Genomic DNA, 72,089 nt, shown 5'->3' with positions numbered 1-72,089 from the left:
GTCAAGTTCAGGTTACATCGGTGGATGAAACCTGACTGGAACATCTCCGTGGAAAACTACCAAGAGGGACCAGTGCTGTTCTTGGCAATAAAAACATTTATAAGTTTCCAGTCACACTACCTGGGCTTTCTTTCCTCAAATGGTAACTTTTTTCTTATACACTGATTCTGATTTCTGTTCTTCTGCATAAGGAATTTTGTTGGCAGGAGCTACTTAATTCTCTTTCTAGATTCCCTCGGTAGACACAGTTGTAAGTAACTACATATTACAACAAAAGTGAACCAACCATTCTCTTGGCTCCATTCTTTTGGTTGCTTATAGGTTAGCTCTGCTGGCACCGAGTTCTTGGCTTGCAACTCTCCTATTGATTTTCAGAGGTGAAATAATGCCCCCCTTCTCCATGAAGGAAGGAACTGGGGAGAAAAAGCGTCTCTACATGTTGGTATTCAGATGAACTGAAGTGAGAGCTGCTGATCCACTGCCAATTTAAATCACTTCCAAACTGTGGAAGGCCAGCATCACCTGGGAATATAAGACATTTGACAAACATAATATTTAATTGACACTGAGAAAGAAGCCAAAGCTTATCCTAAGCACATATGGTAGGAAAAAAGAAACCAGTCTTGAATTTGGTAAAGCCTGGGGAAACTTTTTTCCTCCAAAAAATTGATTTGGCAAATTCAGTTTTGATTGGGAGTAGAAATAAATCTTACCTTTCTTCTAATTTATCTAACTTGAATGTTCAGGTTGAGAACATGACAAATAAAAGGTCCAAAAAAAATTCTAAGGTATCTGTCTTAGTGTTCCTAGGTCACTTAGAAATGTGGGTAGAGTTTGTTTGATTTTGAAAATAAATATCAGTCACTTGTTGTAGCCTACAAAGAAAAATTAATTACTAGAGAAGCTGAGAATTTAAACTTTTATTCGCACAGTTTGCAAACCACTCAGCCACTCTATACGTCTTAGATTATACCAGAATTTGTTAGAGAAACCTTGAGCCAGGCAAGGAGACTTGGTTATCGTGGTCTTTAGTTATACACCCAGCTGAAGATTCATTCTGATTCTTTTTCAGGTTGTCTTAAATCTCCTAAGTCAGTTTTTTTTTTTTGTTTTTTTGGTACTGGGGATCGAACCTAGGGACACTTAACCACTAAGCCACATCCCCAGCCCTTTTTTTAAATATATATTTTATTTAGAGACAGGCTCTTGCTAAATTGCTTAGGCAATCATTAAAATGCTGAGGCTGGCTTTGAACTCACTACACTCTTGTCACCGCTATTATCCTCACAGCCTCCCGAGCTGCTGGCATGCGCCACTGTGTCCTGCAAAACTCTAAAATCTTGAAACTTAAATTCTGAAATCAGAAATCAAAACTTTTAACATTTTCTTGATATAATCCTCATGAATAGAAATAATTTAATGTATGCAGTTTCCAATATTTTCCAGGACAAACGTCTTTTTAAATAAATGGCCTCTAGATAATTGCTCTGTGAAGGTTTAAACACTATGATTACAGCTTTTTAAATGGCCAGAAGTCATTACTCAAAAGCTTGCTTACCACACAATTACTGGGTCATGTGCTTCTCTTGTGCTTCTACACTACTCCAGCATGATTCAACTTTTGTTTAGGAAAAAAAATAGATGTTGTTTGTGTCAGCAACAAAAAAATCACTGTCTTTTATGGGAATCAAAGTAATTTTAAAAAGACTTGCATTCTTCTTGTGAAATCAAGTACATGGAACATATGTATGAGGAATATTGTATTTCTACTATGTTACTTATTTGTTAAGTGTCAAGTTCATTACTTTTCTAGAGATCTTCTCATATATTTTAATATAGACATTGTTCCTGTGAGGTAGGCACTAAAGTTATCTCCATTTTGAACAAAAAGAAACTGTCCCTGTGACAGTAAATCCTGTGCCACCTGAAGTCATTCAGTAAGTACATTGAGTTGTTGAAATAATTGTTGGGAAAGATCATGAAAGCTCTTGGTAGTTGTGAGAATGTAGAGGAGGAAACTGAAGATGTGAGAGGTACAAGGACTAAAATGACAACTGGGCTGGCAACTGTTTGATGGACCTGGCAAAGCATGAAAGAATCTAAGGTGTCATTTCTAACCTCTCATGAAGCCAACTTCTGCTCACCAAAAGTCATGCTGAAGTCTTCCGGATGTGGCATGAGACGTGTCATTGGGTTCAAAGGCACTACAGTAGGTTTGGGGCTGACCTCCAGCAGATCTAAATCTCCAACTAGATCCTAAGGTCATCTTCGTTCTCATTTCCTCCACCAAAACAGAACCAAAGGAAGGAGGTTACCCTAGATATGAAAAACTACTGCTGGGAGCTTAAGAGGGGGTGGTAGGGGCAAAAAGTGCCCAAGTAGATTGGGGATTAGCAAACTGGAGATCAGTCTCCTGTAACTTTACCATGTCATACCTTGTACCATGCCATCAGCCACTCCAAAATTAAAACTTGTTTTTGTCTGACGAAAAGGGAAATCAAACCAGTGCTCTACAAACAGCTTTTGTTTTACTTTAAATTCCAAGTTTAGTGAGGACTAGGTCCTAATAAGTTGCAATGTTGTATTGTGGTCCCCAAACTAGAAATCACAATAGATATGCTGTCTTTTGCTCTTTGTGGGTGTTGTCAGGCTCCAGCCTTTACACAACTGTTTATCTTCACAATCTCTGAACTTTTCATATCTGGTTACATGAGCTCCAGGCTGCAAATATATCAACCAAACAACAGCCAGAGGACAAACGCTCACTCATGAGCAGTGTCAACTCCAAAGAATATAGAAACTAATTTTGCTCTTTTAAATGGGAATGAAACACACAGAATAGATTACTCTTATTGTCTGTGCTGTCACAAGGATACAGTGATATTTGCAGCTCAGAATTCCTTCCTTTATTTTGCTCATAAACATATATTTAGGCCACTCAGTGCGGAAGAACTAGGAAAGACTTTACTTGAGCAGGAATGGTACAGAGAGGTTTTGACAGATTCTCAATTGATTTTGGAACTAGTTACATTTAAAAATCATCCTTTTGAGCCATCTTTTAATACCTAGTATTAATATTAAATTAATTAAATTAGTAAACTAATAATAACAATCAAAACCAACAATATAAAAACTGTATCTTGGTAATATTGTCAGAATAATTATTAATATTATATTATAATAAAAATCTTTAATAATATGAAAAGAGATATTTATACAGCACTTTTGGGCAAGAGGTGAAAAGAGGCAATAAACTCACTCTGATGTAATGGGTGAAGCACTGAAAGTCTCTTCCTGTTGGGTTAGACCTGACAAATGGATCTGGTAACAGTCATGGGTTCAGGTGCCTAAAGGAGAATCTCTCACAGAAATCTTCAACATTCTGGGATAAAGCCATCCATTGAGATCCATTCTAGGGGCTGGAGAAGGGATGAATAAATCATCCTCTCTAGCCTCAAGGAGCTCACAAGTATTTCTGAAAGATGATGATGTGAAAGAGATAATCATAAAAGCAGCATGATAAGAATTAAGCACTTCCTGTGCCAGGAAGATTTCTAAGAAGCCTATGTCTTTTAGAATATAAAACAATATCCTGGAGACACACATGCTGTTATTCCTATTTCACAGGTACAGAAACTGAGACATAAAGGGATTAAGAGATTTGCTCGAAGTGACACAGGACAATTAGGATCCAGGTAAGGATTCACATGAAAGCAATTTGACCAGAGTCCGTGTTCTGAGGCACTGTGTAAGGCGGTGTTGTGGAACCACAGAGTGTGCCTGACCCAGCTGATGGAGGCAGGTCTGGGCAGAGTCAAACAGGGCTGAGGCTGAACCTTAGCGGGGGTAGGAAAAAAGGCATGAAGAAGACAAGGACAGTGTAAAGAAGGACAACACGAGTCAAGCCAGTGCTCGAGCGTGACATGCAGCATCATGAAGGGGCATTGACACTGCTGCCAGTAATGGGTAGGGTCTCAAGGAATTCAAAATAAAGAGTGGAGGGATCTCCATCAGAGGCGAGGCTGAGAAAGTCGGTAGGGTCCCATTACAGTGACCCTTGAGGGCTTCCTTAGTCATTTCGCATCTTTTCCTGTTTCTGACACTCATCTTTACTTTGTAGGGATTGGGGGTTTCTGTTATTTTGTTTTATGGTTTGTTTACATTGCTTTGAGCTACAATTCACAAACAGAGTAAATGCCAAAACATTTTCCTGGAGGCTCCAGTTTCTTTTTGTAAGGTTCATGGAGTTTGGGTTAGATAACCTCTTAGATCCCATTTAGTGTTGAGATTTATATCTAACTTAGCCCTTCAGTCTCGTGTTTGTGTGATTATATTTATTTTCTAAAGCTAAACTTTGCCAAATTTACATATCTCTGCCTCAGTTCAATATAAAAACCAAGTCCAGCGAAACCCCAGGAGATTCCAGTGTGAGGAGCGCAGCTCCCCTGTTCTCATTTCCCTGTAGGAGATGGCTGGAGGTAAGGACGAAACAGCAGGAGAATCACACACTGTAGGAGGTGTGCATGAGGGCAAACCCAAATTATACGTTAGTGAGCAGGCTTCTCATAAAATGGCATTACTGTGGTGCTCCTGATCCTTTGTTCTTTGGCTTTTCCGATTGCCAACTCTGATGACATGCAACTTTGGCCTTTTATTCCTTCTCTCATTTGCTGCATTCCTGTTTCTTATTCTGTCAAAATCATGTGATCCTGCAACCAAGTCAAGCTGTCTTGTCTCCATCTCTTGTTCTCTGTCTCTTGTGTCCTCGGTCTGCTGGGGAACTTGCTGCAGAATTCACCTCCCTCTGCACAACACAGGCCTGTGCTTCTGATTGCAGGCAATGAGATTTTCCTCCTATCTATCTTCAAGCACCTTGGTACACTAGGAAAAAAACTCCATTTTGCCAGAAGTTTCTTGAAAATACTTTTTTGTAAAACCTTCTGAGCCATTTTAATTTAAGATTTTAGTTATTCACAAGGAAAAGGAACTGGCAGGACTCACTAGACACGTACAAGAGTACATTTTTTTCTTCTTTTCCGCTCTTTTTCCCTACTTCCCCAATTTCTTCTGCTTTTCTCTTTTCCTCTGCAGAAAGGATGTGAAACAACTTTCAAGAGAAATACATGACTAAATATAATCATGTCTAGATATTATCAAAGTAAAGATTTTTGGTTGAGAAAATCAAGACATTTGGGGAGAAATCAGAGAGAAATCAGGAATGAAGTTATATTCAAAACAAATGATATGAAGTCCTTGTTCCATGTTTGTAAAAGGCAAGCTGCAAATTTGGCTTTAGCCAGGTTAGCAGCACATGCTTAGAGGAGAAATCTGACGTGCTGTTTATAAGAGAAACCAAGCAGCTATAGAAAACACAGTATGTTTTGAAGCAGAATTGAGAGAAATTTTTTCCATGAACCCTCCTAAAGAAGATGCCCTATGTACAGCATTCTCAGTGCTATCCTTACAAAAAACAGCAGCACATAAAACACCTTTTAAAGGTTTGTACTTTGGACCACATATCATGCCAATTCAGTACAAAAAATTCAAGGGACTACTATATTGTCCTGGTCAGTAGAACTCTCCTGGGCTACTTAATCCAGGGATAGATTTTAGAAACTTAAGAACAGTAGTGTGTATTCTGTGGTTCTTTATGTAAAGTTCTCTTTGGAGATTCAACATGCACATTAGCATAAAAGGGCTCTGAACAGTCTTAAAGAAATATTTTTGGAAGTAAGTGCTGGGGAGTGATATTGGCCAAATTATATTGTATTATGTGCATGTATGAATATGTAACAACAAATCCCATCATTATGTTCAACTATAATGCATCAATAAAAAATGTGAAAAAAAGAAATATTCTCACCTTTGTTTAACTTGTTTGATACCAAAACATGTTTAAACACAGAACTGGTTTTCATATTATATTGTTGTCATCTCCCAGTTTATTACTTGGGCAATTTCCCTATATTTAAAGAATAGTAGTTACTGAATTTATTTGGGTTAACCAAACATAAATGTATCAGAAATTATAACTTCAAATATCAGCTTTTGAATTGTTACAAAGTCTGATGGAAATTAGGTGAAATGAAATTAAAACTTGGAAAAGATTTCAATAACATTTTACTTTATGTTAAACAAAAGCTGTTTCCTTCAGAACTCAAGGAAATGTCCATTTTGATAGTTTAAAAAATGACTAATTCAAATACTACTGACACGAAGTTAACCGTACTTTCAGTTTTTCAAATATAATGAGGATAATTGCAAAAGCAACCATTAAACTGCTGGAGGTTGAGGGTTTTTGAAAAACTGAATTGACTAATCATTTTTAATACCAGAGAGTTAAACCATGATTAAACTTATAAAACAAGTATTTCTTAGGTATGCTCCAAAACTCTTTTAATGAGCCTTGTATATTGAATCTCTAAGTTGAAATAAAAATTTTATAATAATTCTATATTAGGTTTCCTTTTTAGTGTAAAGAGAGAAATTTAATGAAAGATATTTAAAGAAATAACTGCTTCAAGCCTTCTGGTTCTATTATTAGATGTACAAAATTCTCACCGAAACTATTTTTTCCTAAGCAAAAGAACAAATAAACAAGCACCAATGAATGAATTGCATATGAATCAGAAGTTCTTCTCCCTCCAATTTTTTTCTAAGTAATACCTTTGTGGTAGTTAGTTCTTTTCTGTTCTCAGTTCATTCTCACCCTTTAGTTTTATGAACATGCTATTTTGGGATCACTATTTATCTGGATGTAATGCAGATTCTAGCCTACCTTCATTTTTAGAACCTACATTACAATTAAATCCACTTGCTGAGAAAATTATTAGGTAGAGAGAAGAAATCCTATTTTACTACATTAGATTCTGCTGGATACAGAGAAGTATTGCATGTTGGCCATTTTTAAAGGGCTATAAACTTCCAGTGACTGATATACTTCTCTTTGGAAGTTATGGACAGTGCAAAATATTACAGCTCAAAGATCCTATCCCATAACTTTTAAAGATGCAGAGACTGACAATTAGGGATGGAAAGAGATTTTCCTATGATCATATATAAGTTTGATGGCAAAAAATTAGAATAAGCCTGGGTTTTCTTATTCAGAGGCCAGTGATTTCATCCATAGAAATCTCTATAGATATGGCACATTATTTTTCTGTTGTTCAAATGAGTTTGTAAAAGTAGTAAGGACTAGAGTTTATAAGTATAAAAGTACTGACTAGTAAATAGCACACACAATAGCAACACACCAAGCCAAAGTATCCCGAGATCTGAAGCAATTCTGGTGTTTGCAGGAGGTTCATCCACTCTCAAGCTACTTATTGAATTGAGAAAAACACAAAGGTGCACTACAGATACATGGTTAATCCTTGTTCTTATTCTTCTCTGAAATCTAACCACCATTTATACACTACTGACATTGAAATCCACTTGTCTAGCCCAGTCCACTGTCCCAAAGTCTCACATCATAAATCCCATTACCTGCTCTTCTAAGTTCCTCAGGCACCTTAAACTTAGCAGGACAAAATTTGAACTCATTTCTTGACCCTCCGGTCTTGTCCCTGTCCTGAATTCCTATCATGGGAATGCCCTCAACATCCCTATAGCTTCTCAGCCTGGAAATCTGGTCATTGCCCTGAATGCCTTCCTCTCTCCCAACCTTCATAACCAACCCATCCCCAAGACAGAGCTGTTACCTCCATGGTCCTGTGCAGCCAAGACCTTTGCTCCATCTTCCTTGAAGTTTTTTTCTGAAGATAGTTTTCTGTATGATCTATCATTTTCTTTTGGACCATTAATCAATGGTTTCTATTGTTTGAGCAATAGGATATATATTTACTTGATTATCAGAACCCTTTTAAATTCTGTGTGGGCCAGTGGTCACCGTGGATTTTTGCTTAGGCAACTGATGCTAAAGTTCCTGTTGCTTAGATCAAGCTGTGGCTTGTGTTCCCTCCATTAACACAACACTCACATCCTGTTTCCTGCTTGTTTTATCAGATATCATGGGAGATAAAAAGGGGAGTATGGCAGGTGTACAGGGCCCTTGGGGATTCATAATTAAATAGGTTTTAGTAATTTTCATGAATACTTTTTACTTGGGAACATGTATAAATAGATATAAATATAGAAACATAAATGGCAGTATGCTCTGTCTTTTCCTTTTAGAGTGTTTAAAGAAAGGGAGGAAATTGGCAATGTATGTAAATGTTAAACAAATGAAGGTTCACAAAGGATGACAAAAAACAAATGACTGGAAAATGTTCTAGAATGCACAAGCAGGAGTTCTAGAATGTAAAAGCCTGTGCACGTGTTCATTTGTGTGTGTGACTTCTCATTTTTCCCATTCAGGACCAAGTGCAGTTTTAAAGCACTGTGGCTTCATATTCAGTCTTGCTGTCAAGATTGCAGCTGACAGCTCCGACTTTTAAAAAATGTCACATATACTATCTTGAGGCTAAAATGGGGGATAAATTGTTTATTCTCTTAAATCTCTTTACTGTAACTTTCCTCACCAGCTCTCAGATTTGACTCTTTTTCTGATCTCTTTTGATACTATTTTTAAAGACCCATACTTCCCTTTTAGTTCAAAGAAGTTAGTGCCTAATTAATGACACCTGCATCTCCAAGTGTTCTAGACGTATTTCATAACCCTTCCTGCGAGACAAGCACATGGAATTGCCAAAGAGCATTTGTACTTCAATCAACAGATGTGCTTTCTATATCTTTTCAACTTAGTGAACTTCACTTAATAATTTGTGTGATTCCTATTCAAAATAGAAATTCTAAACAAACAGACTCAAAAACCCATCAGTTGTTCCTGTTTGAATACTTAGTTCCCTTACCTAGCCCAGAATCTCTGCCTTGGCTTCCCTTTCTATTTCTAGATGCTCTAGACAGTTAGCATACCTGGGAAGCCCTAGAGATCTGACCTAAGATTATAGAGAAGAAAGCAGGTCGGCAAATAGGGAACTACCAGATGCAAAATAGGGAAACCATGCTCCCTGGGAGAACTGGCACCCCAAACAGTCCACTGATGGTTCCAACATTTGTACTGCACGGCTGCCGGGATCACTACCTGCCTTGTTTCTTTTTTTGTTTCCCCTCCATTACTCTCTCCCTCCCTTTTATTTCTTTCTCTCCTTCCTCTCTCCTTTCTCCTGCTTGCTTTTATCAAGTGTCCCCCTGTGCCAGGCGCTGTTACAGGTTTTGCAAATAGCAAGATTAAAAACCCACAACCTTTGTCCACAAGGGGCTCAAAGTCCAGTGGAAAAGACAAATACATTATCATGTGTTTCATGATTAGTGTGGAAGTTGCAGAGATAGAGTTCTGCACACAGTAATATAAGAACCCAGGGGAGGGAAAATCCAGCTCTGATGTTGGATTGAAAGGTAGAGAGCAGGTAGAAATGGAGAGACTTCTGTGTGAGTAGAGATAAAATTGGAGTAAAGGGGACGGGGAGAGAGGCACAGAGGCATATGAAATTCTATGAGAGAATTAGAAGTGATTCCAAGAACTAAATCATAGGTAGGTAAGGAAATGGTAGAGGATAAGATTCAAAAGAAAGACTTTGCATGTCTCCAAGGAGTTTAAAATGTATATTCTAAATAATGAGGGAGAAGTATTGGCAGGCATGAGAACCACTGAATGATAACTATAATAGTTATAAGCGTACTGAACACTATATTGTAAACACCATTCTTATTATCTTAAAGACATTTTAGCATTTAATTCTCAAAATAAGCCTGTTAGGTAAGCACGCAAATGATTTCCATTTTACAGCTAGAGAAACACTTTAGTACTGTGGCTTCGAAACTTAACCAAGCTCACTCAGGTTTAATTAAGTTATAGCTAAAAGAATTGGCAAATGGAATTACATCAAATTAGGAAGTTTCTGCACAGGAAAGGAAGTAAACAACTAATAAAATGGAAGAAAATTTTTGCTCGCCATTCATCTGAAAAAATATTTATATCCAGAACACATAAGAACTCAAAAAATTTACCCTCAAAAGAACAAGAAGTCCAGTTTAAAAAAATGGGCAAATGATCCAAAAGAAGTATAAGTGATCTCAAAAGAAGTACAAATAGCCAATAAATACAAGAAGAAAAAAACAAAATGTCCAACGTGTTTAGCCATGAGGGCAATGAAAATCAAAACTACATTGAAATTCCATCTCACCTCAATCAGAATGACTGTTACCAAAAAAAGCAAAAAATAACAGATACTGACAAAACATATGGAGGAAAGCTCTAATGAAGACTCTAAAGCCCACAATGACTACACTGTGGTGGGAAGGTGACTTTAGTGCAGCCTCTGTAGAAAACAGTATGGAGGTCCCTCAAAAAGTTAAAAATAGGGCCAGGCATGGTGATGCAGGCCTGCAATCCCAGGAACTTGAGAGGCTGAGACAGGAGGATCTAAGTTCAAAGCCAGCCTCAGCAACTTAGCCAGGGGGCCCTGTCTCAAAATAAAAAAACACCAAGGGCTGGAAATGTTGCTCAGTGGTTAAGCACTCCTGGATTCAATGCCTGGTACCACAAAAAAGAAAAGTTAAAAATAGAAATATCATATGATCCAACTATATCCTACTCCTGGGCATATAATGAAGATACCAGAAAACTCATCTTCTTCACAGCACAATTCACAAAGCCCAGATGTGGAATCAGCTTAGGTGTTCATCAAAAGACAGATGGATAAAGAAAAGATGGTTCATATACACAATGGAATATCATTCAGGACAAAATGGCATTCACTGGAGATCATTATGTTAAGTGAAATAAGCCAGACTCAGAAAGACAAGTATTCCATGTTTTCTTCCATATATAGAATCTAGGTGGGGAGAGATGAAATGAAAATAGAAGGGGGAACATTAGGGATGGGGAAAGGCTAGGGGTGGGGAGCATGTAATGGGGAAGTTGGATATGATCATCTGCATACGTGTGTGGAAATGGCAGAGCAATACCCATTGTTCGGTACAATTAATATGTGCTAATAATTATAATGATGATTAAAAAGACACAACTGAAATTCAATCCTAGGGAGTCTAATCTAGAGACTCTTACACTAAACACTACATAACAATAATGAACAATAATGATTTTGCAGGATGAACTATGACCAGTGGGCCAAATTCAGACACCATCTGCTTTTATGTGGCCATTAAGAATCATTTGGATGTTTTTAAATGATTGAAAAAAATTTTAAATAGAGTATTTTTGACACATGAAAGTCATTTGGACTTCAGACTTCTGTGTTCATAAAATGTTTTTTGTGAATTTTCAAAAAATTTTTATTTGTTCTAATTTGTTGTACATGACAGTAGAATGCATTTATACATTTTAATAGATTATAGATAAATGGAGTATAATTTCTCATTTTTCTGATTATACATATTGCAGGATCATATTAGTCATGCAGTCATAGATATACATGAGGTAATAATGTCTATTTCACTCTACTATCACTCCTACCCCTTCCCCTCCCTTCACTCCCCTCTACCTAATATAAAGTAATTCTATTCTTCCCTACACCCCCCCACCCCATTGTGAATTAGCATCTGCATATCAGCGAAGACATTTGGCCTTTGTTTTTTGGGTTTGACTTATTTTGCTTAGCATGATATTCTCTAACTCCATCCATTCATCTGCAAATGCCATAATATTATTCTTCTTTATGACTAAATAATATTCCATTGTGTATATATACCAGAGTTTCTTTATCCATTCATCTGTTGAAGGGCATCTAGGTTGGTTTTACAATCTAACAATTGTGAATTGAGCTGCTATAAATATTGATGTGACTGCGTTACTGTAGTAGAAGACATACAGGTGATTAATAAATATATGAAAAAGTGTTCAACATCTCTAGTAATTAGAGAAATGCAAATTAAAACAACTCTAAGAATTCATCTTACTCCAATTAGAATGGCTATTATCAAGAACACAAACAATAATAGATGTTGGCATGGATGTGGGGAAAAAGGCACACTTTTACATTGCTGGTGGAGTTGCAAATTGGTGCAGTCACTCTGGAAAGCAGTATGGAGAATCATCAGAAAACTTGGAATGGACCCACCTTTTGACCCAATTATCCCACTCCTTGGTTTATACCCAAAGGACTTAAAATTAGTACACCACATTTTCTTTATCCATTCATTTGTTGAAGGGCATCTAGTTTGGTTCCCTGTTTTAGTCATGGTGAATTGAGCTGCTATAAACATTGATGTGGCTGCATCACTGTAATATGCTGATTTTAAGTCCTTTGGGTATAAACCAAGGGTGGGATAGCTGGGTCAAATGGTGGTTCCATTCCAAGTTTTCTGAGGAATCTCCACACTGCTTTCCATAATAGTTGCACCATTTTGCATTCCCACCAGCAATGTATGAGTGTACATTTTCCCACATCCTTACCAACATTTATTATTGCTTGTATTCTTGATAATTACCATTCTGATTGGAATGAGATGAAATCTTACAGTAGTGTTTTAAAACATAACCACATCTACTTAGTTGTAGGTTACCTGTGGATATCTTCAGATAACAAGCGCTGAATTAAATAGCTCTGATAAAGACTTAATTGCCTATTATATGACCCCTTATGGAAAAAGGTTGCAGACCCCTGGGAGAGTGGAAAAGATTCTGAGAGGAAACCTGAACACAGACAGGTTGGAGGTAAGAAAATAACAGATGGCCCTCATTCAAGTGGGTTTGGTACAGAGCAAAGAATTTGGTCCTGCTTAGCAGGTCCACAATAGTTGGAGGCTTTGGGAGACAAAACCAACTACCAGCATTTAGCCCAATTCCTAACATGTAATGGGACTAAAATAAACAAGATGAATGAATGAATAGCTATAGATAGCAGTGCGGCCATAGGAGACTAAGGTTTGGTTCTATTAACATATCTAAGGTCCCAAGCTGGAAAATTGCTACCTCCTGCAACTCTAGCTTTACAGTGACTTTCCTGTATGAGTCTCTCTCTTGAGGAAGATATGCCTATCTAAATGACACAAAAGAATTTCAGAACTGGAGAAAGAAATTCAGACCTAGAAAGAATAAAAGAAAAATCAACCTTCTATATTTGTAGATTGAGGTCTGGAAAACTTTAGAGACTGATCCAAAGACCTATGGCTAGTAAGTGGAGAATCTGAGACCCCTTCTCTCTGTGATTTTTCCTGCTGCAATGTCATGAGTGGAGATGAAGTTTATATGCCCATCTCTCACAATTCCTTGTAGAGTTAAGAAATACTTTAATCTTTTGAATAAATGCACTGTTCTTCAAGCACCAAAGGAATGCAGGGGGGAGTTTCTGGGGAGAAAAATCACCATCTGTGCAGCTCAGTTCTATAAACTACTATTGCACTCTTTCCTCCTACATATACTTTTAAGGGTAGGAGAAGCTCCTGCATTTACTCACTCATTTCATAAGTATGCACTGGGCATTGTTCTTTGCACTAGTGTTTATAGCAACAAACTCTGCCAGTTGATCCATAGTTTCCTGATTGTAAGCCTGCAGTCCCATATCCCAGGAATTCCCTCAATTCTGGAAATACCAAAACAGCTGCTTAACCTTGAATAGAGCAGTAAACAAGACTGATCCAGTCTCTGAATCCACTGATATTTCAGTCTAGCAGGAACACACTGAACAGACAATTTTTTAAAATACATTTTATTCAGTTATAATTATTTTATTTCATCTACAACTATATAGTTTAAAGAAAGTTTCATATGTCAGCATGTTTATGCTGAGACCTGAAAGGTGTGTAGGTGCCAATCAAATGGGGAGAAGCAGTAAGACAATACAGCAGAGTCTGGAATAATGCATTTGAAAAACAGACAGGAGGCCAGATGTTTGGTATGAAGGATCATGTTAAGGGCTTTTAACTTTATACTAAGTGCAAAGGGAAGTTGTTGAAATGTTAAGAGTGCTGAGACATTTTTTAAAAGTTTCATCTGGCCACTGTTGGGAGCAGGAATTGAGGAGTGGTATACAGACTGGCTATGGCAGAGTAGTGAGGAGGTGTTGCCATACTCAAGGTAAGCTTGACCAGATAAACAGAGGAACAGGTGGAAAGATAGGGCACACTTAAGAGGGATGAGGGAAGCAGAACTGATGGGCCTTGGTTGATTGATTGAATGCCCAGAGTGAATACAAGATGAAGTCCATTTATTGGGATTGCTGAGTTACTGAACACCATGGAGTTGAGCATTAGTATTTTGGTAGTAACATCTTTGAGTTCCTCATAAGCTCCAATGGGATATGCCAAGCAGGCAGTGACTATAGATGTGTTCAGAATGCAGAAGACAATATAGTCAAGGAACAGTACTGGGGGCCATAATAATAGACAGTATAACTTAGAAATACTGTGGAGAGTAACACAAGAAGAGAATTAATCATTCTGAGGTATTTGATGTTTGTTGTTGCTGGTTTCTCCAGGTAGATTGGCAAAGGGGATGGTATTTGCCAGGAAATGATTGAACAGAAATATTATGAAATCTAAGCTAGCTAATTATTTACTTACCTTGCGGGCTAGAAGACTAAAGAGGATTAATAAGTAGAGAGAAAGAAAGGAAGTGGAAAGAGGATGTGACCAAGGTCTTAATTAACCCACTGATATAAAGGTAGTTGGATGAGATAGCTTGCTAGAAGGTTAAGAGGAGTGTGCCTTTTGGTGATTTGGGAGGTTGTACTGTTTCACAGTACCGTTGGTGACACTGGTGTGGCCATAGGAAGGTATACCTGTGGCAGAAATGAGGGAGGTGAATTTCCATGTAAAAGTCTCCTGGGATGATGGCTGGCATCAGGGTAGAAAGAAAATGTTTCTAAGACTTGGAATCTTCCATAAATGAAAGGGATACAACTGGGAAGTGAGGGGATAATTACAATAAGGAGGAAAGAAGGTTATTTAGCTCAGCCATAGGAAGCTCAAAGCAGAGACACTTTGTTTTTCTTTTTCTTTTTTCTTTTTTATTTATTTATTTATTTTTATTGTAAACAAATGGGATACATGTTGTTTCTCTGTTTGTACATGGCGTAAAGGCATACCATGTGTGTAATCATAAATTTACATAGAGTAATGTTGTTTGATTCATTCTGTTATTTTTTCCCTTCCCCCCACACCTCCCACCCCTCTTTACCCTCTATACAGTACTTCCTTCCTCCATACTTGCCCCCCTCCCTAACCCTAACTCTAACCCTAACACTAACCCTTCCCTCCCCCCCATTATGTGTCATCCTCCACTTATTAGTGATATCATTCGTCCTTTGGCTTTTTGAGATTGGCTTATCTCACTTAGCATGATATTCTCCAATTTCATCCATTTGCCTGCAAATGCCATAATTTTATCATTCTTTATGGCTGAGTAATATTCCATTGTATATATATATACCACAGTTTCTTTATCCACTCATCAATTGAAGGGCATCTAGGTTGGTTCCACAGTCTGGCTATTGTGAATTGAGCAGCTATGAACATTGATGTGGCTGTATCTCTGTAGTATGCAGATTTTAAGTCCTTTGGGTATAGGCCAAGGAGTGGGATAGCTGGGTCAAATGGAGGGTCCATTCCACGTTTTCTAAGGAATCTCCACACTGCTTTCCAGAGTGGCTGCACTAATTTGCAGCCCCACCAGCAATGTATGAGTGTACCTTTCTCCCCACATCCTCGCCAACACCTGTTGTTGCTCGTATTCTTGATAATCGCCATTCTAATTGGGGTGAGATGGAATCTTAGGGTGGTTTTGATTTGCATTTCTCTTATTACTAGAGATGTTGAACATTTTTCCATATGTTTGTTGATTGCTTGTAGATCTTCTTCTGTGAAGTGTCTATTCATTTCCTTAGCCCATTTGTCGACTGGATTATTTGAATTCTTGGAGTAGAGTTTTTTGAGTTCTTTATAGATTCTGGAGATTAGTGCTCTATCTGAAGTATGATTGGCAAAGATATTCTCCCACTCTGTAGGCTCTTTCTTCGCATTGCTGATAGTTTCCTTTGCTGAGAGAAAGCTTTTTAGTTTGAATCTATCCCAGTGGTTGATTCTAGCTTTTATTTCTTGTGCTATGGGAGTCCTGTTAAGGAAGTCTGGTCCTAGACCAACAAGGTGAAGATTTGGACCTACTTTTTCTTCTATAATCTGCAGGGTCTCTGATCTGATTCCGAGGTCCTTAATCCATTTTGAGTTTAGTTTCGTGCATGGTGAGAGATATGGGTTTAGTTTCATTCTGTTGCATATGGATTTCCAATTCTCCCAGCACCATTTGTTGAAGAGGCTATCTTTTCTCCATTGCATATTTTTGGCCCCTTTGTCTAGTATGAGAAAATGGTATTTATTTGGGTTTGTGTCTGTGTCCTCTATTCTGTACCATTGATCTACCTTTCTATTTTGGTACCAATACCATGCCATTTTTGTTACTATTGCTTTGTAGTATAGTTGAAGTTCTGGTATTGCAATAACCCCTGCTTCTTTTTTCCTGTGAAGGATTGCTTTAGCTATTCTGGGTCTCTTATTCTTCCAGATGAATTTCATGATTGCTTGCTCTATTTCTGTAAGGTACATCATTGGGATTTTAATTGGAATTGCATTCAATCTGTATAGCACTTTTGGTAGTATGGCTGTTTTGACAATATTAATTCTGCCTATCCAAGAACATGTGAGATCCTTCCATCTTCTATGGTTTTCTTTAATTTCTTTCTTTAGTGTTGTATAGTTCTCATTGTAGAGGTCTTTCAACTCTTTTGTGAGATTGATTCCCAAGTATTTTATTTTTTTCGAGGCTATTGTGAATGGGGTAGTTTTCCTAATTTCTCTTTCTGAAGATTCATCACTTATGTATAAAAATGCGTTGGATTTATGGGCATTGATCTTGTAACCTGCTACTTTACTGAATTCACTTATGAGTTCTAAAAGTTTTCTGGTGGAATTTCCAGGTTCCTCTAAATATATAACCATGTCATCAGCGAACAGGGATAGTTTGAGTTCTTCTTTTCCAATTCGTATCCCTTTAATTTCTTTGGTTTGTCTAAATGCTCTGGCCAGAGTCTCAAGAACGATGTTGAATAGAAGTGGTGAAAGAGGGCATCCCTGCCTTGTTCCAGTTTTTAGGGGGAATGCTTTCAGTTTTTCACCATTTAGAATGATATTAGCCATGGGCTTAGCATAAATGGCCTTTACAATGTTAAGGAATGTTCCCACTATCCCTATTTTTTCTAGTGTTTTGAGCATGAAGGGGTGCTGTATTTTATCAAATGCTTTTTCTGCATCTATTGAAATAATCATGTGATTCTTGACTTTAAGTCTATTAATATGGTGAATTACGTTTATTGATTTCCTGATGTTGAACCAACCTTGCATCCCTGGGATGAAACCCACTTGATCATGGTGCACTATCTTTTTAATATGTTTTTGTATGCGATTTGCTAAAATTTTGTTGAGAATTTTTGCGTCGATGTTCATTAAGGATATTGGTCTGAAATTTTCTTTCCTTGATGAGTCTCTGTCTGGTTTAGGTATCAGGGTGATATTGGCTTCATAGAATGAGTTTGGGAGGGTTCCCTCCTCTTCTATTTCATGGAATACTTTGAGAAGTATTGGAATGAGCTCTTCTTTAAAGGTTTTGTAGAACTCAGCTGAGAACCCATCTGGTCCCGGACTTTTCTTTGTTGGTAGGCTTTTGATGACTTCTTCTATTTCAGTACTTGAAATTGGTCTATTTAAATTGTTTATGTCCTCCTCATTCAGTTTAGGCAATTCATATGTCTCTAGAAACCTGTTGATGTCTTCAAAATTTTCTATTTTGTTGGAGTATAGATTTTCAAAATAGCTTCTAATTATGTTTTGTATTTCCATCCTGTCTGTTGTGATATTTCCTTGTTCATTCCAAATTTTAGTGATTTGGGTTTTTTCTCGTCTTCTCTTTGTTAGTGTGGCTAAAGGTTTATCAATTTTGTTTATTTTTTCGAAGAACCAACTATTTATTTTGTCAATTTTTTGTATTGTTTCTTTTGTTTCAATTTCATTGATTTCAGCTCTGAGTTTAACTATTTCCTGTCTTCTACTACTTTTGGTGCTGTTCTGTTCTTCTTTTTCTAGGGCTTTGAGCTGTAGTGTTAGGTCGTTTATTTGTTGAGTTTTACTTCCTTTATTAAATGCGCTCCATGAAATAAATTTCCCTCTAAGTGCTGCTTGTTTTTCTTTTTAAAGCCATGGGTTGGAGGCGAAGGGTTTCAGGGATAAAGAGCAATGACTTAAAAGTGGGGAGCAAAGGAGACACCGATCCCAGCTCTTATTCCTGAGTTACAGGGAGCATCAAAAAAGAAATACCTTTACGTAAGAGCATTGTGAGAAGTGTAGGCCCTTATGTGAACATCCAAGTTTTAGGTAAGGTGCGGAAGTTGAGAAGGTAAGGCCAAATAATTTCAGCCAAAAGTTCTTGGAAGGCAATTGAGGAGTAAGGGTTTGGATACCAAGATTCTGGAGAATCACTGAACAAAGGAACTTTTCTTGAGTAATGCTGGAGGAAACCAGACATGAGCAAAAGGTAGATTGATTCCTTGTTGCACAGAGCAAGCGTTGCTCCTAGCAGCCATGGCAGAGGTTGTGATGCGGAACCAGGGTCACTTTCCAGGAGTCCTCTCTTCTAGGGAGGTGGAATGAACACGGCAGGTATGGTTGGGGAAGCACTGTGAGTGCTGAATGGGACAGGTTGGTGAGCCATGGGAGCTAAGGAGAGAAGGTACTCCAGAGCCACGCTCCAGGTGACCGTTGGCTTTGGGCACAAATCTGGCCTTCTCGTCATGAATGTTGAGAGGCCATCTAATGAAAGACCTGTGAACAAATTCTAAATTCCCTAAAGTTCTCTCTTATGTTTTACAATGCCCTGACAACATTTTTGGTAGTTGTTGGTCTAAATAACAAAAGAATGGAAGGTTGGTTTTGTTAGTTTGTTATTTCCACAATCTCAGAGTGCTGGGGATTCGAACCCGGGCCTCCCGCATGAGAGGCAGGCACTCTACGAGATGGGCTATATGGCCTGCACAAAAGAATGGGTAAATGATCCATTGGTTTTAGAATCTTCTGTTTCCATGCAGTAGAGGGAAGACCCTTTGGAAACTTACCTTGTCTTCTCTGGAAATGTCAGTATTTCTAGCTTCCAAATGGTTCAAAAATTAACTTTTCATGGCAATGCTCTTCTTCTGTGTTGTTCCAGTGACCACAACTTTACAAATCATGTTTACGAGCTATAGCTGTTTTATTCAGCTTTGTTTTATCCATCTACTTCCTTCAATATCTGCCTTGATTTTTAGAAATGCTTGTTTCCTTAGCTAAATTTCTCAGGTCAGGAATGATATAATTAGATCGTGATTCATCTGGCTTTAGACCTCAATGCTATATAAAAAAGTTGACTCTTACGAAGTTTCCTGATGTAGGTCCTGGGGGCGGGGAACAAATAAACAAGAATGACAAGAATCAAGGACTATTTTTGAGATTTACACAAACTACTTCCTTCCTCCTAAAAAATAGTCCATAGATTGCTCTCATTATTTGATAGCTATGGGATATAGAACCTTGAGAGGATGTCAGATTGTAGTCATAGACCTAGAAGCTAAAATTAAGAATTTCAGGTTATGAATTTGAACTTCCCCATGCTCTGGAGGCTCACTCTACTTATGGTGTTTACCCCCGAGGGTGAAATGGTCGCCTGGTCAGCCAGCACTACCAGGATGTCAGAGTCTGAATTGCCAAGGGCTTTGATTTATGTAACCTTCTTTCCTTCACCTAATTACAGATAGGCCAGGAGGTTGCATCCCTTATCTGGAAACCACAATCAGGAGTTTCTGACTCAATTCCTTACCCCATTTACTTTAAGGTCTTCAGAGAAACTAGACTGCCTTCTATTTAGAATTACCTATGGCCAGTCTAAGCTGACTCATTTCTTGCTGATGGTACAATCCTGTGAAAGGGAAGACTTGGTGAATGATGCAACCCTTCTTCCTTGTTTTAGATTGGGTTGGGATTTGTTTGATTATGAATTGTAAGTGCTTGATTTTTTAAAGAAATATATTTTCTTCTGTGGTCATTGAACCTCAAGTCCCAAGCTCTACTGCCTATCTTATAAAGTGAACAATGACTGTAGTGAGTGCTATGTGTGCCCCAGAGAGGATAAAACCTAGACCCCAGCACCAAAGATTCCTGGGACTCATTGTGAATCCCTCTCCACCCTGCCTGAGGATGCTGCTCCTCCCCAACTGTTCCATGTGTTCCATTTAGAGAAGCTTGAAGCTGTTCACAAAGATTTGGACCTAGTTTCCCAAAATTTTCTACAGAGTCGAACTACCTAAGAAAATATGGCTCATTACACAGGTGTTACTATGTTGATTTTGTCAAAAACAAAACAAAACAAAAATGTAAACCCAATGCTATTATCAAGTTTGATTCCCCAGCTTATTTAAAATGAATTCTTAGTGAATTTTGAGACCTTCTAAAATACCAAGTCCATCTGAAGGGTACTGACTTGCCACTGTTGTTGTACTAAAGTGGGTGGGAGGAAAAGCCTGGAATTTGAGGACAGAAGTTGAGGGTCTATGTGAAAGTCCTTAGCGCCTTTCAGTCTCTGCTGCTTCATCTGTCAGCCATGAATAGTCATCCTTTCAAGAATGTATTGGAGGAGCTGGGGTTGTAACTCAGTGGTAGAGTGCTTGCCGCACATGCATGAGGCGCTGGGTTCAATTCTCAGCACCACATGTAAATAAATGAATAAAATGAAGATCCATCAACAACTAAAATATTTTAAAAATTTTTTAAAAATGTATTGGGCAGGATCCTGTTGGCAGCTTTCTCCCTGCACTCATTTCATGATGACCCACTGATTCTTACAAGGACTGTATTAGACAAAATGTGTGCACTGGTTCCAAGAATGAAAGGTGTCATATAAATAACACACTTCAGGCTCTGAGAAGAAGTAAAAAAGAAGTTCTGGAAATACTGTGATAATTGGCAGCTTCACTAGAGGAAATACTTGGCTTACCGAAGTGCCTGAAACTCTGTGAATATTTATCAGATGGATAAGTTTCTGGAGAGTGAAGACTGCAGGAGAAAATCAATAGCCCTACTCGTAGTCTGGTGGAGCACATGAATAAATGAATGAATGATGACATTTACTGGTAAAATGTACGTTGTTGCATAATAGGGGATGTACACTTGAACTTCACACCTTAAAAAAGCTTATACTCGAGGTTTGAAGGAAATCAAAATTTCCAAAGAATCATCTCCTAAAGAAACTAGAAAAAGTAATCTTTTTAGCTTCCCTTTCCTAAACTGGTTGTTGATTCTTTTGAGGACAAAAAGGCATCCCTTCACTTACTCCTTCAATAATCACTTTCTAAAGCACCTTAGGGTGGGGGGGTGCTGGGGTATATCACGAAAGAGACATTCTCCCAGCCTTTGTGAAGCTCACATTTGTACTTTGCAACTTTCCTAAATCCAGAGGCTCCTGCTGGGCAGATAATCACAGCTAACTGCAGCACTGGATGCTCCGTACGCCAATTATTTCTGCAATAATAGGATTAGTTTACTATTATACTGCCAGAAAATGGCTCCACAGGTAAAACTGAAAAGGGGTGAATCCTCTACCTGGATAATTGAGGCCATGTTGAAACACTTCCCAAAGAAGACTTATGACCACTAAGTCTTGGGCAACTACCCACTATCATTTCTCAATTTTAATAATTATAATCATAACAATGCATTTGTATAGTGTTTTAGTCATTATCTTCATTTGGCATATAAAAGTTGTGGCTTAGACAGCCTGGTAAGCATAGTTTGGTGCTGACATAGCCAGGGTAATACTTCATGTCTTCTAGTTTCCTAACCTGCACACATTCAAACATACCATGGTTGCTCCTCTTCTGATCACTTCTTTTCCTCTCATTTCTGTTAAAAATTCATGAACTTTTAGGAGTGATAGAAAAATGTGCTCTTTCAGTTTACTAAGAGTTTGCTGGAAAACAAGAGAACAGACTAGTTGCAGTCTAGAAATGACTTAATAGACACCCTCATGGACATGGCAGCCATTAAGAAATAGTCATTGTTATTAACTGAATCATGGTGGCATACAGAAATGTTTTTTGGGTTTATTGATAACAGTAACAATATATATACATTGCATATATATACAGTAAACATTTTCTTTATCAGAAAATACAAGATACTTACATAAACCATCTCAGAATTAGGGTGATTTATTTGTTTGAAATAAACAAATCAGTATGATTACGAATGAATTAACATAAAGATATTATTTCAGGATATTTAATTAACACTTAATCAGTGAGACCGCATATAAACCAGTATCAGAAAGCAATATAATGTCTTTTTATAACAGTTGCAAAGTTTTTGGTCTAATTATTAGATCTTTGATCCACTTTAAGTTGACTTTAATGCAGGGTGAAAGAGAGAGAGAGAGATGTAATTTTATTCGTCTATATATGGATATTGTTTTCTCAACAGCATTTGCTAAAAAGCTTTCTTCTCAAATATGTTTTTGGCACCTTTGTCAAGGATCAGATGACTGAATCAGTGTGAGTTTGTCTGTGTCTTCTGTCTGTACCATAGACTGATGTGCTTTTATGCCAGTACCATGCAGTTTTTGTTACCATACTTTGTAGTCTATTTTACCATGTAGATGCAGACATGAACTTCCTCAGTAAGACCACTAAAGCCCACAGAAATAAAACCCAAAAGTTAACAATGGGCGGGCATCAAATTTAAAAGCTTCTATACTGCAACGGAAGCAATTAAGAGCAAGACGAAAGAACCAAAAAAATGTGAGAAAAAATTTTGCGGGGTAATTTTCTGACAGAGGATTAATATCCAGAATATATAAAGAACTCAAAAGAGTTAGCACCAAAAAAAAAAAAAAAAAAAAAAACCAACAAATCAATAAATGAGTAAATCAATGTACAGATACTTCTCAAAATAAGAAATACAAATGACTAACAAATATATGAAAACATTAAAACATTTTCAACACTTTTGGCAATCAGGGGAAGGCAAATTAAAACTACACTGAGATTCTATCATCCTCCAGTTAGAATGGCCATCATCAAGAATACAAATAACAATCAATGCTGGCTAGGATGTGGGAAAAAAGGAATACTTATACACTGTTCTTGGGATTGTAAATTAGTACAACCACTATGGAGATCAGTATGGAGGTCCCTCAAAACACTAAGAATGGAACCACCATATGACTCAGCTGTACCATTCCTTGTTATCCTGAAGAATTAAAATCAGCATACTGGAGTGATACGCGCATACCGTTTAAAGCAGCACACTTCATAGTAACCAATCTATGGAACAAATCTAGGTGTCCAACAGATAGATAGATAAAGCAAATGTGGTATATATTAAATAGATAAAGCAAATGTGGTATATATTTACAATGGAGTTCTTTTCAGCCATAAAGAAGAATGAATTTTTGTCATTTACAGGAAACTCATGAAAATAGAAGAGAAACCAGTAAACAAGAGAAAGAAAATCTGGGGAGGAAAGGGTAAAGGGAAAGGGAGAGGAAAAGAGCAAATGAAACAGACTAAATTATCCATTGTGCATCTATGAATGTATCACAATGAATCCTATAATTATGTATAATTAAAATGCACCAATAAAAATGTTTTTAAAAATGCAAGATGGTTTTTTATAGTGATGACATAACCAGATGTGTGGGAATGTGATAACACAGCAGGCTAATGCAGAGGCTGCCTGAACACTGTGGGGGCTTTGAACCATGCAGAGGAGCCATATTGAAAGTCTGCACTAGACGTGTCTGAATTTCCAGGGACATTCTGACAATCAGCAAAGTAGCAGGTTTTCAATTTTAACATAGGACTTTGAAATTGGAAAGATCCTAGCTGCCCCTCTTTGCCAATAGTGTGCCTGGGACAGATTCTATCTTCATAATTCTACACCTCAGTTGCCTCATCTTGTAATATGAAAATAATATCTTTATCATAGGGTGGATTAAATAAAACATTATTTGCAAAGCAGGTAGTATAACTGGGATGTAGTTGGCATTCAACAAATAAATATTTTTAGAGCTATAGAAAGAAAAGCTATTATATTCTGATGGGTGAATTCTCAGTATTTTCTGTTGTGGGTAATAAAGAAATGCAAATAGTGGTGTGTGCACTCTGAAGTAGGAAAAAGTCCACATAGATCAATCCTATATCTGAATACCAGATCAAGTCTCAAAATCCAGGCTCAGCATGAGCAATGAATGAATGCTGTCATCAGGGAGTCCTGACCCTCCCAGGTGTTAAACCTTATGTATTTAGGTCAAAGAAAAAGATAAATCCATGCTCGCAAGATATTACATCCCAACCAAACCAGAGGTGGAGTCAATTCTGGGAAACATGATATAATCCTACCAAACATTTTTGCCTGAGGGATGAAGCACACCTGTTGGGAAACCTCTTTAAATGGGAGGAAACACTTGGGTCGATGCCTTTGGTCGAATTACAAAGTCTCAGTCTCAGTCATAAGTGAGAGAATACAGTAAGGTGTAGGTTATTCGGTATAGCTGGGATCCCTTAGGTGTAGACAATTAAAAGTATAGTAGACTCTTCATTATCCATGATTTCACTTTCTGTGATTTCATTTACCTGCTGTCAATGATGGCCCAAAAATATTACACAAAAAAATCCAGAAATAAACTATTTACAAGTTTTAAATTGTGCACCATTCTGGATAACATGATGAAATCTTGTGCTATGCTGATCTATCCAGCTAGGGATGTGAATCATCCCTTGGTGCACACTAAATATACTATTTGTTAGGCACTTAGTCGCTGTCTGGGTTTCAAAGTGACTGTCATTGTCACAGTACTTGTGTTCAAGTAAACCTTATTTCACTTACTACTGGCCCAAAACACAAGAGTAGTGATGTTGGCAATTTGGATATGCCAAAGAGAAGCCATAAAGTGCTTCTTTTAAGTGAAAAGGTGAATAAAGTTCTCGACTTAATTAGAAAATAAAATCTTATGTTGAGGTTGTTAAGAGCTATGGTAAGAACAAATTTTCAATCCATGAAAGTTTTAGGATGGAAAATGGAATTTATGCTAATTTTGCTGTCACACTTCAAACTGCAAAATTTACTGCCTAGGTGTTTGATAATTGCTTAGTTAAGGTGAGAAAGGTATTACATTTGGGTATGTATAAGAGACAACATAGTATATTGTGTTCAGTACTTTGTATGGTTTCAGTCATCCCCTGAGGGTCTTAGAATGTGTTACCCACAGATAAGGCAGGAACTATTGGATTCTGAAAGACTTGTTGACCCATATGGTTTGGTTTTAAATCTTGGCTTTATTGCTTACTATTTGGTTTACCTGGGACAAGTTACCAGTATCAGTTTGCTATTGTTATATGACAAATTGTCACAAATTTAGCCCCTCAACATAACACCCACTTATTAGCTCATGATTCTGTAGGTCAGAAGTCCAGCATGTCATGACTGGGTTCTCTGTTCCCTGATCCTTGAGAGCTGAAGTTGAGGTGTCAGGTGTGCTGACTTCTTATCCAGAGTCTCTAGGGAATAATCACCTCCATGTTAATTGATATCATTGGCAGAATCCTGTTTCTTGTGGATGTAGGTCTTAGGTCCCATTTCATCTGTGACCTGAGATGTGAATCTGTTCTTTGAGGCACCCCACATTCCTCACCACATACCCCTTTCCACATTCAAGCCAACAATAGCACGTGGAATTTTTTCTCATGCTTCAAATCTCTTTGACTCTCCTTCTGCTGCCAGCTGTAGAGATCTCTTCTTTTAAATACCTGATTATATTATATCTACCTGGTTAACATCTTAATCTTCAGAGAAATTAACCTTATACCTTTAAATACATCTACAACAATTCCCCCATGGCAGTATCTGAATTTGTCAGAACAACCACTGGGTGGGAATCTTGGGTTCCTCTGTGGGCCTTGGTCTCCTCTTCCATAATCCTGAGATAGTGGTAGTGCTTGTCTCATAAGATTGTTGTAAGGAACAGATGGTATAACCCATGCAAAGTGCCTAGATATGTGGTAAAAATTGCTAGGTGCTTACAATGATTAGTTTCGAGGACTAGTGACCCAGATTCTAAAAGTGGTACCTGGGAGATTTCATGGTGAATGTTGGATGGAGTAGTAGTTCCTATAGCAGTGTATCAGTGACCCAAGAGACAGACATCCCTGGTGGGAGGACACAAGGATATGGCAATGCCAGGCAAACAGGAAGGTACCCAAGAGAAGGAGGCGGAACAAAATAAATGAAAGACAGAGACCACTGCTGTTAGCCTAGTCTTATTCCTGAACACAGTGGAGACATTTTCTAAGGACACCCAGAGATGCTCAGAGGGGTACTTTTCAAGCTTAATGCTAGCTGCACATTAGAATTCCCTGGGAACTTTTCAAAAACACCAAAAACATTTAACTGAGCTTCACCCCAGACCAACTGAACTAAAATTTCAGATCTGTTTCTAAATAGACCTTTAAAAGCACCCCAAGTATTCTGATATGCTGGAAGGATTTAAGACTGCAGGTCTAAAAGGAGCTAGGAAAACACAAAATACTCCTGAAATAGATGGAAGAACTGGCATTCCTCAAGGCAAAACTTTCTAGGGCACAATATGCAACACTCCACTGGGAAGTCAAATCTCTCTTTTGGGCTGTAAGTGCCATGTCTACCAAAGAGGTGTTCTGCCCTGGCTTTCTCCACACCACTGGAGGGTAGGTGGGTAGCCCCAGCAGGGCACATGGGACGGTAGTGGGAGCAGTGGTGACCTTGGGTGCTTCTCCTGCTGGTCAGTCCCACACTGGCCAACCAGCCACTGCAAGGCATGCACCTTGGGCCAGACAGTGCAGGGGGATCTAGACTCAAATAACAAAGCTGGTTGGGGCTGGAGCTGATACCACTGCGGTTGTTAGTGAAGCCCTTGGTTTTTCCCTGTGATTGCCCTGGTCTAAGGAATTAGGGTAATGTGTTGGGATTAAGTTAGTTGGTTTTTTCATTAGCAGACGTGTCTTGGCTGGCATTAAAGCTGGGTTATGGCCCTTGGGCACATACCAGCTGGGTGAAGTAGAAAAGACAGCTGGAAGTGGGTTGAATGTGAGTTGGGAATGAGGAAGTCAGCTCAGGATTGCAGCTCGGCTGTAACTGATGCATAGGGAAGGCAAACTGCATAATGGAGAGTTGAAAATTCATTAAAGCTTGTAGATTTTTTTTGAAAATGTCTTCCTTCTAGAATTCTTTCATGATTTCCATGCAACTTATTTGATAGTACTGAGATTTTTAAAAATTTATATTTTTTCATTAACATCACAACTATCTTCACCTAAAACAAAATACAATTTGGAATAGATTAATGTTCCATTTATAAATTCCTAAGTCAGTTTTTAAAAAATAAACCTTCATCTGTACTCCAAAACATTTGACAATACCATCTTAATTTATATAGTTTTCTGGTAAAAGTTTGACTTTTAAGTATGCCCTTGAATGAAAATATCTCTGTTAAAGTTTCATAAAGTGCTTTTGATCTTTATCTTCAAGACACTTTCCTGAAAAGTACATTTCCTGGCATACTATGCTGCCCTACTTGATTTCACGTCCCTTGACTGGTCAACATTGGTGAGAAAAGTTGCATGAATCCAGGACCATGGGCACTTTTCAGCTCTCTTTCTAGCGAAGTCAAAATCCAAGGTAATCATTTAACGTTCTTCCCCATCTTTGAGTTGGTTTCCTCATTGTGCCCACTTGACATGCTTTCCTGTCTTAGGGATCGATGCTGACATGAATTATTAAAGATAAATCTAGCTGACTGATCAAGTGGAAAAATAGATTATAGGCTGCAGAGACTTGTCAGTCCAAAATCCAGAGTGAGAAGAAGCCTGAGCCAGAGGGCAAAAAGATCTGGAAAATAGAACCCAGGACTTTGGCTTTCTAGAAGCCCAACAGCAGATAGAAAACAACAGTTTTTGTTCCTTTTTGAAGAAGTATCTTTTCACCTAAGGGCTTATCAAATCAGTCCCCAAACAAAGCAGACTGAAAAACAATAACTAGGTCATTCCAACACATACAACCTCAAGTTTAAATTGACTCAGTTAAAATATGTATGTTTTCTAAATTATGTTGAAAGTAACAGACAAAAATTATGTTTTTATTCTTATTTGTTTTGTAGAATCAGCCTAGTTGGATTAAAGACACTTTTTTTGATTTTTAATATTATTCATCCAAAAACCATTTCAAACGTTTTTAAAGCAAGCACAAAGGATAAGGGTGTCAGCAGTTCCCTGGTCACACAAAGGTTGCCCTGAGAGGCTTTTGAACCATTTTTTAACCCAGGGTGGCGAGCAGGGATAGGCTAAAACTCACTGTACACTGACCCCAGCTACCTTCCTTCTGACATCTCTATCTTTAAAATACGGCCTAACCTATGACTCTGTAGAAAATGAAGAGGTGAGATGAATGGTTGGATATCTACTATCTTTCCATTTTAAAATTGGAAATTTGCCTGAGAATGCTGAAGTCCCAGCAAGAGACAGCCAGGCCCTTACTATTCTGGGCTGTCTCTGAAGAATATCTTAGAGAAAGAAGGGAGGAAAACGGAGGTGGACACATCTGGAATACTATTTTCAGGCTCCTGAATTCCCAAAAGATGCTGAGAAACTGGAAAGAGACCAGAAGTGTGATAGGAAATGATTTATAAGCAAAATCAGGGCAGAAAAACTGTAAGAATGATTGCAGAGGGTGTAGCTAACTTGAAATCAAGGACAACGAGGATAAGCAGGAAAGAAACTCTCAGTATCAGTCAATGGGGGGGAGAGCTTTGTTATGAAAACAAAATGCTAGTGACATTGGGGCTGGTGGAGCAGAAAGTGGGGAAACAGTAGCAGCTCTCATCTTCAGCTGTGTATCAGCTTTCTACCCAGGCCGAGGCCTTATTCCTGAAGTCATCATACAAGGAGGCTTTCCATACTGTTTTCAGATTACAGTAATACTTATAAATTATACGGAAACGGAAACATTTTTTAAAGTTATACTCAGATCACAGATGGTTGTAAACAACAGCATCATGGTGTAAGGGCAATATTAGTTAAATGATTAAATAGAGAAACTTTTTAAATTTGAGGAGCTATGGTAGTTCCTTACTAATTAATAACAGTGAAACAATTTACTGTGATATCTTTTAATGATGATTATTTAAACAAAACTCTGGGAATATTCCTACCGTACAGATCAGTACTCCTCAAACTTCAATGTGCATAAGAATCATCTTGTAAAACTTTTCAAAATGCAGATTTTGATCTGGTAGGTCTGGGGGAGGCTTGAGATTCTTCTAATGGACTCTCAACAAGGCCAAAGTTACTGGTTGGCACACACAGAGCAAGAAGGCTGCATTTTAAGGGGCCTCTTCCCGTATTTTCAGAATTGGAGACTTCCAGAAATGATTATTATGTGAGATTTGGTAACTTCACTTTTCTTCCAGGAGGGTGGAGTAGAAAAAAGAAAGATTATTTTAATGCATCATTAATGACTCAGCATTTACCTTAAAAATGTACCGATCATTTGTTAATTACTGAAATTTCATCCATACAATTTCCAAAGAGTCTGTAAGGGATCCCACGGAAACCACGCCAGACACAGGAAATCACATAAGGGAGTTTATTAAGCAAACAGAGTGTCTCCCTGCAGGGTAAGAGAGAAAATGAGAGGAAAAGAAAGAGAATGAGAAAGGGTGACGCTAGAGGGAGTGTGAAAGCCAGGAGGATAGAGAAAGTGAGGTGGAGAGACAGAAGAATGAGAAAAGATGGCGGGGTAGCTACAGTAAATTCCGCAGGGCTAACAGGGGACCAATATCGGAGAAGGATACTTGCAAGCTGACTGATGAACCAATAGCTAGCTAGAATGTTCACAGATTGACAAGTGGTTGGGAGGTGGGGATAGGTTGCGGGGAGCAGCTTTATACATTATAGAGTCAATTCATGTGCTTTCAAATTATGTCTTGACTTAAAATGTTCAATGCCAAAATAAACCATGGGCACCAAAAAAAAAAAAAAAAAAAAAGGAAAAAAAAAAGAAAGCAGCAATTCCTTGCATGCTAGAAAAATAATTTGTGCTTGATGCTTCTGGGTGTTTTTTTGCTGCAAACACAGGGCCTGGTCTGCAGTTACAGCTAATATAGAATTACGTGTGTGGCACAGAAGGTGGGAGGGCTGAGAGAGGACAGGAGGCAAAAGAACTTGAAGTTAATTAACACTTAGACAAATGTTCCTGATCATACATTATCCCTCATTATGTTACACATATTTTGGGGGAAATTCTTCTTATCTTCTTGAAGCAAAGGGAGATGAATTAAACAACCCAGATATCCACTTTCTAAGTAAGATCTACTTACCACATACCCAGGGTTACTTTTTACCAATTTGACTTTAGAGTTATTTTAGAAGTATAATCCCTTTGCCAACTTTTAGTGTAGCGTGTGTGTGTGTGTGTGTGTGTGTGTGTGTGTGTGTGTATGTGTATAGGTTTCTTAAGTTTGGATTTTGTTTTTTGACCTTTTAAATTATTTGTGAAACATCCATCTGCGTGTGATGCTTTCAAATGCTCATTAATTTTTGGCCCAGGAAACAGATTTGATTTATTAAAGTGCTCATAGATAACATTAAGGTGTTCTTAGGAGTCAATAGAATAAAATAGACTAAGAGGGTGGGGACAAAACAGAAGCAGAGTGGTTGATAAATTGGTAGAAATTAAGGAGGAAGTGACATACCCTTCTAAATTGGTATTTTTCCAGTTGTATTTCCAAATACTCGGCCTTTTCATATTTCAAAAACTAAATAAGGGTTATTGAAGAGATGGTAGAAAATGTCCTACACTTAGAGGTTGTGCTCTGTCTGAAGTTCCTTACTGAAAAAGGTGAATAAATGCTCACTTCCTCCATTTTACTGTCCAGTGAATATGTATTCTAATAATCTGGAAACGTCTGTATCTGTGTTGTTCAAGATGGCAGCTACCAGCCACACATGGCTAGGGAGCATGTGAAATGCAACTTGCCCTGTAAGTATAAAATACAAACCCAGTTTCCAAGACTTAGTAAAAAAATGCAAAAAAAAAAAAAAAATCTTATTAAGAATTTTAATGTTGCCAGGTGTGATGGTTCACACCTGTAATTCCAGTGACTCGGGAGGTTGAGACAGGAGGAACACAAGTTCAAGGTCAGTCTCAGAAACTTAGTGAGACCCTATGCAACTCAGTGAGACCCTGCCTCAAAATAATAAAATTTTTAAAAAGGGCTGTTGCCTTAGTGGTTAAGCACCCCTGGGTTCAATTCCTGGTATTAAAAAAAAGGAATTTTAATATTGATTTTGTGTTGATATAATATTTTAGACATATTTAGTTTAGTAATATTATTAAATCTAATTTTGCCTTTTGTTTTTCACTTTTCAAAAAGCTATTTTTAAAAACACGGAGTTAACATTCAATTTCTATTGGATGGTGCTAATTATATCTAGATTACTCACTCTGTTTTGAAATAATATTTAATTTGCTGAATAATTTGCTGAATTACTAAGCTAAGCACTTTACTTATATTAACTTACTTTAATGATTTCTCCTTTGCAAATGTAGATATCAAGTGTACAGAAAGCTTGTTGAAGTTACACCTGTAGGAAGAATCTGTCTGAATCCAAAGTCAATGCTCTTAGCCAGGTGTTATCATGGTGAGGTAAGCTAGGTATTCTACCCAGGTACAAAATTTAAGGGGCATCAACAAATTCAGTACTTTAGATGTGTAATCTTTTAATAGAATTTTTTTTTAAATTAAATTAATACAAGGAATCTACCATTGGCAAAAATGCCAAAATTTTAAAAAGAACAGGATTCGATCCTACTCTTTCATAAAGTGACCTCCCTCGACCCCCACATACACCCCAAGTCTTGGTCCTGACCATTGTTCCACCTTGCTAAATGATTGCTCGCTTTGGTATGACTTATCTGTTCAAATACCTTGCCAGCTCTTGAGGAGATGGTCTCTTAACCTCACACTTCATGACTGGTGGGTGCCTGGGCCTGGGGAAGGAATAGCACATGGAAGGTATTAATAAAAGTGGAAAGAACAAAAAGGCTAAAAGAAAATAGACTAAAATGTTTAGAAGGTTTTCCTGTGTAGTAGTAGGATATCCTCATTACTTCATGTGTATATATGATGTATTAAGAACACACATAAAACTTGCTGAATAAGTTCTGAACTCCATTCCAAACCATAGAGAAGCACTTCTTGCTGTGAAAAGTACTCAAATTAACAATCTTACACAAAGAATTAAAAGCCTTGCATAGCCAAACTCAACAAATCAAGTACACTGTTGGGAAAATCATAACCTGTGCATTGAATTCCCATTGTTCATTATATGAATCACAGGGTGGACCTTTAAAAACAGACTCTTTGCCAACACCTGTTACATTATAATGGACTGTAATAAAGACTGCAGGAACTTGATCATTCCTCTGTGTTAGAGATTCTCAACCAGTAGGACCAAATAGAAATTCTGTGGAATTTTCATAACCTCCCTCCCCTCCCCAGCCACATATTTCATATCTTTCTAGTTCCCCTTCCGGGTAAGCTGCTTGAGAAAAGGACCAATCCTGGGACTCTACTTCCTCCTTGCTCCTTCATCTCTCTCTCATCTAACACCCACCTCTTTCTCTACACTGAACCTGCTTTTGACCTCTGATTCCTAACAACTAATCTATTGACAGTTTGCAATTTCATGTTACGATCTTTACAGTTTGGATCTTTTCTGAGCTACTTTTTACATAATTGACCCATGTCTCTTGGAATATTCTTTTCTCTGCTTCCTTGGTTATCTTTCTTCTGGTTTGCATTCATGTTGTTGAAAGCTCCTTGTGAGTTTTCTTCAAAGAAGGGACTCTGCTGGAAGAACCCCTGCTCTCCCCCACACACTGACATCCTCGCTAACTTTCTGCATGAAACATCCCCCATTCACCTTTTAAAAATCTTAACTCTTACTGTGAATTTGGTGTGGTTCCCTTGGGATGCAGTCCCTTCTCTGATTTCTAATTACTTAGTCAACAGTAATGTCAGATTGGTGATCTAGTAGCCATCATATCTGATCCAGTGCTTTCTCTCCCGGTTGGACCTTGTCTTTCTCACATTTCACCACTGCATTCTTGTTGTCTGGAGGAGAACCTGGCACACGTTTATCAGTATGATTTTGACAGGAAGTAGAAGAGCTGCAACTTGAAATCACTTAAACAGACCAAACAAAAAATGTAATTTATCACATAATTGGAGGTCCAGCATAGAGTATACCCTGGCCCCTTGCCAGCAAGAGTTACAGCTCTTTCAGTCTCACCACTTCTCTGGGTCAAATAAATGATCCCTTGTTCAAGGAGTTTCACAGTGGATAAACAACAAAAATAACTGGGCCATTGGTTTTTTGGGGGCAGGCTTATTTCACTTAGCATGATATTTTCCAGTTACATTCATTTCCTGGCAAAAGCCATACTTTCATTCTTCTTTGTGACTGAGTAATATTCCATTATGTATATATGCCACATTTTCTTTAACCATTTATCTGTTGTTGGGCACCTGGATTGATTCCATAGCTTGCCTATTGTGAATTGAGCTGCTATAACTCCACATCATGAACAACCACAATAAGGGGATCCTAATTGGAACAAGTTATACTTAGTCTATGTATGTATAATATTTCAAAAAACTCTATTGTCATGTAAAAAAAAAATTTTTTTTTTTTAATTTAAAACAAAACAAAAGAAAAAACCAAGTCAGCCATTTCATTCCCAGGTTGGAAGGAAGGGACACCCATTTTGGGGTACTTTATCTAGAGGTGAAAAGTTCTTGGGATAGATTACATATAAAGCCAATTGGACTTAATATATTATATAGTAACATATATGATGTGATTCCCAAGACCATACTTACCCAGTTTAAGAAAGAAAAAAAAAAAATCGTGAATCTCTTTCCATTCCTCCAAGTCCTTTCAGGAGTAAGTTTTCAACCTTTGCTCCAAGAACAGTGTTTGTCTTGCAAATCTCCTTTTGCTTTTATACTTCCCAGTTTCTGGGATTGACTACTTCCAAATCCCTGAGGAATTCCATTGAGTTTTCTGGGTTTTGTTTTGTTCTTTTGTTCTTCCCTGTGTGGTTCTCTAAGTCTTGCCCTTAATTCTGGGGGCCAGGGGTTGAGGGTGGGGGATTATCTATTCATCTATCTATCTATAGATGTATGTAATATATATTTATATAAATATGTGTTTATATAATGCATATGTGATATATCATATATACATACATATATGTGTAAATGTATATCACCTCAGAAGCACCCTGACACTGTATTTTTAATAGATGGCCACCCTCAACACCCTCAGTTTCTTCTGACTGATTCACATTGCCCCAACTTTATTAAAAGCAAGCTAGTTTCCCTTTCTCTGTGGTCACAGCCCTCTAGATATTTTCCAGCATGCTATCACCCTTCTACTTTCTCTGTTTCAAATCTGTGTTTCCTTTCCCTTGGCGTAGCTGCTATTTTTAACCCAGTGTCTGTCCTTTGGATTTGTCAGTCACATTTATCCCAGATTAAACCCTCAGCATTTTCTCAAAGCTCTGCTTGAACTCTGCCCTGGCTGGTTCCGCCCTTGACTGCTTGGGCTCTCAGGACCCAGGATACTAAATTCCTCCAGTTGCCCTGAGCATGAATACGTCTTCATTTTTCTTACTCCCACTTTCCTTATGCTTCAATCCCATCTTTTAATCCACTCTTATCAGTGCTGAGCAGTTCTAAACACTAATTTCTTCCTGCTCATCACCTATTATAGGATAGCCCATACAAGGAGGCATTGCATTTACATGCTATCTGACATCATCAGCTCAGCTCCGGTGGGCAAAGTTGGTTCCCTCTATTAGGCCTGGTCCCCTATTTGGTTCCACTTGAGTTACATGAGTGTGTCTAATTGAAAACCCAGCTCACTCCATAGACATCAATATCTGAGCTGATAGTCAGCTGGATCTATCTAATCCATTCATGCCTGGTTTATAACATCTGAAGTGGCTCTTTACATATGAACTTGGGAAAGTAATAACAACAGTTATTTAGAACAAGATACAAAGATCAGGTATGGTGGTTCACACCTGTAATCCCAGCAACTTGGGATGCTGAGGCAGAAGGATTGCAAGTTCAAACCAGCCTCAGCAATTTAGTGAGGGCCTAAGCAACTTAACGAGACCCTGACTCAAAATAAAAAAATAAATAAGGGTTGGGGCTGTAACTTAGTGGTTAAGTGCCGCTGGGTTCAATCCCTAGTGCTAAAGAAAAAAGAAAGAAAGAAAATACTACACAGGTTGGGCACAGATAGCACATACCTACAATTCCAGCAATTCAGGGGGCTGAGACAGGAGGATCACAAGTTTGAGGACAGCCTCGGCAATTTAGCAATACCCTGTCCCAAAATAAAACATAATAATGGTTGGGGATGTAGTTCAGTGGTAGAGCATCCCTGGGTTCAACTCTCAGTATTACAAAAAGCAAAACCAACATAGTCATTTAGATTAGGTTGAGCAAATTTTTTTCTATTGTGAAAATAAAATGAATATTATGATGCAAGCAATATTGAAAAAGCTTTTCTAAATACAGTTCACAGAGGCCATTAAGGGAATAAGACTTACATGCACAATTCAAGCTTGCTGCCTAGGAATATGAATTTTGGATGCCTCCACCCCTTGATTGCAGTCATCTAGGACAGATAATGAGATTGGGTCCAGAGACTAAGATTGCATATCAGATTATTGGACTCTTGTTTTATAGATAGTTTTACCAAGTGTATATCTGTACTTTTCTTAGTCTTCTATTGGTTACAGAATCCCTGTTAAACAGAAACTGTTCTGAACTCCTACAAAAGTTTCCCCACAAAAGAATTCTTACTGCTTTGTAATAAATCAACACTGATTACTTACATAAGCTCCACCTTCCCTGCCTTTATTACATGGAATCAGATGTAATGTGAAAGCCACCATAGATAATGCCAAATGAGTGGGTGTGGCTGTATGCCAGTGTGATTTTATTTACCAAGACATGTGGCAGACCAGATTTGGCCTTCTGTCAATAATTGTCAATTCCTGATTTAAATGACCAAGATCTAGGTGAACAAAGTTCTTAATTAAGTAAACTTCTGAGTGTTATGTGATATATGCTACCAGGATATGGTCACATGAGTCCAGTCTCCTGGAGGTTCAGGGTATCTGTTGGGAAATAGCATGAAAAAATTGACTATGAAGACAAACCCAGTTATGAGAATTAAAATATAATATTTATGATTTTAAAAGTGAAAATGTGTAACTTCAAAGGACTATGAATTCTGTTAAGACAGACTTTGGGGAAGGCATTCTTTGGTTTTCTTCTGATATTAGGAGTATTTTGTTGGGAAAGTTTGAGAAACACTGGTTTAGAGATACTTATATAACTAATTGCTACCTAGGAGTACCAGTATTGTTGTGGTCTCATTTAATCATGGTGCCTTTATTTTTTCAGAATTATCTGAAATGCGACTAGCATGGGTCTCATTGCATTATTTTGAAGCTGGTATGCTTTGTACTCTTCTGTTATTTCACAGGGTTCCTGTCTGGTAGTCCCTGATACTCTCAGGTGCTCTCTGTAGGTTTGCAAAAGAATCTAATTATTTCAGTAGAAAATCCTGAAGTTTTCTGCTATTGCTTTGTAGAAGTCTCTGCAGCTGTTCTAGCTTTCCTAGCTGGTCTCATATTGAACATTAAAATTCCATCCACAGAGGCTTTGTTTATCTTGTATCCCAGTTTCTTTCATTATCCAGGCTGTCCCATCTTTGTGGCTACCTGCTTCTCCCAGACAGGTTTTCAAAGATTTTGCTTTTCAAACTGCAGACCAGCAGCATGAACATCACTTGAGAGCTTGTTAGAAATGCAGAGTCCCAGACTCCACCCCAAACCTAATAGAGGGGAATCTGCCTTTAAACAATACCTCTAGGTGACTCATATACACACAGAAATTTTTGAAGAACTGCTTGGAAGTCCCCTCCTCCTGCCAATAATAATCTCTGGGGTCCCTTGTTTCATTTCTGGTTATACTGGAAGCACATTTCGTTTTTATATGCTATGATTGTTAGTTTTATGTGCCAGTTTGGCGGGGCTATGGTGCCCAATAGTCTAGTCAAACATTGGTGTAGATAATGCTATGAAGATATTTTGTAGATATGATTAACATTTACAACCAGTTAACCTTAAGTCAAGGAGATTATCCTTGAAAATATGGGTAGACCTCATCCAATGAGTTGAAGGTCTTAAGAGCAAGTTTTATTGGAGAAGGATTTCTGCTTTAGATAATAGAAGTCCTGCTTGGGTTCCTGGCCACTGACTTGCTTTACATATTTCAGACTCAAGACTGTAACATCAACCCTTGTTTGAGGTTTTAGTTAGCTGGACTATTCTATGAATTTTGGACTTACCAGTTCCCATATTGCTTGAGTTAATCCATAAAATATGCATATGTATCTATGTATATGTATATTCTATTGGTTTTGTCTTTCTGGAGAATCTTGATTGACACACATCCAGACATTGACACCTCATGGTCAAACATGTATTTTAATCCGATGGGTACCATCATAATCCATTCACCTACTGACTAATTCATTAATTGAACTAATAAGTTTTTTTAAAAAAAATGTCTATTTTAAGCAGGTATACCACTGAGAGTGAAATTACAGAGGAAAAAAACAAAAAGCCACAAAGAACTTCCATGCTGGTTAAGAGACAGCCTGAATTAAAGCTGCAACTCCTTCTCAAAGGGCAGTAATGGATTCATGAAACAAGTGCAGAAGTAGCCCAGAGAGAAACCGCAGCTGGAGACTGTCTGCCACTACTTCCTGCAGGAAGTATTTTGAACACAAAACAGCCTTAATCCTTGACAAAATGACTCAACAAAGGAAAGGTATTTTTTAAAAGTCATTAATTCTTTAAAATTCAATATGTAACATCCTCTGTGAACAAGCCCCACAACTACACAGTACTTCTCCTAGCTAGAAACAAAGAATCACAACAAAAGAAGCATATGCAAGAAAAACAAAGAATACATGCAAAGAGAAACAAAATTTTGTCACATTGACTTTCAAAAGTCTTTGAATTATTGCAGAATAATTAACTTTCCTCTTCTTTTCCTTATAGATTCTGATACCTTTGCAGAATAAATTTTTTGTTTTGTTTTTGAAACAGGGTCTTGCTATGTTTCCCAGTCTGGTCTCAAACTCTGTAAGCTCAAGTGAGCCTCCCAACTCAGCCTTCCAGGGGTGGAACCGTAGGCACGCATCACCACACCTGGCTCAGAATATGAGATTCTGATCATTTTCTTGATTTCTTATTACCTAAGGTGATCCTGTTTGGGTCAGAACTCAACAGGAGAAATTAACTTTGCTTCTTATATGTCTTTTAAGGTGGCACAATTTTCCTTCCTGTATTAAATTACATGGTAAAATTATAAAACAAATGAGCCAAATGAACTATTGATTTCTGAACTGAACAGTCATTTAGACCTTTTAGTACAGCCTTGTCCTTTGAGTATAAGAAAGTTACAATTTACCTTGCTATCATTTTTCATTGTATGTCACAAAAAGCCTCAAAGCCGGTCCACATTAGCAGTTCAAGTTTACAAGTGAAAACCCCAAAGCACTAGAGGTAAAATGATCTTATTCTGTGAGTCAGCAGAGCCCTGGAAGACCTGGAGGAAATATGAGCTGCAGGTAATTTAGGGTAAGATGGTTTTTAAGTCAGTGAGCGACCTTATGAAGAGGTAAATTTGAAATTGAAAGCTATAATTAGTTTTCTAAGCTAGAGCCTTGTTAGGTCTTATTCATTATGAAGTAATGAAAACATTCTGTGATAATTTTAAGAAATAAGCAAGGAAGGCTGGTTAGAATAGGAACTCTGTGAACTGTGCATGTGTAATGGCACCATGCCAATGACACGCCGGTATTGTGACAGGTAGTCGTGCCAGCTGTGTTAAAGCAGTGGGTGTGGATGTTCTGGTGCACATTATGAGCAATGTATACATATATAATGTACTTCTGGGTAAAGGGCCTCTGAGTCATCCAGAAAAATACAAAAATTTTAAAAAAATGAGTCCTCACAATTTGCTTCCGTAGTTGGTATTATTATTTAAGTTTAAAGTTGGACCAGGATAATCTATGATGGCAGCTCAAGCCGACACAGAGGGTGAGAAGCTGAAGGCACTGGGAGGTTGGAATGTGCAGCCTCAGACCCAGCTCGGCCTTGAACTTGCTTATCTTCCTGGGCAAGCCTTTTCCACCTGTTTCTTCATTTGTGATGAGGAAGGGGAGCTGAATTAGGTTGCCTGCAAGGTCCCCTGCAGCTGTGAGTCGGGTTCCCTACCCTGCTGTCACCTGCAGGTCCTCCTTCAGACAAACGCATCAGTAAACAGTATGAGATGAGACTCTTCCTTTGCCTTTCCTTGTGGATTCTGCCTTTCCTGGAGATTCTACCCCTAACTGCAAAGATTACTCAGAGATTCTTCCTAGCATATGATGGAAAGAGCAAGTCATTTGAAGTTTGGCAGAGTTCAAATCCTGTTTTCCTTAATTACTGACTGAATGCCGGTGTGACCTGAGGTTCTTCCTAAGCCTCAATTTCTTCATCCATAAAATGGGCCTAAGAAAGTTCTCTATTTCACATGTATCTTGTATGGATCAAACAGAAAGATAATTATAAGTGAGTCTACCTAAAAGAATACCTAGCGCATAACAGATTTTTAAAATGTTAATTTTTTCTCTACTCTTTGCACATTCTATACTTCATTTATGCTGTAAGATAAGGACATGGTATTCCCAAAGTCATATTTTAGACTACATGAAGTCATGAAGATTGGTTTCTGATCCTCTGGACTCCATTATGTAGGCAGTTACATAGTCTGCTTAAACATCAGGTCCAGGCCGTAAGCATACCATCAATTCTCTTTTTAATAGGCAAGAAAGTTGGGACCTAAGCCAGCAACCCACTAAAGACTGGGTAAGTAGCAGCATGGAGACACTTTGTACAAGTCTGCCATTCCATATTCTTGCCATACCTGTGGGGCTGAAGAGCTAAAATAGAACACAGAGCGTTTTCCAATGTGGGCTGTAGAGGAATGTAATGGATGCTGATGTAATGCTTGGACAGGCCACAAGAAGCCAGAGCAATCCAACTGCCCCAGAGAAACAAGAGCAAGCAGGCAGGATCACAGCCTAGGAGTGAGGAGTAAGGTCTGATGAGGCAGGTGCTAGGATTCCTTTTGTGTATATTTGAAAACAATTCTAGCAAGAATGAGGTAAGAAATTTACCCTCTGAAATTAGACTTTTTACAAACTGTATTGTTTCCTGCCAAAATCTGGATCTTCTACAAAAACAAAATATTCTTTCGGGGGACATCGGTGGCTGCTCACTGGCTAGGTAAATAAAAATTTAATAATGTGAAAGTTGCTAACTATCCCTTAAATCCGAGGAACACAGGGAGCACTGAGGACAAGCTGCATATGTGGGCAATGAGTTCTTGAAGTTTTCACTGGGGAAACCCCTCACAGAATGCAAATGCCCTGAGGTCAAATGGCCCTGCCACTGTCAATAGGTGGATATGCTATCCTGGTCCCCCACCTCCCCATCCTTCTAACCTCTGGTTCGTTTGCATTTAGCTTAAATGCTAAGAAAATAAATATGGTAAAAGCATGGCAAAAAAAAAAAAAATGTTTAAAGTGCTTTACTTAGCATGTACAATGTCCGCATCCTCATTTTGTAGAGAAGAAATCTGAGACTTTGAACTCCCTGAAGCCACACACTAGTGACTGTGCTATTAAGAGAAACCAAGTAACTGGTCAGAGAACTAGAAATGTTTCCAAATGCACTGCCAGATTATTTTGATGCCAGGCACAAAGCTGAGTTTGGAAGATACAAAAATTAAGCATGTGGGTTTATAATCTTAAAGTGTCACAGATCAATGAGGGCAATGAACTGTGTTTCTTTAACTGTTGTTAGTAGGGTGGGAACTCAGTGTCATAATCTTAACATTGGTAAATATCGATGCCCAAACAATGAAGAGGCCAAGGTGCCTCAGACAGCATCAACTGAAGGGCAGAAAGGTGAGCTCACCTTGCCATCACATCCACCGCATGCCTGTTCATTCCAGAGTCTGAGGTTTTGCAGACTCGTAGCCAAGAATATGGAATGATCCTGAAGTCTGTGGGTATGTTTTTCCTATGGCACAGTCTCCTGCTATCCCGTGCCCACAGGTACACATCCTAATCTGCACACATTTTTATCTTCATTTTCACATAACCTCAAGTTTCCCTAAAGATACCACTTAAGATTACGCTAATGTGCTATCTTAAAAAAAAAAAAAAAAAAAAAAAAAAAAAAAGGAAAGGAATGGAAAGAGAATCAAAGTGTTCTGTTAGCTTTATTGATTGTTCTAGTATCTTAAGAAATCAAACACATCCAGGACCATCTTCTGCTGTTCCTAGGCAGACATTTGTACAGTCTTTAAATGTGGTGATTGTCAACCAAATGTTTTAGCTCTCAGTTCAAATAAAGCATGGCTCTGGGCTTGTTGGCATGAATCAAAGTGAGCTTGGGCTTTCAAGGTAGATATCATGCCTTATGAATTCTTGACTTTAATCCTTAAAATAAAGGATAGGATTATCATTTACAAGCACAACATATAAGAAATACAGGGTGTATCTGGGACTATATAGATGAATGATGAATCATTGGAATTATTAGTGTTTCTCAAGTCACCTGTATTTTCTTAACATTAGTAATTGTGTGCTCATGATTTGTGCCAGGGTGAGGGGGTACCATCTGAGGCCAGCCAGAATTCTAGACCTTATTCTGAATTAGAGTGATGCAATGGTCCTGGAGGAGTGAGGATGCTCTGTGGTCAGGCTTTGGCACGCACACAGAAGCCATCAAGCTTGCTGAGCTCTGCAATATGAGTTTTAAAAGGTTGGCGAGGAAATGGCAGGATCTTTGTAGGAAAGTGGAGGTGGGAAAACCCATGTAAGTATGAAATCCTTGATCTATTTCCCCTCCATTAAAATGATTATTAAAGATTTAGATTTTTCCAAGAAAAACAAGCCTTTGAAAGAACCATCTGTCCTCATAATAGTCTTTCTTCTATTCAAGCAAGACAGGTAAATAGAGGGGGAAAGAAGAACTAGTTGCAGGAGCAGAGGAAAGAGAGCTTTCACTGGAAGGTAAGCAAGGAAAGACAAATGCTTGAGGTACTCAGCCCTGAGTCACTGACTCTGAGCTTGCTAACTCCTAATCGCTTCCTGTGTTTAGTATTCTTTTCAAATGGGCCACTTTATGTAAAACTAGAGAGCAGTGTTTTCCTTAGGCTACATTCCTGTGCACCCCAGATACTCCCACACTTCTGGTGAATGAGTACTTGAAGACTCTATACAAAGGAAAGTAAGCAAACTTGAAGTCATTTAGAGAGGTTGGGGAGTCCTAAGAGACAATGGTTCCTAGGCCTGACAGCAGTATTCAGGGTGTGAGGGGTGAAAAATGTTCTTATCTTAGTGATCTCATTTTTAAGGTGAATGATTTGAAAAAAATAAATAGAAGAGCCAATAAGTTTGGAGGTGGGTGCATGGGAAGAAAGCTTAAGATTGAACATTAACCCGATCCAATATTAAAACATATTTTATATGTGTGTATGTAAATTAGCAGCTCTATGTTGGCCTGACTGCAGAGAGATAGGCACCGTCACACATGGTTACTTCCTATAGAGGACAATTTGCATTACCTATCAAAATTAAAAGGCAGTATTTTTCCCACATTTTTTTTATTGGTGCATTATAATGGTACATAATGATGGATTTGATGTTATGCATTTGTACACGCACACAGTTTTAACAATCTAATTTGGCCAGTGTCACTCCCCATCCTTGGGAACATTTCCTCTACTGATACCCCTTGGCTTTTCATGAGATCCCTGCCTCCCTCCCCTCTTCTTTTGCTTTTCCTTACTTCCAAATATGAAAGACAGCTTATGACTTTCGACTTTCTGAGTTGGCTTGTTTCACTTAACATAATGGTCTCTAGTTCCACCCATTTGCCTACAAGTAACATAATTTCATTTTTCCTAATGACTAAATAAAAGTCCATTGCGTGTATATGTCACATTTTCTTTATCCATTCATGGACACCTAACTAAGGCAGCACTTTATAAATTAATATAACAAAAGAATAGAATAGAAAGTTCATAAATAAATACAAAGTCCAGACATAAAGTCAGCTGTAGGGGGAAATTTAGTATTTAATTGAAATGGCATCTCAAATGAATGTAGGCAAAATAAAAATTTTAATAATGATGTTGGATGTCAAGGGGACTATGAAAAACACAAAATTGTGTCTGTAACTCACAATGAACACCAGGATAGGGCTGCGGATATATCTCAGTTGGTAGCGTGCTTGCCTCCTGAGCATAAGAGTGCTGTTCAATCCCCAGCACCGCAAAAAAAAAAAAAAAAAAAAAAAAAACAGGATAAATTCTACATGAATAAAAAATTTAGACATTAAAAAAAGAAATCATAAAAATATTAGAAGAAACAAGAATTTCTTAATACTAAAAACTAAAAATCATTAAGAAAAAATTGACTAAATAAAATGTATTTTAAAAATTCAGATTATTTGCCTAAATAAGCAATTATAAACAACCTCAAAAATAATTAACATATTAGAAAAAGTATTTTTTACTCATGTAACAAAAGTCTAATCTTTTCATATATAAAGAGCTTCTAGAAATTCATGAGGAAAAAACAATGACCTAGTAGAAAACTAGGCAAGAAGTAAGCAGATGGTTCATAAGGAAATAAATAAAAACTACTTTTATGCATATAAAAAAAATTCAGTCTCATCAATAGTGAAACATGCATATCAAAACTATACTGAACACAACCACCAATTGTTAAAAATCCAAATTAGAAGCACTGTGTTGCCTGACTGTAGAGAGATAGGCACTGTCACATATTGTTAATTCCTATAGAGAACAATTTGCACTACTTAGCAAAATTAAAAATGCATCTTCCACTTCTTGTATCTTGACCAAGCAATACCATTCCTTGATGTTTACATATATTTTCCACTAAAGCTCTTCCTACCTACCTTCCTTCCTTCCTTCCTTCCTTCCTTCCTTCCTTCCTTCCTTCCTTCCTTCCTTCCTTCCTTCCATCCTTTCTTTCTTTCATTTTTTTTCCAATTCTGGGGAATGGAACCCAAGGCCTCACACATGCCAGGCAAATGCTCTGTTGCTCTGCCACTCAGTTACATCCCCAAACCTAAAGTGCTTTTTATAACAGTACAGATGACTTTCAGTGAGAAAGGTTAAACAAATTCATACATTTATATGAATACTATGGGATACTAGAAAATGCTATATAAACTAATAAGAAAACAATTCTATAAATTATAAGAAACAGGGTGGAGTCTAATGTGTGTAATATGACCCTTGAGGGGTGGGAAGATAAATAAATGAAGAATAATAACCTGTACTCTTGTTTGTTTTTATATCCATAAAGAAACTCTGAAGCACCTAAGATTCTTCTGACATTAGCTACATAGGAGGTGATGAAGGGGTGTATCCTGAAGACAGAAAGAACTTCAGTCCTACAAGAGAATGAGTTTCTAAACTCCTGCTGGATGGGATTAGAGGCACAACTTAGGGTCATGGAACTAAGTAGCTTGGGTGGTCCTTACAGGATCTGACTCATGGCTTTGGCCTTATTACCCAGAGTTCTCTCAGCAGCACTAGATGGGTTCTCAGGATACCTTGTGCATTCCAGAATCAGAGTAGAGTAGAAGATTCATGAAGGAGCCTTTGGAATAAAACTTGAACTCAAGTCTTCCAAGTCTTTCTTCTTTAACTAATTGGTCTTCCATTAGACCCATTATTGTCAACTGGTCAACTGGGGGTAGTTTTATCCCCAGGGGACTTCTTTTGTTGCCATAGTTAGAGGAAGAGGGGTATAGGCTATTAGCATCTTATTGGATAGAGGCCAAGGAAGCTTCCAGACATCCTGCAATGCTTAGAGCATAGGCCCAAGCAAAACAAAACAAAACAAAACAAAAAGTTATGGGGCATAAAATGTCAAAAGTTGAGATTGAGAAACTTAGTACTAGATTAAGATGTCGTGGAAAGGATGACAACTGTGAGACAAACCAAAGAGGACTAAGGAGCCTTCTACCATAAATAACCTTTCAACTCACCCCTGTGTCTGAGGTAACTTAGAGTCCTGTGTAGGGGACTCTATGCAGGGATTTTTTTCTATATCCAGGTATGGCAGATAACAGGAAATTTAATCTTGAGGATAAAACGTAAAACAGATCTAAAAGTGCAGTGCTGTAGTTAAAGAATCACCCTTCCTTAAATTTCTACAGGTATTGGAAATCTTTTTCCAGTGTTGGCACCTCTCATTATTTTCTTTCCACTCACAGTCACAACAAGGCTTGATTTACACCAGACCCCTGCTTGGAAATCCTGCAGAGACTTAGTAAAATTATTGCTCCCACTGCAGAAAGACTGCTGTCTCCGGGACATAATTCAGCAGCTGCTAAGGAGACTCCCTTTACTGCCAGCAGCTAAGAGGAAGAAAAATGATATGCTGACTCACTAATTGTCAGACACATGGGGTGGGGATGCAGGGAATGCGGGGGAGAGGGACTCTGCAGAAGATGAGAGTCCCTCAGTGGAGGTCACTGACTGGAATGAGGCCAGCATTCTAGGACTCATAAGCTGATGTTCTGATGAGCAGAGAATCATTCCCAATGGCAGAAACACACACACACGCACACATGCATGATCAGAAAGAATGATAGCAAGTAATAAAACAAAAAACAAAAAACAGATAAACAGCAGAGTGGAAGAAAGAGCTGGCATCCTCCTCAAAGGAACACCACTGCCCCCAATCCCCTACCTGACTCAATGAAGCAGCTGAGGGTGAAGATCATGCTGAGGACCAGGTCAGCACACAGCAGCCTGGGGTATTCTGGAGTGGGCTTGTAGTTTTCTGGGTGTGTGTTATTTATCCAGTGCTTATGAGAAATGTGCTTACTTTTCCACTTAGCCAAGAATTAAGGAAAAAAAAAAAAAAAAGAAAAGAAAAAGAAAAAGAAAAAAGGAGTTCCAATTCCTCTGTGCTATGGAATCCTGCCTAGATACTTGGCTTCGTGAAATGTTTCCTGGTTTCTTTGTGGAGCTAAGCCAGCCCTCACAAATAGTGGCCTTCATGGACTCTTTCCCACTCCTCCAATCGCACTCAATTGATTATTGCTGAGTCATCATTTCATTGTGTGTATGTGTGTGTGTGTGTGTGTGTGTGACTCTCTATCTTGCTTTTTTCTTTTTCTTTTTTTCTTTTCTTTAAACTTGTCCTATCTTTTGCTGGCTCCAATTATTCCCTTTTGTGAAATTTTGTTTGATGCTGAGCAGAGAAGTAGAACTTAGAGATTCCGTACTAGTGAGTTCCGGGGAGGAGGAATATTATATCATGTTCCATCATCAGTCATATTCTGTCACTATAATAAATACTTGAGATAATAAGCTCACTTTTAAAAAAAGCTTTAATTTGGCTCACAGTTTTGGAGGTTCCAGTCCATGATCAATTGGCCCCATTGCTTTGGGGTTGTAGTGAGGCCATCATGGCAGGAGTACATGTCAGAGCAAAACCATTCACTTCATGACCAGGACACAAAGGAGAGAGAGAGGAAGGGAGAAGGTCCCACTCTCCCCTTCAAGGGCACATGCTCAGTGATCTAAAGACCTCCCCCTAGGTCCCATCTCCACCTCCCCATGGTATCCATGGGTGGAGACGAAGACTTTAACATATGGACGGTTGAGGGACCCTTACTCCAAACTCTAGCCCACTCATAGGTTAAAGCAACTGAAGCAATATTTACCATTTACCTTTTACCACTAATTTATGCCCTGATAAGAAAATACCAGCAACAAAAATCTTGAAGAATGGCAGAAAACAACACACTTTTCAAGAACTAAAGGAAGAATCCACCTCAAATCTCTCTCTCCTTTGAAGACTTGCTGGGAAAACTATTCCATGCAGAGAACAAGATTCAGGATTCACTACTATAAATGTTTAATGAATGAATCTGATTTGCCATTTCCTTGGGAGGATACTAAAAATCATAAGAACTTCAATTTGTATGAACCTCAATATTTTAGACTGTTGCCACATTCTTTATCCTGGCTAACTCTTACAACACCCCTGGGAGATTGCTGTTGTGTCTTTATTTGAAAGACCAAGAAACCAAGGCTGGGAAAGATGGCTATAAATTGCTTGATATCACAGAACGAATAACATAGTTGTTGTTTTTTTTAATCCCCTGATACTGCACACAATTTGTAGTAACCAATAAGAACTTGGGAGAGCAAGAACAGCAAGATTTATTTAACCTTTACTGTGTATCAAGCCCTTTTAGATGTTTGCGTTTTCATTTGCTTTAATCCTAATAACAATACTAACATGTGGATGCCATAATTTCAACATTGACTTGACTAGTAGAGGTTTATCTAAAACAACACACATATATGGCAGAAGTGGGGAATTCATCAATAAAATTGATAGATACAACCTGCTTCAACAGCTGAGAAAATAGTCATATCTCAAGTTTTTATTAACTAGTTAAGAATTCACATGCATAGGCTGTGGGGTGTAGCTCAGTGACAGACTGCTTGCTTAACATAGGCAAAGACCCTGGTTCAAGCCCCAGCATTGGAAAACAAACAAACAAGAAGAGAGAATTCACATGCACTCTTTACTAGAAAGTCTAGGATCTTACTCTTAAGGCATCAATATACATATTCTCTCATTGAAACTATTCAAGAACTCCAGGGACAGAGAAAACTGCAATGTCTAGGTGGTCCACTCATGTCACGGATTCTATTATTTTTCACATAGGGTCCCCTACTGTTCCACACTGTCCTATTGAACATTTCTGTGTTCCCAAGGCCCCATCGTCCTACAATAATCACTCCCTCTGTAGGTAAAGCCTCTTTTCTTCCCATTGTGTCAGAGGTTGCTGAGAAACCTACTTGACCTACTTAGTTTGTGCTCACATATTTATTCACTGATCCCAAGGCAGAACCGACATGCCAAAGGGGATTGATTCTGCAAGGGGTATCAATCTCATGTGTCAGCTGTGCCAGAATCCACTCTTTGTGATGTGTCTGTGGGTCCAACTTATGACACAGACTCCACTTTCATCTGTGGCAAATTCCCCTTCAAGGTCTATGATATCCTTTCCCACGCAGGATGTCTGTCATTGCCATTTCAATCCAATGGATTTTTCTAATAATGAAACCCATACTGTTTGATCTTTACCTTTAACATTTCCTTGGTAGCTGGATAAATTTTCCCATCATTTCTCTAAGACTAATTCCCATTCCAAGTGATATTTGGATAACCCTTCAGTAGAATTTACATGGCCTATTATTTTTTCTTCTCAGGAAAATAGGTATATATTGTCTTTACATTCCCATAACAACTGTAGACCCCTCAACTAATTTCTTCCATAATAATAAAAAACTCGTCTCAAGATGACTCTGCCTCTTGGCACAGAGGAAGATGGCACAATTTTCAGAGTTCCCAGACACTCCTTAACTTCATGTTTAAATCCATTGATTGGATGACATTGCTATCATACCAGTGCTATTCATTCCTCTTAAATACATCCTGAAAAATTGCTTATATTGAGATCTAAGCTACATATTTTCTCAAACTGCTGGCATAAAACAGAAATAAAATGTCTAAATAATTCCAGAACAACTTAATAAGTAACCCATCCTGGTGGAAGTCACAGCTCATAAATATCTTGACTCTGTCAACATATGGTTGTGTGATATTAGATTTGGTGCTGCAGATGGTATGCTTCCTCATGACACATGATGAGCAAGATAAAACTGCACAAATACCTCCTAAACAACAACAAAAAAGAAACAAATTCCAAATGACAGGAAGCAAGACTAAGATCTTATTTTGTGAAGCTGTGAGCCAGTTCACATAATGCAAAGTAAACTTCCATTACTCTGGGAGGAACATTGAACATTTAAAGAAATATCTCCTCTCCAAATATATTGCCTTGAACACATATACTGTCTTCTTTTTTTCTCACCACTTCCCATGAAAACAAAAGATAATGGATTTTGTTTTGAAGGTATAAGCTAAAGGGGCAAAGAAATGGGTATGCATGGCACCATCAAATTTTTTAAAACTGGCAACGTGGAAAAGGCAGCAGACATAAGGAAAGCAAATCCAAACCTGGTAACAGAGAAAGGTAAAAACCAAGCTAATTTATATCATAAGCCCCATGATTCTGAAGTTAACAGTATCAGGTATTTTGGGTATTTGGGGAGAAGGAGTGATAAGGGTCAGGTTGGTTAAAATAGGAGAATATTTTGAACTGTAATTAAGCAGGGATGGGTTCTCATACTCTTTCCCTCACCTCACTAACTGAGTGGCTGAGCCTCCTTCTCTACTCTTGCAGAAGACTTGAAGTTTATCCTGTGTCGAGAACAAAGCAAAGTCTCAATTTGGGAGACATTAGCCACAATTAAGGATGCAGAGGCTCTTTGGCAGTAACTACTTAAGTGGAACTCATGCATACTCTAAAATCTGCCAGTTCCATTCCTAAGAATATACACAATCCACCAAAACAGAGATTAAAAAATGTTCACAGAAGCATTTTTTTTTTTTTTTTTTGTAGTAGTAGTTAAAGACTGGAGACAACTTAAAGATTTCTCAATAATACCATGAACCAATAAACAGTGGCATGTTCTTCTAATAGAAACTCACGAACACAACATTGAATGAAAGAAGTCTGACAAAAAATCACTTATAAGTTTCTAGTTGTAAATCAGCTTCTAAAAAGAAAGGCAAACCTACCTACTCCTTCAGTATCAAAAACCAGGGTAATGGTGAATGTTAGGGAAATAGGATCATATAGAGCCAGGGAGGGGACATCAGGGAAACAGTGAGATGCTGGGAATCCTCTATTTCTTGAAATGAATGTAATTAGGTAGGTATGTTCATTTTGTGATAATTTATTGAGCTGACCACTTATGATCATATCATTTCCTCTATCAATGTCATACCACAACAATACAATTTTGGATTTTTTTTTTTTTAATAAAAAGCAAGTCAACTAACAAATCCATAGATTGCATATGAAGCTTAGAAATCCTGAAGAAGCCCTATTTTCATTATTGGAATGGATTTCTTCCTAAACTTGTCATCATAGGAAAAGAAGTGCAGTGAGATTGTTTCCTGGCCTATTGGCCCAGGAAACTAACTACTGAGAGACACCTGCACCTGGCCTGTGACTTCACTCCAGATAATGTCTAGCATACAGAGTCTTTTCCATTTCTTCTTAGACTGATTTGGTATGCAGAATTTTAAAACACCCCCAAGATTCAGGGTCCCTGGTGTAGTCACCTTCTCCCAGTCATTTAGTTAAGCATCAATCTGCACACTGATGTGAAGGGATTTTTCAGATGGAATCCAGGTCTTAGATCAGTTGATCTTAAGATGGGGAAGGTGTCCTGGGCAAGTTTATCCTAATGAGGGAAGCCCTTTAAACCCTGAGTTTTTTCCTGGTTGGTCATCATAGAGAAGATCTGAATGATATATTCTGGCTATGCTGGAAGCAAGCACATCTCCAAATAACTGCCTGGTGGGGCCACAAGGCAAGGAGCTGCAGGCATCTTCTAGGAGCTGAAAATAGTTTTGGGCAAAAACTGGCTGAAAAGCAGGGACCTCAGTCATACCACAATCAGTGAGCTTGGAAGAGGACATTGAGCCCTACATAGCAATCATCTTGATTTGATACTGGGCAGCACTTTGCTTTCAGCCTAATGATACCCTAAGCAGAGAGTCCATCCCTACTGGGTCTGGGCTTCTAACCTACAGGAACTGTAAGATAATAAATTTGTGTTGTTTGATGTCACCGAGCTTGTAGTCATTTGTTATGTATTAGTAGAAACTAATACAGCAATATTCTCCCAATAATCCTATTAGACACCATCTCTTTTTCTATGTCATATATAAAAGTTGCAATTTACTACTAACAGTTACCCTCCTCAAGCTTTCCAATAGTCTTTAATACAAGAGTTGTGCTGCATTTCTGTTAGTAGCAGATCAATGAAGCCTATATTAATGACTTACTAAAGTTTAAACTTATCGAACTATAACCTTAAAGACTGAGAAGAGTCAAAGGTGAAATCTAGAAAACAAAGAATAGTGTGAGTACCATGAGCAGATTTGTTGACCAGAAATATTGACATAAATGACAATCCTTGAGAAATGAGTGGAGCAAATAATAAATAACAATAATTTGCAAGCATATTGTCCCATAGAATTTGTTTCACCTTTGAAGTTAACCATAGAATTTGCTTCAACCAAAGAGATAATTTAAATAGGCTTTAAAGAGCTTGGAATCAATTTGTGCATTATAGATGGAATCCCCTCAGTTTCCAGGATTAACAATAAGGAGGAAGGCCACACCCTCCCATAGCTCAGTAGAGTATTTCTTTTGGCATCAGACCATTGTCTTGGCTGATGTGGGTGGAGCCGTGCAGCAGGTCCTTTTCTTGGCAGCGTGGATTGTATAATTTGTGCACTGAGCTCTTCCTGTCTTTGCTGGATCCTCACCCTTTTTTCACTGCCTATCAAGGCTGCTTTGTATTTTCACCTCATTGTTATGCTCAACACGATGCAGTCTTTCAAAAAAAGTTAGAAATAGTACTTGATAACAAACTTCTTGACTGTAACAAGGATAATTTCCAGGGCTTCATGCATACACGTTCTCTATATTAAAGTGAGAGAATGATGGAGCAAAGCTGTATTTTTAAAGGATTGCCCACACAGGTGCTGGCTGAAGGAGGATTTGTAGAAGAGAATTTCACAGAGCTTTGTGGCCTGTGCCAACAGGGTGTCAAGGAAATTCTAAGAAATGGCCTAATTAAACCAGCACATAATGGGAAAAGAAAAATGCCTCACAGACCTAAAGATACAATGTACCTTTGACTAGATGGTAAACTTTGCATCTAAAGTGGCTGCATCTACAAGATAGAAGTGGTCAGCAGGAAAGATAAGAAATGACAAACAAGACCCCCACAGTGAATGCAGCAATAACTAATTGAATGCAATTGGGAGGAAAGAGTGATCTTCTCACTGAAGACAGAACTTCATGGGGGGCAGAGTTGTTTCATCAAGCTTCCCTGGACTTTAAAGGTGCTGTTTCCCAAACTAAACCTTCGTTTCTAGTTTTATACTTATAAGCAAAATTCTGATTTAAAAAAAAAAAATAGCTTTTCAGGTTCCATCTTATGAAGAAGGAAATATTATGGATAAATAACTTTTTTTTCTTTGCCTTCTCCTTTTTTTTTAAACCAAAGTTCTGCATATCATTTAAAAGGTGGATTCCATCATGTGTTTACCATAGTAGGCAGTCACCACTTGATGAAGGAACTCTCGGTTCTCTCTGTTGATTCCCGGGCTTTGACCCCCACATGATCAAATCAGTTGCTTATATTGCATGATTCTTTTCAATTTCTGGATTTCCTACTAGACTCCCACTAGGAAAATAAGGATTTACTTTTGTTTTATTCTCTCACCCTGTCCCATCCCTCTCTTGATGTTTACCTTAATTAGATCAATATTAGTTCTTACATTATTATGACTACTTTATTGAATGCTATTTACAATTGAGCCATTTACAATATGAGAATAATTTTCCTTTTTCCCATGAGTGTTTGTTTTCGCTGGAATGGTCTGATTCATTCATTGGCTTGTTGTTCTGTAGAGTCAGCCCTCTGGACTCATGAGTTCCCCCTCTACAATCCTGGGTTCCCTCTCTGAATTCAAGAAACTGAGTACTGAAAATATTTAGGAAAAAGATCGCACCTGTACTGAACACGTACAGATTTCTCCCTCTTGTCATTATTCCCTAAATAATCCAGCATAACAACTATTTATAGCATTTACATTGTATTTGGCATTATATGAAATGTAAAGATGATTTAAAGTATGTTGGAGGATGCACATAGAATTATTTGAAAATATTACGTCATTTTACAAAGGGCACTTGAGCACCTGCAAATTTTGGCATCTGCAAGGATCTTGCCAATCTCTGGTGGATGCTAAGAGACATCCATACAATTATCATTAACAAACACCAGAACCCTCACCATTGTCTAAATCACCTCTTAGGGTGCCAAGAGATTATCTGCTTATAATATTAAAAGTATGAGAATTCCTACTGGTCTACATCATTGTCAGAACCTGATATTGCACTTTAAAATTTTAACCATTCTGATAACCATATCAATGGATGCCCCTTATTATGACTTTATTCTGCAGTCTTGAATGACTAATGAAATTGTCCTTTCCATTTCTTTGACTTTTAGCTCTATTTTTATTTGGATTGTTTTAGTTTTTCTTAATTACTACACTTTTTTTTTTTTCTTTATTCTAGATTCAAGTCCCTTAGGTTATGTGTCCCTTAGGTTATATGTGTAAGGAAAAATGCAGCTCAGCTCTGGACCCACGGTAGCTACAGCCCTTCCAATGGAATTGGCTCTCCGAACGCCCGGTCTCAGTTGCGGCTCAACAATAGCTCCCAGAAATCCATGATGCACACAGGACTTCACCCAAGAGACTTTATTATGCTGACGACTAGCGCGCCCGCTCTGGGGTTGGAAAAGAAGGAAAAGAGAAAGATGGCGTGAATGCTTCTCCCAGATATTGGAATCTCCCAGGCTGGAAGGAACCAATAGCGGAGGAGAATACTTGAAAGCTGACTGATGAACCAATGGCTAGCTAGGATGTTCAGACTGACAAGCTAGTATGTAACGTGGGAAGCAGGAAATGGCTCTAGCATAGGCCGGAAATTCCTGCAACGTATGGGGCGGGCAGAGCAACTTTCAGACTGGCAAGTTAGGTTGTGGTGCAATGGAAGGGGTGGGAGATCGGCTTTATATTATAATATATATTGTTAGTTTCTTCTCCCATGTTGTCTTTTCACTCTGCTAATAACATCATTTAATGAACAGAATTTTCTAATTGTAACGTAGGCCAATTTGTTTCTCCTTTACAGGACTGGCTATGTACTTTACAGGGCTTGGAACAAAATGAAAATTTAGGGTCTCTTGTTCAAAATTAGCAAAAAATTCAAATTGAGGTCACATGACATTAACTTAAGCATGACGACATTCTACTCTCAGGTCCAATGCATCTATACAAGTCACATGCCAGTAAAGCTAGCCTTGCTTTCACTTCATGTGTGTTTCTTAAGGTTCCACTCCATCTTTGGCTACATCATTGTCATGGAGATAATTTTTTGGATTATTTTCTTGAAGCTTCATTGTTTTACCTTCTACTTTAATAACTGAAATTGTGTGTGTGTGTGAGAGAGAGAGAGAGAGACAGACAGACAGACAGACAGATAGAGACAGAGATAGAGAGAATGAATGAGGTAAGATAGGAGTCAAGATCAATTTTTTCCAGGGTGGATATTCAGTAGATCCTGAAGAGTTCAACAGATTTTCTTTCTTCCACAATCTGCAGTTATACCTTTATCATAAATTGTCATGTATTTTGGGGTTCGCTTCCATATTCTGTACTCATTGTATTGGTCTATTTTCTTCTGTGTAACGAACACATTGTCTCAATTATGTGGCCTGATTATGTCAATATCTGATAGCATGAGTCTTCCAACTTTGTTTTCCTTCCTCTTGGCTATTAATTATCGTTTGTATTCGTACAGATTTTAGAATCTGCATGTATTTAATTACCATTACAATGAACCTGCTGGGATTTTTAATGAGATTGCATTGAGTTTATAATATAAGTTGGGAAGAATCAAAACTTCCTGATACTTTCTAATCCACGAACATTGCATGTTTCCTCATTTATTCTGGCTTATTTATTTCCTCAATCACATTTTATAGTTTTATCTATAGAACTGTCACATGTCTTTAGTTCATAGATATTTATAGGTTTTTACTTTTGTATTTGTAAGCCTTTTATTTTAATGTCTGATTGTTGCTGTTATTTAAAAATAGAACTGCTTTTATTGAGAGACTTTACATCCAGCAACTTGCTATATTCCTTTATTAATTCTAATGGTCTCTAAGCAAAGAATTTGGATTTTCTACATATACAAATGTTTCATTTGTAAATAAGAAAAGTTTTATCTCTATCTCTTGCTCTATTTCACTGGTTATGATCTCAAGTGGAATATTGATGAGTGTACACTCACTTCATTCCTGGTCTCTCCATTAGGTTTGCTGTAAGATTTTTATAGATACCCTTTATCATAAGAAAAATTTTTTTTGTTGTCTTAGCCATATTTTTTAATGAATAAGTAATATTTTAACAAAAGTAGTTATGCACATATTGAGATTATCATATGATGTTTATCCTCTAATCTGTTGAAATATATTGATCAATTTGAAAAGCTAATTTGAGATCCAGGATTCTTGGAATAAATCCAACTTGGCCTTGATGTATTATTCTTTTTATATATTATTGGATTTGATTTGTTAATATTTTGTTTAATAATCATTTTAAATCAATAGTTACGTATTGATTAACGATCTCTGCCATCTTTCTTTCTTGTAACTTCCTTGTTATGTTTCAATATCAAAACTTAATAGCCTCATAAAACAAGCTAGAAAGTTTCACCTCTTTTTCTATTTGTTGGAGGATTTATAACCAATTGATGCAACTTCTTTTTTAGGTAGAATTGATTAGTGAAGTTGTTAGGTTGGAAAAAAAGAGGCGCAGTTATGGTTCATCGCTAGCTCCCAGAAACGCTCCACAGATACAGGTCTCATAGAAGGAACCATTTATTTTGTGCAGACGAATTCACGTGTCTGCACGGGGAAAGGGGGAAAAGCAAAGAAGAAAGATGGCCTACGGTTTGTCTCAGACATAGGAATTTCGCGGGCTGAGAGGAACCAATCGTGGAGGAGAATTCTTACAGACTGACTGATGTTCCAATGACATATTAGGATGTAATGCTGGAGGCAGGAAGCAACATAAGCCGGAAATTCCTGTAACGTGAGAGGCGGGCTAACACAGATTGACAGGTGGTGGGGAAAGTCAGATTCCTTACAGAAGTAATCATGACTTGGGATATTCTTCATGTAAATTTAATGCAAAGCTATCTTATCAACTGTCCTTACACAAAATAGCACCAGAAGTCACATTGCACTGAAGTCTTATCCTATGGCATCGAACATCAAAAGATGACAAAATATGGAACTCAAAATTGATACCAGGAGAATTCTTCCACCATTAAATGTGTAGATTATAACCACAATTCTTCTCAATAAAAAAGTAAAAGTAAAAGTCCCCTCCTGTCAGGAATACACTTAATAGTAGCTTGAAATTTTATAATTCACTAAAGAAAGAAATTTGATAAGAGATTTTTTTCTAAATTTAACTGATTCTAAAAGTTTCTATGGCATCAGAATAATGAGTATTAATCTGAAAGAAACTTTTCTAACTCATTAACAACAACAACAGCAAGAACCAGTTTGATAAACTGGAAGAAAGAATTGAACTATTTTATTCTAACTATAGAAAATATTTCAAAACTATTACTACTAAAATTGCAAATTTTTAGTTAAGCATGAGTTTAAAAAGAAAGGTATGAAAAGTATAGACAAAAATAGTAAGACAGAACAGAAATAGTAAGATCTGCCAGGTATGCAATTAAAATTCTATGTTATTTTTGTGAATTTGTTTATATTTTAGTATTTGTCAGTTTTTTATGGCTATCTTTATCATAATCTATTTTTGTAAGCAAAAATAACCAAAAACGGGAACAGACCTCAAACCGATCAGCAAGCTGTCTTTATTGAGCAGTGGTGGAATGGCACATTTTCAGGGGAGAAAAATGGCAACTGGTTACAAGAGGGGTCTGTTTTTATAGATTTAATGAGAACTAATCATAGCAGAATGTTAGTGTGACTTCATAATTAGAGGCTTGGGACGTGCCTGCTGGGCAGTCAGGAAACTAGTGGTACAGGCTAAAAATCTAACACAGGTCTAATGACACTCTGTGATATGATCAGGGTGAAAATATATAAATATAAAAACATAAAAATCATTTGTATATTTTAACTTATAAGAGTTTGTCATTTTTTTAAATAAAAATTTCATTTTATCTGTTAAAAAAAAAATCTAATGCAGGAAAACAGTTGTAAAAGCTTGAAACTCATTGTTACTGAGATAAAAATCCAGAGCCCAGAGCCCAGAGCCCATTTGTTTGCCTTCTCCTCCTGGACTCAGTGTTACTGGGAAGGGATGGAAGCCCAGAGTCCAGGGCCCATCGTTTACCTTCCTCTCCTCCCAGATCACACTGTCCTCCTTTTCTCCCTGGGGGCTGACATTTACTTTTTCTTGGGGGATGTTATTTTCTATATCCTTCAATTTTTCCACTTAAAAATTATTCATTTCTGTATATAATTTTGTACTTTTTTTTCTTAAATATTGTCTTCAAAGTTGTGCAAGAATCAGGCCCCTCAAAACCTAGTTCTGTCCCTGATTTGTTGGAATAGTTTAAATGATGAATTTGCTTAATAACTATACAGTGGTTCAGATTTTTTAAGTTTTTTTCTTATTTTAGTTTTCAGAAGTTCTGTCTTGCGAAGAAATCACTCATTTCATCCAGACATTTCTTGGCTCAAATTCATTTGCAGCATAATATTTTTAACATTGGTAGTATTTGTAGCAACAACTTATTTTTATGCTGATATTTATTGCTTGTGCTTCCTTTTTTTTTTTAATGTCAAGTATCCTAAGTAATTTAACATTTCATAATTTTCCCCAGGTTTTGAAAGAACAAGTTTTTGACCTTATCGATATTTCCTCTTCTTAAATTTCCACTCTTATTTTAACTTTTTTTCCCTTTGACTTTAATTTGCTATTTTTACATCTTAAAATGGATCCTCACACCATTGGTTTTCAGTTTTCTCCTTTCTAATGCATGTTTTTGATACATAAATGAGTCAGATAATAATGGAAAGGAAATTTCCCAAAAAGTAAGGCAGAAAATAGACTTGGAAAACTTAGAGACAATAACATAATTATAAGATCATTCTCTGAAGTCCAATATCTGAACAAAAAGAAATGTAGAAAGAGAAAAACAAGAAATAACACTAATTCAAAATAGTCTCCCAGAATTGAGGGTCACTGGTTTGTGAATTAGAAGGGACAACAAAACAAATAGTACAGCAGATGAAGTTAACTCCACACTAAGACACAGTATAATAAAATTCCAAAGATGTGAAATAGAAGACAAGAAAAGAGGGAGGAGGGAGAGAGAGAAGGGAACTAGGAAGAGGACAAAAAAGTTCAGACAATTCATTTAAAGAATAAAAAAATGAAGAATTCACCTGAAGAATGATGACATCTCTAAACCACAATGGAAACTGTAAGGCAATAAAAAAATATTCTCAATATTCTAAAATATATTTCTATTTCAAATCCAATTATTAGATAAGGGTGAATGTAAAAAATATTGTAGGTAAGCAGTATATCAAAAAATTTACATTCTCTGCTTTATTTACAAGGAATCCACTGAAAGATGTGTTTAATCAAATCAGCAAGTAAGCCAAGAAAGAGGGAGACATGGAATTTAACAAAGGGATCAAACTTTGTCACAGGAAAGCAGGGAGCTGAAACTCCAAACCTTGATTCTTATGTTTCAACAAAAGAAAATTTGAAGTCAGACACAAAAGTCATGCAAGGGAATTTATTATAGGTAAAAGTAAAGTAAAAGCAAAGTGAGACTTAAGCAGAGAGCACTCCTGACGGGGGAGGGGGGGCGGAGCAAGCGCTGGCTGTCTCCCAGAAAGACAAAAGGAGACCATGCTGTCTCCAAGTTTATTACTGTTTGATGTTGACCAGGAAAAAACTGGGGACCACCTTCTGTACTCTTTGCCAATCAGGTGCTCAACTCCTCCTTTACATCAGGTGGTGGAGTTTTGACCTTAGGTGGTCCTCTCTGGAACTGTCATGGTGGCCATCCTATTTAGGGGAACTTCATCAACAAGTCAACTCCATGTTAATGTGGGCACTGGGGTCAATAACTGGTCAGAAGTTACCTTAGTGTGCCTGCACTACTAAAGGAATCTTCCTTCCTAAACAGTTGGAGACACTTAGAGCCATAATTCCTAACTTCACATCAACCTAGGTGGACCCTACCAAGAGTTAGTCTCATTAATCCTTTTCTCTTTGTGTGGTTTACAAATAGCTCCTTTGCTTTAGTTTGTTTTCTACAGATTAACTGCCACCATTTGATTTCTGAAGGTAGTTTAAAGAAGGACCCTAAAGTAATTTAAAGAACCCTTTATGACCTTACCATGCATTTTACTGCTCATTGCTAGCTACTGTCTAACAACAAGACCGAGGCTAGGACAGTCCCCAGGAGTCTGGTGAAGGGTGAATCTAAAATGATAGGTGTCAGTAATCTCAAGCAACAAGTTCTCCAGATTAGGCGGGTCAGAAGGCTCTTTTGGAAATACCTTAATGTTTGAATGTACTGAGAGGAAATTTGCCAAATGGAAGGAGGTGAATTTTAGTATTGAGTTAGTGATAATTACATAAAAAACTATATAAACAGAATTATATATAATTATTCATGGGGTGAGGTGGTGATTTGTATAATAAATAAAAAATGATCATGGTATACGACTATATGGTTTTGCATTTTATATAGGTACAATAAAACTAATGCTGAGTATTGATCCTGAAAGAATGGACATTTTTTTAAGCTGTCTGTTTTATCTCAACTCCCTAAGGTTTCCCTCCCAGTAATGGGAACAAAGCCCTTAAAGCTGTTCTGTGTTCCCAAACAGAGAGTAAAAGAGTAAATTGAGCCTGATAGCCAGATAGTGCTCAAACAGTAGGATTACCAGAAACTATTGACCAGAATCTACAGCCTGTTGTAAAACATTGTGAAACATGTTGTCAGCAAACCCAGACCCCCTTTGAAATTTCCTGGCAGCTTTGTTCCCCCTTTTCCCCCTTTCATGTGTGACCCCTCCCGATGTGTGGTTTCTGCCTTTATAAACCTACAAGATTTTCTGCTAGGGACTCGACTCCTCGAGTTGGGTCCCAGCGCGCTGGAATAAACACCTCTTGCGGTTTGCATCAAGTGACGCCTCCTGCGGTTGATTGGGGTTGCCGTCCATCCATGGGACAGAGTTGGGGTTTCCTTTTTGGGGGGCCTTACAATCCAATAAAAGAATTACTATATAACCATCTTCTTTGTGCAGGAGCAAGGTAAGTGCTATAGGAAGGAACAGAAGTGGAAGCGGGGAATGAACAATGGCCAAATCCTTATATTTCACAGTGGGAAGTTCACAAATAATGAGCCAATCTGAAAAAAAAAAAAAAAAAAAAAAAAAAAGGAACAATATCAGTCTTTATTAGGAGAAATGGTGGTAAATCTCTAAGCAGCTTTAAAAAAAAGCTAGAAATGGCTGCTTTTGGAAAGCAAAATATGCAATAAAGTTGAGAAGCTTCAAGGAATTGCTCTATTTTTTCACAAGTCTCATAGAATTTTGTAGGAAAAATACTGATCTCATCAAAACTTGATAAAAATAAAGACTAAATTTTAAACTGCATTAAAAATTTATATGTTTGTGAAGTATTATATTCTCTGTAAAATAGGAAATCAATTCAGGTTACATTGAGAAAGAAACACTTAATTGATTTCAAATTTTGTTTCTTTGAGTGTTCAGGGAAAAGGAAGAGTTTAAAAGAGCATTTGATATAAATTATAACTTAATTTGAAAGCTGAAAATAAATAACATTGTTAAACATAGAAAACAGCAATTAGGAGAATTTCTCTTAATGGAATTATTCCACTGGTGATGGTTAACTTCACGTGCCAGCTTCTTTGGGCTAAAGGATGTTCAGATGGCTAGTAAAACATCCTTTTCTGGGGGTGTGTCTGTGAGGTGTTTCTGGAAGAGATTAACATTTGAATCTGTTTGTTAACTGAGTAAAGAAGATTATCCTTACAAATGTGGGTGAACCTCATTCTATTCATCCAGAGCCCAAATGGAAAAAAAAGACTGATAGACAAATTTAACCTTTCTGTTTGAATTGGAATAGTCTCCATCTCTCCATTTTCTTCTGCCCTTGGTCATTACTGCTCCTGGTTTTCAGGCTTCTGGACTCAGACTGAGGACTGAACACTACCCCAACTACCTGGTTCTCTAGCTTGCAGAAGGCAGATAATGGAAATTCTCCATTATCATAAAGGTATGAGCCAATTGCCTATTTTTATAATCTCTCTCTCTCTCTCTCTCTCCCTGTATATACATATACACACACACACATATATATAGTGTGTGTGTGTGTGTGTGTGTATGAATGTGGGTGTTATATGTACATATAAAAATGTAGATAGCTAGATGGGTGATCGATATACATAGAGCTCTCCCATTCTCTGAAGAAAATGTAATATGCTTTCTTTTCCTAGGTCTACTCCATTCTGCCCAGGGATCAACTTATAAAGGGGATTTTCTGCCTATCCTATCAATGGTCCGTACACCAAATGTGCTACTCATTCTGATTTGTTCTTTCAATAAATAGTCATTAAATATCTGTCATGCTGATCACCATGTAAACTCCAAAAATGTCTTGCTTAGCAGGAAGAGTCTGGTCTGGTCTCTATCACAAGAAAGGTTAATGGAAACTAACATTAAACTAGAAGTATAGTACCATGGTCTTCTCACCTTGCCTTATTATTCCCCAGTCTACAGAGACTTTTTGTTTCTTCTGCAGTCTGAGTTCTAAACTTCACAAGACTTAACTTGAGTTCTTCTTGCCTTCTCCAAGCTCACCTTTTCAAAGGAACTGAGAATTCTCTTTCATATTCTGTGTGCTTATGTCTCTCAGTGTTATGTCTTTTGTATTTTCACTGTGGTAAGAATGTGCTGAATTGAGTACATGTAAATGAATGAGCAAATGAATAAACCGTTTTTAGACAAGATAGATAGTCAAATTATAAGCCTAATTATATCTTTATTTATTATTCCATACTACAGATGAACTTCAGAGTGTGAATTTACCTCTTGTTTAAAATTGAGTACCAATATCTATCCTATGGTTTCACTGTAGCATCCAGAAATGATTTTATTCAGTTCTGGCTACCCTCTCATAAGTCAGATGTTGCTTGCTTAACAAGGAAGATATGTTCTGAAAACTGAACTTTCAGGTTATCTCATCATTGTGCAAACATCAGAGTGTGTACTACACAAATTAAGATGACTGCGATGTCACCAGGCAACATGGGGCTTCTACACTATGTGTAGTCCACGGTTACTGACACGTTGTTCTGTGAAGCATGACTGCAATAGCTGACATTTACAGATCATTCACTATGTGCCAGATATTGTTCACCATGCTTTAATTCACTAACTTCTTTAATCCTCAAAGAGATCTTATGAGATATGTATTATTATCCATCCCATTTAATGAAGAATGGCACTGAGGCTTAGAGAGATTAAATAAGTTGCCCAATGTCACAGACCTTGCCAGACCCAAAGCCAGACAATCTGGCTCCAGTGCCCACCTTGCTAGACTTTGGGTGATATTTCTGATCATAGAGATGTTCAACAACTAGTAATCAGTGTTAAATTATAAAAACTAAGTAATGTGATTGATTGGCATTGATTTTACATGATTGTTAATTCCTCCATATTTTATGAACATAGTGTTTTGACTTAAAAATGAGAAACACCAATAAAAATTAAATGAAAGGTAAAAAGATTAGAAATTAAAATACTTGAGTGATTGGGCTCATCTTGAAGCATTAAAAAATACAAGAAAAAGAGAGTATCAGTAGAATCAAAACTATGTTTCAGATGAAAGATTAAGAAAAAAAATATTTAAACGTGACTATTTTAATTCTTCTATGTCTTCTTTCATTGTCTCCTCTTTTCTTGCAAAAACTATTTGTCTCAAAGCTGTCCTTCCCCTGCAGAGGCACAAGTATGAACACTCAATTTAAAAAGACACAAGCCTATGTTATTTCTCAAAAATACGAAACATTACATTTTACACTGTGATTAATTGCCATTCCATAAGGGAGCTATAATCAAAATTTGAAAGGATAAGATCAGAGTAATCATAAATCACAGACTGAAAACAAAAGTCCTTAAAACGGAAGTATTTGAGAAATGAAATTACAACAATTCTTTTAGGCATATTCATAAAAGATACTGGAATTCAAATACCTTCAAATTGAAAACTCAAAGGTTTTGTGTTTTATAAACTGTCATTTCACTCATCAAGTCATAAAACTAATGCATATTTATTATAGACAATTTTAAAAACATAAAAACAAAGAAGAAAAATATTTTGAATTCTTCATTCCTTGCTAATCATCATTCACATTGGTGCCCCTCATCCCTGGTTCCCAACAGAAGCAGTAAGCATTTATGGTTTCTTCAGGGAGAAAGAAAAGTGGGGTTCAGTAATGCAGTGTTCCCATCGTTCCATGCTCTTCATCACTCTGTAGTACACAGATGGAAGAGGTAGAAGTGTGTACCAAACATGTGAACTGACATGATATAGGTTTTGAGGCAGAAAGATGTCTGACCCATGTAATTACTAAAAACTTCCCTTAAATGGGTACGAAAGACCATGGGAAGCTTTTCAAGACCTGTTAATTGCATTCTGTGAGCAAACCACTTGTCACTGAGTTTGTTTTTCACCTATTAAAAAGAAGATAAAATACTTTCCCTATCCACCTAATCTTGTAATGCTCAATCTATGCACATTTTATATGAAAGTGTTTTGGAGAAGAAAGTGTCAGAAAAATCGTGGTAATTATATGTATAAAAGTAGACTTTCCAAGTTGTATATTATTATATGAAGAGAGAGGCAAGACTTGTAAATTCTTCTAACTGCCATTATGTGCTTACTTAGAAAAATAACTTTGCTCTTCTTTTCCTCATTTACATGACAGAATAATAATAACCACTAGGGCCCTGCAGTGCCAAGCATTTTACATCATCTCATTTAACACCCACATGTCTTAGTGATAAATAATCTAGGGATGGGACAAGGGTGAGTCAAGGGAGATACTTGCTTCACTTATGTACACAATAAGGGGGGCACCAAATAACTCAGTAATCAAGTAAATAACATTTTAATGAAATACTTTTTTAAAAATCAAAAGTAATGCAAATAAATTTTTGATAGACAAAAATATCAACTCTTTACTGAAAGACAGGGTAGTTATAGTATATAAACTTGAATAAATTACTTAACTTGGTTTTGCCCATATTTCTTTATCTAAAGTGGGGATGATGATGATAATAATACCTATTTCTTAAAGTTGTAGTGAGAATTGAGTGATTTCATGTGAGTGATGAGAATAGAGCCTGACATGTTTTAAGTGCTTAGAACATTCTAGTTAAAATCATCTAATATTACCACCAGTGCTGGTTTTGAGATTGCAAATATGAGAAAACTGAAGCTCCGAGTTTAAATCGCTGACCAGAACTCACAAAGCCAGTCACAGGCCTTGCACTCAGGCACATTTTCTGCAAAGTCCCTTTTAGGATCACTGCTATACTGCTTCTCATGCTGATATACCTGTGAAGTGTCAGGAGTGCAAAAGTGTGGGTGGGCACCTCACTGGCAGATGAGTTAATCTTACAATGAGACATTTCTAAATCTCTCAAAATTCTATCCGGTGTTAATGTATTGACTTGGATGAGCTTCTACCAAATAGGCAGGGCTTGGAATAGAGGGACAAAAAAAAAAAAAAAAAAAAAACAGAAGAATTACTCTCCTGGCCAACTGGGGGATTTTGAGAACAGTCTTCCCTCCACTAAAGGGGTTAAAACAGATTATGGAACCAGTGTCTTAAAAAAGAGGCAATCCACTCAATCCACTGGGCTTGGTGGCGCATGCCTGTAATCCCAGGGACTGGGGCAGGAGTATCATCAGTTCGAAGCCAGCCTCAACAAAAGTGAGGTGCTAAGCAACTCAGTGAGACCCTGTGTATTAATAAAATACAAAATAGGGCTGGGGATGTGACTCAGTGGTCCAGTGCCCCTGAGTTCAATCCCTGGTACCTCCTCCACCAAAAAAAGAGGAACATCTTTATAAAGATATATGTCAGAGGTTAGAAGCCAGTTAGGATGCATTAATCTCCTTGTTTAATTTGTTCATTTGATTTTAGCTACAGAAATATTTTTTAGCAATGAGCAGATATAGAGCTATTTGTTAACAGAATAGGTGGGAAACACACACCTGTGTGTTTGTACAACTGTATCCACAATGTATACAATACATAACAGAAAAAATTACCCTCTATTATTTATAGAGCTTATGACTTTCATTATACCTCTTGGTAAAAAGAGCAAGGGATTATTTGTACAAATTTCTAGATGGGTCACTGTCACACTTTCTAAGAACACAACTTAGTTGTTTAAACTTATGACTCAATGCTGTCCATCCTGACCCAATCTTAGGCCTGTCTCTTAAAATGTCAGTCATCATTCAGATTTTGAAAGATAGTTTTCCTTTCCAAAGAATAGGATCAAATTAAAGGATGCTTTTTTATGCAATTCTTTTGACTATTTCTTCAGTGAATACCAGGGTGATTTAAAATGCAGAGTCCTGGCCTCTAGACTTAAGTATAATCCCATAGAGTGAAAAGTGATATAAGAAGGCAGTTCCTCAGAGTTAAGCAATCAGTAAGAGCACATACACACTCACACACACACAAATACAGTTTATATGATTTTTTTAAAAATGCTTAAATTTTCAGGATACCCTTTCACAACTTGCCTGCATTTCACTACTTTAGGACATATTTATAAACAGCTGGCTCAACAAGTAGAAAGGATGCTGTTTACCTCCCTTCCGTCCAGATCCTGCCAGTAACTAAATCAATGTGTCTGTACCCCATTTCCTTACCTGAAATGGGATTGATAATCGAACCTGCCTATACGCTTATGAGGATCAAATGATTTAAATTAAGTGTCTGGAAAAGGGCATGGAAGTTGGTAAATGATCAAAAGTCGACCTCTTCCAATATCACTGTTATCTTGGAAGAAGGCAAAACATATCAGAATATTTACCAGTGCCATAATGAGTGTGGAAATGCACCTCTTGGATACAGAGACCCTTATTTCACTCAACTAACTCTTCCTTCCTCCCTCCCTCCCTTTGTTCCTTCCTTCCGTTCTTCCTTTGCACTGCTAGCTCATTATTTTAAATACTTAAAGTGAAATTTATTTATATAAAGTTTTGCATCATAGAAAAGTATTGTTGACCAAGAGAGCAGTATTTTCTTTTTTTAAAAAATGGATCTCATTTTATTTCTTATTTATCATCTTATGGTGTATTATAATTATACACAACAGTGGTATTTTCTGTTACATATCCATACATGTACACAATGCAACAATATAATTTGATCAAGTTCATTCCCCAGCACCTCCCTTCTTCCCCTTGTCCTCTCCCTCCACTCCATTGGTCTACCTTCTATTTTCATAAGTACCTCTTCCCCACCTAGCCACCTGCCCCCATTTTTTCCCCTAGCTTCCACATATGAGAGAAAACATACAACACTTGACTTTCTGAGTTTGGCTTATTTCGTTTATCATAATGGTCTCAAGTTCCATACATTTTTCAGCAAATGGCAAAATTTCATTCTTTATTCTTGCTGAATAAAACTCTGTTGTGTGTGTGTGTAAATATGTGTGTGTGTGTGTGTGTGTGTGTGTGTATGTAACCCACAATTCTTTATCCATTTATCTCATTTATCTGTTGAGAGACACCTAAACTGGTTCCATCATTTGGTTATTGTGAATTGTGATGCTATAAACATGGTTATGAATGTGTCACTATAATATGCTAACTTTAATTTTGTAGGATAAATATTGGAAAGTGCTGCGTCATGTGGTAGTTCCATTTCTAGTCTTTGGAGGGAACTCCATACTGATTTCCACAGTGATTGTATTTATTTACAATCCCACCAACAGTGTAAGTCTTCCTTTTCCTCCACATCTGCTCCAGCATTTATTATTATTTGTATTCTTGGTGTCTGCCCTTCTAATGGGGATGAGATGAAATCTCAGTGTAGTTTTGATTTGCATTTTCCTAATTGCTGAAGATGTCAAACTTTTTTCTTCATGTGTTTGTTTACCATTTGTGTTTCTTCTTTTGAGAAGCATGTTTAGTTCGTTTGTCCACTTATTGATTGGTTTATTTGTTGTTTTGATAATTTTTTTAGTTCTTTATATATATTCTAGATATTAATCCTGCCAGAATAGTTGGCTAAGATTTCTTCCAATTCTGCAAGTTTTCTCTTCATACTCTCTTTCTTTTTTTTTCCTACACAGAAGTTTTAAATTTGATGTTATTCCATCTATTAATTCTTTGCTGTTGTTATTGCTGCAGGGGATTGAACCCAGGGCCTTGTGCAAGCCCTCTACCAACTGAACTATATTCCCAGTCCCCTCCACGTATTAATTCTTGATTCATTTCTTAATCTTTAGGACATCTACTGAGGATGTAGTTGCCGTGTCTATTCATAGGAGTATTGACCCTATGTTTTCTTCCAGCTGTTGCAGTTTCTGGTCTATTCCTAGGTCTTTCATCCATTTGGGGTTACAGGGTGAAAGATAGAGATCTAGTTTCACTCTTCTATGTTATGGGTATATAATTTTCCCAGGACCATTTGTTAAAAAGACTTTCTATTCTTCAACATGTGTTTTTGGTGCCATTAGATTAGATGACTGTATCAATGTGGGTTTGTCTGTAGTCACTTTTTATGCTAGTACCATGCAGTTTTTGTTACTGGAACTTTGTAGAATAATTTGAAGTCAGTATTGTGATACCACTAGCATTGCATTTTTTGTCTTAGATTGCTTTGTCTATTCTGAGTCTTTTATTCTTCCAAATGAATTTAGGATTTTTTTTTTTTCTAGTTCTATGAAGAATGTGACAGGCCTTTCATAGGAATTGCATTGAATTGTAGATGGCTTTTGGAAATATGGATATTTTAACAATGTTAATTCTGCCTATACATGAACATAGAGGTCCTTCCATCTTCTAGGGTCTTCTTCAATTTCTTTCTACAGTGTTCTATAATTTTCATTGTAGAGGTCTTTCACATCCTGGGTTAGATTTATTCCTAAGGTTTGCTTGCTTGCTTTTTCTTTCCTTTTGTTTTCTTTCCTTTTCTTTCTTTCTCTCTTCGTTCCTTTCTCTCTCTCTCTCTCTCTCTCTCTCTCTCTCTCTCTTTTTTGGGTACAGTGAATGGAATTGTTTTTGTGATTTCTTTCTCACTAAATTTGTCATTGATGTTATTGATTTTTTAATGTTGATTTTGTGTCCTGAAATTTTATTAATTTGTTTATAGCTCTAGAAATCTTCTGGCAACTTTTTTGGATCCTATGTGTAGGATTGTATTATCTGCAATGGTAATTTGATTTCTTCTTTTCCTATTTGTATCCCTTTTATTTCTTTCTCTTGCCTTATTTCAAGTAAAATTTCAAATATTGTGTTGAAAAAGAGTGATGAGGATGGGCATCTTTGTTTTGTTCCTGATTTTAGAGAAAATGAGCAAGTAGTATTTTTCAACAAATATAAAACCTGAGTCTAAATTGTCTATTATTGTTAAATTATAGACACATGTAAAGAAATAACTCCAAAGCACTAAGATAAACATATAAGAAATGTTCTGGGGACAAAATTGAACAAATTCTATTGTAATATTGTATGTGTGTACAAAAATGTAACAACAAATTTACTACTATGTATAATTATAATGCACCCATAAGAAGCATATAAATGAAAAATTATGAAAAACTACACTCAATTAGCTTTCTAAGGCATCTATTACATCACAGGAAAATAGCTAATATTCCCCTTTCTTTCCTCTGTAAATAGAACCGTGAACTTAAAAGAACCTCAGAATAGGAATTGCAGTGAATTTTTGACAATATGATTCACAAGTTAAATTACTCTTTGATTGTTTTCTGTTGCAGTGACTGATGATCATCTCCTTTCTGACCTCATTTTACAATGAATGGGGTGAAACAGAGTTACCATTTTCTGTTTTCACTGAAAGAGCCAAAGCTGTTTTCTGTATCATTATTTCCCAAATGACTGACCTCCTAAGAGCTGCTATGTAAGTTCCATGACATGCTACAGCATAGGAGTTTCTCGACTTCCTGTAAAGTATGTGAATTAATCCGTTAATGAGGTCAAAACCCTCATGAGCCAATCACTTCTCAAATCACTGGACTGTGCTGCATTGGGGACCAAGCCTTCAACACGTGAGTTTTGAGGGACATTCCAGCTCCAAACCAGGACACTTCTCAACATTTTACTTTTACTATCTGTATGTTAAATCTATTTTAAAATACAAGTATAGTTTTATATTGATGACTCTGCATACCACTAATTTTTTAATTTAAAAGTTATCAACCATCTCCACTTAGATGAAGACGAGAGGAAGAGATGCACAGCAGTGGTTGTTCTCTGTTGACACCAGAAGGGCGGGACTAGGGTGTGACTTCATCATGTCTGAGTTATTGTGCTTTCTGTTTCTCTGACAAGACAATGCACCTAAGTCTCTACTCAGATGCATTTTCTAGATCTAGGCAAAAGCATGACAAATGAGTATTTGATGAGCACAAATTCCCTCCAACTCCTAGAAAAATAGCTGATTGTCCATGCCTCGGTGAGGCCTGACCAATGGCCTTTTTATTCTCTTGTGAATGTGTGTTTGTCTTCAGGAAAGATTATATGAAACACTGATGACTTTGCTCTTAAATTCCTCTCAGATCTATCTACTTTTTCCTTCTCCAACTATTTCTCTGTTCCAAAGAACCTACCTCCACACTGACCTTCCTCTCCTTCACCATCGTTTCTTACCTGAAGCTAGCCGTGACCCTTTTAGAATGCACACCTGCTCTATCCAGTTCCTTCCAGTCCACCACTAGCACATCCCACCTCCCACGCCTGTTTAAATGACCACCTGTTGCTCCTTAGGTAAAATATAATAATAGTCAGCATGCTTACATGTAGATCTGAGCCATCCAAACTCCCTGGCTTCGTCTGAAAATATTGTCTTTCTTGCTTTCTTTGTTCCATCCTCAAAAGTCTCTTGAGGCTTGTATTTGCCAGGCTTCTCACCACAGGGCCTTTTTACATGCTGTGTCCTTCATTCAGAAGGTCCTTTCCCCTCCCTTTCTCCGTCACCTACTGCTTCATACCTCCTGGTACCTCCTCCCAGAGAAGATCTCTCTGACTTCCACAAGTAGGTCACACACATAGCACTTGAAAGAGTGACAGTTTCCCACTTTTCCCATGATTGATAATTAATAAAACACTTTGAGAACAAGTACAATTTTTCACAAATGGGTCATCTCAAATCTAAATATCAACTAATAAATTTGAATTGTTTAAATTCTTCTTAATTCAATGTTTAGAAAGATTTTCACTGAATTTAAAAGTCAGAGAAGCTAATTTTATTAACTTTGACTTCTTAGCTTTCGACATTGCATACAATTGACTCCCTTTAAGAATTATCTTGAGATTTAATAGTCTTTTTATTTTTCATTTTATTCATTTATTTATTTATCTGGTGCTATGGATCGAACCCAAGACCTCGTGCATGCTAAGCACACTCCCAGCTTCCAGTCTTTTTTTTGCACTTAAATATAAATGAGCTCTTCCTTATATTTTATTAATTTTTACATATTTTAATTGTATGTCTTTAGCTTTTAAACTTTGTTATTTTTCAGTGTGGTACGCAAATGTGTGTCAAAGGATGTCAAATTTTAAAAGAATGAGAAGTTTGGGGACAATGGCAGCTGATAAAGAGAATGGAATAGAGTCAGTGGTGTGCTGCACAAGTTTAATAACCTGCTTTCAGAAAATATGTACACGTACTTGCACACATGTACATACATTTGTTGCAAATTTAACTTATATAAAGGAGATATAAAACAAAATTTAGAAATAATGGTGAACTGTAAAGTACTTTATAAATTCCACATAGCCAATTGATTCTCACAGAATGCTTTCACTGACTTTTTGCCCAAATCTTATATACACGAACAGCTGTTTGTAATTGAAAAATAACTGTTGTTCCAAAATGAATGCAGTTAATATTTTTATTTATGTTAAGTGTAAGACAAAAGTAAAATGTCTAATATATATGTTGAAACTTGTTTGCCAGTGATGTGACTTCTTCCCTGAATCAGAAAATGGCTTTTCATTTTGTGTGTACTATTCACAATGAAGTAGTTAAAGGTCAACCATATCTTTAGGTTTCATTTGTGCTGCTAAAATTTTTGTATCATTTTTAAAAGTCTAGAACCGTGTTGTTCAATAGAACATGAGGTGAACTACACGAAAATTCAAATTTCTAGTGACTACTTAGGAAAAGAAATGAAAAAGAAAGAAATGAAAGTTAATTTCGATGATGTGTTATTTAATCAAATATGTCCAAAATACTATCATTTTAATGTATAGTCAGCATAAAAATTATCAGTGAGATAGTTTGCATCTTTTAGTTCATACTATATTTAAACTCTGATTTATATTTTATGCTTGTAATGTATCTCAATTTGCACTACACATTTCAAGTGCTCAATGGCCACATGTGCCTAGTGGTTACATATTGGAAGATGCAAATCTTGACAAAGCAATAAATCAAGTTCTGATGTGGAACATTTGCCATTTTCTATATGTAGGGTAAATACCTGCACCACAGTCAGTTTCAAATCAGCAACATGATAAGATTCACAGTAGCACAATGTTATGTATACTATTTTCCATCTAGCAGCCACAATAAGGATAAACAACCTCAAGAGCACAGCTAATAGTAAAGTGCAGTAAAATAACAAGGAATTCATGAGTTTG

Source organism: Sciurus vulgaris, assembly GCF_902686455.1.
Source record: "Sciurus vulgaris genome assembly, chromosome: 1".
Classification (NCBI taxonomy): Eukaryota; Metazoa; Chordata; class Mammalia; order Rodentia; family Sciuridae; genus Sciurus; species Sciurus vulgaris.
The sequence above is the reverse complement of the archived record's forward strand: the minus strand, read 5'-3'. Positions refer to the sequence as shown.